We start from the raw sequence: 72,089 nt of genomic DNA, 5'->3' as shown, positions 1-72,089 counted from the left end.
AACCCACTAGGGAAAAGAGGGGTGAGCAGAGGAGCCCTTTGCAAGTTAGTTAGTTGTTGAACTGCCTGAAGAAATCTCTTAGTGTCTGTCACATTGAGTGTCGCCAGTGGTCCACCCTTGCCACAGATCGTGCCGTCACACCATCAGTCAAGCTGTCTCCTCCTTCGTAGAATCCCGCATCGGCACTCTCAAGGAAAAAATGTTCAGGAGAGTAACAAACAAGAGCCTGCATCAACAAACCCAGACCAGACTTTTAACTTCAGCCACTGCAATTTGTCCCGAATTGGCCTTATCAGCCACGAGCGACCCTGCTACTGACGTGGACCATCTCCTTCATAATCTTCGTTCATGAAGCCAAGCCAAAAAAGTGTTTTTCACCTGTAAACTCTTAAAGGAGACATTTTAAACCCTATTTCTACAAGTTAACCTAGTTCCCTGGTCTCTTAAAGAACTGACTGATGAAAAAGTTGATTTTGCATAATAAGCATAATATTTTGCATAAGTTGCTGCGACTTCTGACAACTTGCTTCACCAGTTAGGTGTCACGAGGGGCCAGATCTGTTAGTGTTTTTGCTTTGTTTGTCCAAGAATGGGAAGCCGTAAACTCTATCCCGCCTCCACGACCCAGAGCCTATGGCCATGGCTCCAGCACCTACCCTACCACCTGACCGTGTGGTAGGAGGTGTGTCCTGACCTATAGAGCAATTGGTCAAGCACAAAAGTGGTGAGTGCCCTGTGCCTAGCGGTTGTCCGCCAAGATGGCTCTTTGTCCCAGAGACTTTGCGGTCTCGGGCCATTGATTGGGCACACACCTCGCCCGTAACAACTTGTCCACGAGACCCCAGCAGGGACTCCTTCAACCCCGTCCAGATTTTGGTGGACTGGGAGGGGTACGGCCCAGAGGAACAATCATAAGTCCCAGCCAGCTTCATCCTGGACAAAGACTTGTTAAACAATTTGATGAAAATTGAAAAACGGCGACTACAAACCTAACTGCAGCGATTATAAACCTAGCTTAAGTTATACTCACACCTGCCCTTGATTTCTTCTTCCCTAGTGTTCCCAGTCCCTCTGTCATGTGCCAGTGCGTCGTTTATGCTATCTGAAGAAAACATTGTGTCCAAGTCTGTCTCGCTCACTTGGTTCTTATTAGCTCAGTGCTAAGTTTTGTTTTATTTTTCTACTTTGAAGACAAATATTAAAAACTCTTGAATCAGTTGTCTTGCGTCCTGTCTCATGCATTTGGATCCAAGCAGTGGATCTGACTCATTGGACTAGTTCTAGGTCTTTAAAACTGCAGTGTCAAGTCTCTACACATCTGTGCAGAAAACAACAGCGGTGAAAGTGAACGGAAGCTGAGCAACAGCAAAGTAACATTTCATAGCAGACAGTATCTTTGCAACAAACCCCACTAGGCATTTGTCTCACATTTTGTCCATGTCCATGTCTTTTTTGTACTTAAAAAAACTGCAATACCTGTGAAGAACTCAGAGGGGTTTAAAGGATAGTCAGCTTCCCACAGTTGTTGTTTGAAAGAAAAATACATCCTCACATCCAAGCTATACCAGGATCACCAACATATTCTTCCTTGGGTCCTTTCCTACAAAACAGTGACTTAAAGTGATAGTTCGGAATTTTGGACATAAGACCTATTTTCCAACTCAGCCGGTGTGATGGAGACGTCTGGAGACGTTTTCAAGAAATTTCATTCAGTTCACCGAGGCAAATCGATTGTAACGGCAGACTATCGATGTACATATCTGTGTTGATAGAATAATATTTGAAACAAAACTAACGTCGAATTTTTGAGGGACTACTTTCTCAGCACTATACTTCCGGCAGCGGAATCAGTCCGCTGCTGCCGGAAGTATGACGCGCTGCTGCTGCTGCTGAAACATAAATCCTTCAAATTGCAAGGTTGGTTTTATTTCAAACATTTCAAACGTTACAATCGATTTGCCTCGGGTGCACTGTGGAGTCGGTATGAGTGTTTTTAATGCCATGCTAACGTGTATCATTGACTTGCGCTAGCCATAGCATCAGCGAACTCGGCAACTAGAAGAACTGAATGAAATTTCTTGAAAACGTCTCCATCACACCGGCTGAGTTGGAAAATAGGTCTTATGTCCAAAATTCCGAACTATCCCTTTAATGGAGGTAATAACAAACTGAGGGTACATTCATTGTATCAGCTGCGGCTAATTTCTGTGATGGCAGAGCTATAACCTTGCTGATGTCAGTTTGACCTGCACACTGCTGTCAGTACAGGTCACAAATAGCTCCTCAGAGAAGATGAACTGTGCTGTAACACTGACGTGCAACCATGAATGAACTCACTCTCTTCACATTTGAGCTGAAAACATTTCCACACACCAGAGAATATTTGGTTTCACAAACAGATTATGAATTGACCTTTTCACCTTGAGTCTGTCAGCAGCTAAAACAAGGTCTTCTTTGATCTGGATTGTTGTGGTCACAGGGAAAGAAAGGTTCAGAGGGGTTACAGTGAGAAAATTAAATGGTCCAACCTGTGAAATACATGATATATCCACTCTGTAGCTGAAAGTGTATTTCTTATTTTCTATTTCTCTGACACACCTTAGATACTTTATTGATGTACGTCCATGTTCATTGTCCATGTAAATTATTTAATGCCTTAATCAAATCATTTATCCAATTAATTTGGGAGAAAAAAAACATGTGAATAATTCTTGTGTTTGAAAAGAAGGGCCAATTTTAAAGGATAAATGCATAGAGCAAGCTTTAATAAGCCCCTTTGAGCTATTATGAGCAGTCCGTGTAATAAAAGTCTATATTATTGACGACTGGCACAGCATGAATTATCAAAGACCATACTTCAGTGGTCCCATTTTACTCCTAACTGCAATCAGTGCAGCAGCTGCTGTGTATTTATAATTAATAATAAAAAATGGAATTAATACCCATAAACTATCAACAAGTTTTCAGTGTTTGACAGGATAATCAACTACTCCATCGCTACACACACTTTAATGAATATCCCTGTGTATAATTTATAAATCTTTCCCTGCAATTTGATGGTGTAATCAAGCATTTGACGGCTTAGAAACTGTTTGTCAAGACATAAATTACCTGAGCACTGGTGTGTTGGATCAATGGGCACTATAGAGTTATTTATTTGACTGGGCTGCACATATTGATGTTGTAATGCTCCCTCCCAGCCAGTGTGTCAATATGGTCCCCATCAGTGTTGGGGGTAACGAGTTACAAAGTAACGGATTACAGTGACAAAATTACTTTTTTGGGTAATGAAGTAAGGCATTACACTAAAAATATTGGTAACTACACTACTTTACTTGACTATAGTAACGCGCTTTTCTGCGTTACCGATGCCGTGTTTGCCTGTGTGTAAAGTTCTGATCCGTTTAAGTGATGTGTGTGCACACGTGTTGCTTGTGTGTGTGTGTTTGCCTGGGCACTGTTGTCATGGAGATCGATTTAAGTGATGTAGCTGCTTGTAGCGAAGGAGGGAAATTGAGATGGATATGGAGACGCCAGGGAACAGGCTTTTAGCCAGCAGGGCATCCGAGCAAAAATAATAATAAATAATCTCTTTGCGCAAATGCGGAGATTATGAACTCCCCGCGACAGAACTCTCTTCTCTCTCTCTTTGAGCAGTTAACTAAAGAGAACAGCTCATCTGATGCATCTGTTATTCCCCTAATTACAGCGCTTAAGCATCTTTTACACAAAGATTGAGTCCATGGAGTGAAAACAATGAAAAGTGCGCTCTATTTCATCACAACTGTACTCGATCCTCGTCATAAAGATCCTTATGTATGTGTCATATATGGATGTGTGGATAAAACTGCGCAGAAATGATCCAGTCTGCGTTGGATCATATGGTTTTACATGCCATTTTGTATACATTATACAATAAACACTATGTGGGCATGCTAAGTGATGTTTGTCCATATATCTACACGGTAAATTAAGAAACAGGAAAGTAAAGTAATAAGTAGTGAAGTTACTTTTTAAATCCAGTAACTAGTAAAGTAATCTCATTACAATTTACATAAGCAACTAGTAACTAATTATTTTTTTGGAGTAACTACCCCAACAGTGGTGCCCATAAGAGTTATACTCGGGCTGACAATATGGCCCCCAAGTGGGTTTGTCCAAAGTTTCCACCCATGTTTTCTCACTTTAAGATCATGCCCACTTCGTACCCTTTCCAGGCTACTTGGGGCACAAATAGGTACTAAGTGGGCAAGAGTTTGAAGTGGGCAAATTACTGAAACCATATGACACCTGCATATCCCATATGGTTTCAGTAACATGGGCCCCAGATGGGAAGCCCCTCCTGCAAACACGGGAGGGGCCACCATGAAAACCATAGACTATAACCCACATTGACATGCTGGCTGCGATGTAATCTTAAATTCAATCGTAATCTAGTCTGTGTCGATCCACGCTTAACTGGTATAATTGTCATTGTCGCTCCATACGCCTCCTGTCACCTGCCTCATGACATCTGTCTGTTTGTTGTGTCTCCATCTTGCCATCACTAATCAAACACTGGTCATAGCTCACACAGTAGATGCTGCCAGTAATGAGGCTTTTATATAAAGACACATGCTGGAGGAAGAAGACAGCTGGGAATGTTAAATGGAAAAGTTGAGCGGAGGGGGAAAAAAAAGCACCAAATCCTTAATTGCACAAGATGAGAAAATGACTTGACACAATCTATTGTCTGTCCTCCCTCCTCGCTGCACGGCTGTACCTGCTGAACTCAAGCACCCCATCAGTCACCATTGATTTAAATAGGCTTGATCAGTCAAAGTCATGCTTCAAGCTTGTGGTGGCTGATGAGGGACAGAAACACCGCTGTGCTAACTATCATTCGCAGAAATCATTTACCAACCTCAGTTCTTAAAGAAGAAAAATCACCAGTCACAAATTGACTGACTTGACTTTTCACAAAGACAAGTGCACAGCTGGACTGAGGGCAGAGAACAGAACAGCCTTCAAATGTAGCCTTGTGTCACATTTTTTGCACAAGTGCACTTAGCATTACCATAGTTAACGGAAACATTCCGATGGTGTCCGAAAGCTGAAAGTTGCACGTCAAGGCCAACACGTGGTTATTACGGTAATGTCACTCGCGCTGTTTTTTAGGAAGCCGGAGAATCAGAGTCTTTTTGTCGCCAGAGAGAAGAGAGTGGGAAGAACACCTATACATACAGTTTCCATTTTTTGGCCTGTTTTTACACATTGAGAGACAACTCCAGCGTGTCATCTTGATTGCGTTGATGTCATGTAATGTGGCTGATGAGATTTTTGGATTAACAGTCAGGTGGACATAATATGTAAAATGGCAGGTGAGTGCTAAACGTAACATAATTACGTAGCCTACAGAGGATTAAATAAAAGAGGTTTACCACCCTTCCCTTAGCACTTAAGATTCTCCACTTAAGGTTCAACACCCAGGACTCACAAAAGAGCCATAACAGTAAAACCATAGCACATGATAAGATTTTGCACTTGTCGGTTGTGGGTAGTGTTGCCGCTCAGGCCTGCGTTTACCCATTTACCATGCATGTCACATCTCTCATGCTCTCTTCTCCTGACACACACACACACACATCTACACTCACATGTTTTCCCATGAAGGCTGGGGCATACAGTATTAATGTCATTCTCATTTCTTATGAGGACTTAGTGTATCACACGCCTCATTCATTTTAAATCACGAATGCTCCTATGGGATTGTCTGTTAAAGGTCATCACCAATGCACAAACTCACATGAGACACTTCACACAATGTCAGCATATTAAAATTCCCTACACGACATATTTTGATTATTCTTCTAGCCTGTGTATGGGTGTGTGTGTGTGACTGATTGTGTGTGTGTGTGTGTGTGTGTGTGTGTGCGCCTTTGGCTAAATGTTAAAATCCTACCTATCAATTGTATCATGGAGAGAGCAAATGAAGTTTTAGAAAAACAATGAAGAAATCCTCCTCACAGAGGCCACCTCCGGGCAAATTGAGGCCAGACGTGCAATATGTCTCCCCCTTAAACCAATTCTGAGGAAAGAACAAGGGATTTCCACTTGACTGGAGAAGCTGTCGTCCACTGTCGCTATTGTAACATGAAGGTTGGGATTGCTATTCCCAAACCCGATAGTTACAATAAATAAATCAGTATACTGCCTATAGTCCCTTGTGTCAACTTTACACACGGATGTTCAATGAGTGGCTTTTACTTACATACATTTCATTGCCAGTCAGGGTCTGGACAGAGACTGAGCTATCTATCTTGTGAGTAACAGCTAAGATGCATATGTCATCATTTCAAGTTTTATTGTAAATCTTCCCACATATAAGCCATTTCCAACTGATTTCCATGTGTAAAAAAATGTTATACGTGATGTTTTCATACACATAAGCTTCTTTGTTTTGTTTCTCACTTCTTTTTTCTGTCTTGCTCGCTCGTGACGTCTTGAGGTCAGCGTCTCCAAGCTCGAGCCGCTTGTGCTGAAGTGACCAGTAATTGATTGGATGCTAATCCACACTCATTGCAGTGATGCATGCGGCATCAGGTGACAGGGTTTCTTTTATTGAACGGACTTGGTGACATTCACGTGAACATGAAGCGTCGATGCTGTGAAGAGGTCGAAACTAAACTCTCTCAGTGTTGTGTCCTTTTCCTTTCTTTCTACTTTGATATCAACATTGAGTTGCAGTATTATCTTTTTCAGTGCTTTTCAGTGCTTGTACCCTGATAGGGTACAACTTGAGCGACAAAGCATTTGTACTTTTTAGGTACAGTGTCGTACTTTGATTTCTTAGTGTGTACATATATTTCCTTAATTTCTCTCAATCTTTGAACTCACAGATACAATATTTTAATGGGACAGTTTCTTGATGACAACTCTCTATATAAACCAAAAGAAGTAGTTGCAGTTCAATGATCTGAAAGACACTGAAAATACTTCACTTAAAACCCTATTAGTTCCTTCATTTGGACACACTGAAAGAAGATATTCATTCAAATGTACACCTTCTGCAATCATACACATCTAGTGTATGAGTGAAATAAACTGAAGCTTCCCCGCACTTGAATCTTCATTTGTACGCTGCTCGTGTTTCTTTGCTCGTCACCACTACTGCAACTATCTGCAAAGAGTCAGACACGTATTCTACTTTTCTTCTGCACAGCTTATCTTCTCATTTGTCCTCCTCTGCTTGGTCTCCCTTCGCCTCCTCTCCGCCTCATCTCTCGTATTGTTTTTTTCATTCGATTCCGTCTTCCCCACCGCCTTTGTTTACTCGTTCTCTTTCCAATTGTTACTCGCTACTGTGTATTGATGGATCCTAAAGTTCAAGTATGCGGTTCTCAGAATGCCAAATAGTGTCTAAGGTGCTGTGTGCCACCACAGAACTCAGAGCCACTGGGGAAAAAAAAACACATATCAATAGGTTCAGTCCGAGTTTGACTTTTACTGACCATAAATGTCAGGAGTTTAAATCCCTGCTGAAGCAGTGCTGCTCATTTTAGCCGGCATGGCTGATACTGGCTTTTTGAGACAGATTTTGGAATCAAAATAAATCTGATAGTAGTGACAGATTGAAAGGGACATTTTATTGTTTATTGTTTAGATATATATATATAAAAAAACTTCTTCTGAAGTCATCCTCTCTGTTTTTACAATTGATGTAATGGTGACATTCACTAATATCTAATATTTTATCTAAACCATGCTGTATATCAAAAATACAGGCAAACCAAATACATTTTCAGCATTCAGTAATTAAACATGGCAGTGTGATACAGCCAAATACACCTGCCTCCAAATATCCAAGGTTATTTTAAAGTACATTCTATGAGTGCAGCTCTTTTCCCAGTTCACTGTGGACATTTAAAAGAGGCTATAATGCCTGGATTGCCTTATATGAATAATATAATAAATGAATAATATGCCAGTGATTGGATCTTTGGAGAGATAAAGATGGCCATCCAAGCCCGGCATACAAAAGGCAGTGATGAATAAGGACTTTGAGATTTGTTGTAAACCTCAATGCTCCATCATAGACTGTGTCCAGTATATGTAAACACTGAGTGGACATTTGGTCGTAACAGGTTTTTGTTTTCAAAAGAACTGCTGAATATGAGGTGAAAGAGAGAGACTTATCAAGAACATAGACAGCATATGTATTAATGAAATACAATTCAATCACCAGGGAATTTAATTCTGAATCTTCTTGGGCTTTTCATTTAATGTAAAATGCATTTTCAATAGCTATTTTTCATTTTGGTTTGTGATAGAATTCAAACAAATATCACACAGAGACTTTGTTTTATACCATGAGAAGTTGACTTTAAACAATAATCCATGCATACATGGACATAATGTCTGTTCATGAGGACAAAGCAATGCTTTCAGTGACATAAAACATCCAGAGAGTGCAGTTTCCCACCATGTCAATACACTCCTCTAACTCAAAAGGCTAACAAACATTCTTTTAAAAATATCCTGAATCTGGACCAGAGTCTGGATCACCACCAACATCGACATTATTTATTTCATGGGCCATAAACTACTTCCAAAGAAAAGTTCATCTGAATCCATCCTTCACTTTGTGAGTTTTTACTGTTCACTGACAAAGAGGCAGACGCAGTTAAAACACAAACTCCTTGGCAGAAGTAACAAGTCTGTCTGTGCAGAAGTGAGAGAGAGAGAGAGCATGTGGGGAGGAGTGCAATGAATCAAAGCTCTACTCATGCTACAGAAGCACAAAATGGACCATAACAACAAAAAAAAAAACATGTTAAACACAGGTGGCTAAAAATAAATTAACATGAGCCATGAGCCCTGATTATTATGAAGATACTAGTGCCGATAAAAATATTTAATCGTGATTAATCGCATTAATGTCATAGTTAACTCAATTGCAATTAATCACACATTTTTATCTATAATAAATGTCCCTTAATTTCTTTTTGTATCATTATTTTTTTTTATCTTATCAACATAGAAAAGTGGACTGGCTTGCTTTGTGTAAATGTTATTTGCATATTTTGGCATATACTGTAGTGTAGGGCTGCACAATTAATCAAAATGTATCTAAATTGCAATACAACTTACTGAAATTTCAAGACACAATATTTATAATATAATATTTGTTCAAGCCAAAATCTAATTTTAGATGAATTATTATTACACATCTTATTGTACAGACTGAACCACCCTGGCAGACAAATCTCACATTCTAAACCTGGTGTGTGTAACTTGTGTGTGTGTGTGTGTGTGAGGAGCTGTGTATATGTGTGTGTGAGGAGCTGTGTATATGTGTGTGTGCTGTAGGAGGACAGGAAGTTCGCGTACTGTGACTTCAGAGAGGCACGTAGGTGAAGCAGGAAGTAATGTGTTTCGTGTGTTTACATTAGCGAGCCGCAGGTGAATATCTCTGTCACTCTGCATATTTTGAGTTATTCTCTTATTGTGAGAGCCGCACAATAATAAGAGAGACTGTGTATCACCCGCAATTCTGTGAATAAAGAGCCGTTTTTCAATGCAGACGAAGTCCCATGGTTTAATGTGTTGTTGCCGTAACGAGCTAATCCGAGCCGAAGGAGCTAGCAGAGAAGCGCACAGCGCTCGCCATCCACTCAAAACGGAACGTTTACTCTTACTTGCGCGAGGCGACTATTCTTTGACCGCCTCAAGCAGCATGTCTGTTGTTTTCGGTCTATCTAGATCCGGTGTGGTGTTGTAGTTGTTCTAAAGTTACTAGTTGAGGCAACAGCATGTGGAAAAAAACGACAAAGTTTGCTCGCCAAAAAAAGCGTTAATCGCGCAATAAAAACATTGATGCCGTTAAAATGGGTTCACGTTAACGCGTTTAACTGACAGCACTAGAAAATACTTTAAGTTCTCTGTGGAACTGCAGCAGGTCAGTGGACGTCAGCTGAGGAGGTGGTCTCTAATCTGTCCTTCAGACAGATTGCACGTGTGCACGCTCAGAAATGTGGACACGTTCTGCAAATACGGCTTTGGCGATCAAATCTTAAGGTGCATTAAGGACAAATCGAGTATGTTCAGATCCGTCCTCAAAATGCTGTCCACTTTTCATTAAATCACAGAAGGATGGACAGGAACAAGGTCAGCGTGTCGTGAAATGCATTTGCGTGGCGAAGCAGTGAATTTAACAATCCAGCTAAAGATGAAATGCAGCAAACTGTTTTTCCCATCTGTCTACAAGTGCACGTTATTGCACTTGTGTTTTTTGTGTTGAACACGACACAAAAAAAGCCACTTGTTGGACAAGAGACTCTTTACTTTACCCATGATTGTGTGGTCTCATTTTCCTAACAATGGATAATTGCACACTTAAACCCAGTTGTCTATCCCAATGAAAACTGGTTGCATGAATCACGCTCTTCAAACAGAGTGACGGATTACAAAAAATGTAAAAATAATAATGCTTAATACTGATATAACAAACTTTATACTAAACTTTGTTGTTGAATAACAGCTGTGGTTTGTGTCATAAGTTGGCGTTGTGGTCAGCCTGTGCTTCAGTTTCGTTAGCTTCTGACCGGATCAATGGTGTGTGTGTGTTTGTGTGTGTTTGTGTGAGTTAACTTATTCAGGAAAATGTATTTCCTTGTCTGCGGTGCAGAATGCAGAATGCTGCTTCTTTGTTTCCTCCCTCTTCAGAGTGAAAACCATTGATTCCCACGAGGAGACAGTGGCAGGAATCTTTGCTTTTGCAACAAAATGAGCGAGCGCTCACATTTTCTATTAAACACTCGTATTCCTCGGGAAACTGGGTGAACTTGGCAGAGGTTTGCACTCCCTGCTTTGGTTAAAACATTAATGATAGCATATGCATATGCTTATGATATTTTGTTGATAACGTTTTTTTTTGCTGATACTTTTCTTTTTCTTAAGCGCTTAAAGGGACACTGTGTAGTATTTATGGGTTTATATAACCCAAAATCCACTTTTTTATACATATGTGCTCCTGCATTGTCTAGTCGCTGTGTAATAGTTTTTGTTTCATTTTCGTAGTGTTTCAAAAAGTCATGTAAAATAACATGGTCACGGGCCGCTGTTGCATAGCCACTGTTAGCAGCGAGACGCCATGTTTCTACTGGAGCCTGTATAGACAAAGCTCGCCCTCTCCCTCGCCGGCTTCTGTCAGCTCTACCGCGGTCACGAAGAGCTGTCCCTCGTCCTCGCCCTCTCCCCCTCCCTCCCGTTGTCTGAATAAATCTCATCTGCTGACAGACGACGAGGACGACATTTGACCGGCTGAGGATACCGTAGCCCTTCAGGGAAGGGAGGGGGTGAGCAGAGGAGCAGTTTGTTGTTGTAAATTTCAGCCTCTCCTCTAGATGTCACTATAAACTACTTTATAGTGTAGTAGTAGTATAGGGTCCAGGTGCTTCCAGAGGGAGACTTCGGAATGATAATTTAAGGAGAAATAAACAACAAATAAGGGCTACACAATTTATGCCTTGCAGCATAAATTGCCCGTAGGTGTGAAAGTGAGAGTGACTGACCACCTGTTCAGGGTGTAATCGCTCTGTGTCAGCTGGGATGGCTCCAGCGACCTTTGACCCTAATGTGGAGGATAAAGTGGTAGAAAATGAATAAATGATAAACAACAAAAAACAAACCTCACTTAGGCCTGGATCACACTGGATGCGTGGCGTGTGTGAGTTCACACCAGCTGTGTATCTGCTGCATCTCACTCGAGCGTCTCCCCACACCACCAATATGTTTTTTTTCCTGATTGATCTCTGACAATGTCGGACTGTGAGATGTGTCAGCTGTATGTCGTCATCCTGGTAGACTGTCAATATCATGATCAACAGATCTGTTCTCCCTCTACTTTTGCAGGGAACTGCGCGCATTGTGCGTGAATAACACAGAAGAAACGCCAAATCTGTTAACATGGGTGCCAACATTAAAAACAGATGGAACGCAGCAGTGACGCACATGCCCACACGTCCGTGATGTTGTACATTTCTCAACTTGTTTGAACGTCAGAGTTAACCTGACAACGCTATATTCTGTTGACACGCTCTTTGTATATTACTGCAGTGGTTTCTTTATTTGAATTTCTTGTGGAAGAGAATGAGAAGAGAGAAGAAAAAAAAAGAGAGAAAGAGGAGAGAGGGTCTTAGACAAATAGTTACAAAGGCACGCTTCAAACAAGATGGATAGAGGGCTAATGTTGCTAGGAGACCCTGATATTAGCTATGTATCCCAGAATCATACAGAGCCTACGTGCACTCAGTCATATTGTACGTGTGTGTGTGCGCGTGTGTGTGTGTCTGCCTCTTCCCACTACGTCTTTGTCCTTGCTCATGCTCGTGCTATAAAGCCGCCAGCATCTCCTTTGCTCTTCTGCTCTCTTATCTGGTTGAGTCAAGGCTGATCCTGCTGAAATCACAGCCTCCTCTGTGCCTGGAGAAGAACAATGGATAACATTTGTTTGTTTGTTTTTTTAAATACAAAGCAATTTGGTGGGTGGCATATTATGACAAGGCTATAGGACAATAACAACTCCTACACAAGCCTGTGTCTTCTTTGACCAATTCTCCTTGAATTGGAGATTAAGAAAAGAGAAAGAAAAAGACTTCAATCTCATTGGATGGAGGAACAAAGAGAGGTAACAAACAAACTCAAGGAAAGGAGGTTTCAAGTGCAACGGATTGTTTACTTCTGAGGATGTGATGACCGAGCCTACGTCTGCCTGCCTCCCAGCACACTACACCTCATGAACAAACCCCCTCAGCTGCCTGGAGGAGCAGAAACACAGCGTGCTTCAAAGTGCTGAGGGTGATGTGGTGGCAGCAAAAGGGGGGGGGGGGGGCAGTTTTCATCTAGCCTGAAGACAAGATGCATTTTCTCCTCTGTTCCTCTCTGTCCTCTTCACACTGGCACATCTGAACGGTCTCTCTTTATTTTCCTGGTTTCAGCCGGAGTGAGATGAGGATGGAATGAACATCTCTCTACAACTTCAGAGATCATTTCAGAGATTTTCTCTCACTCACCATCTCTGCTCATTCATTCTCAGTCTCCTCAGCCACAGACATGCCCCCTCACCGCTGCACTTCTTCACCCGCCGTTTTCCATATTATCCCTTTCCAATTCAGAAATATCTTCCATTCTTTACTAAGCCTAAGGGCACACAGAACTCAGCGCACACATAGCGCGCACTCTCTCTCCTAATTGCCATCCCTATCTCGCAGCCCTCTCCTCTGAGCACTCTCACCATCCTCACTCGTATATCCCTCCCAATCCTGTCAGCATGCACGCTTCTGAAGAGCTGTGGAACTCCACTGAACGACTCTGGATCAACGGCTCTCGGGTGAACGTATCTCTGGAAAGACATAGGGACAGTGATGAGGAGGATGAAGGGGATCAGCACCCCTTCCTCACTGATGCCTGGCTGGTCCCCCTTTTCTTCTCACTCATCATGCTGGTGGGACTTGTCGGCAACTCTCTGGTTATTTATGTCATTTCCAAACACAGGCAGATGAGGACAGCAACTAATTTCTACATAGGTAAGTTATAAAAGAAAAGTGCAAGTTTGTGTATCTGACTTTTTGTTGCTTAAAGGGGCGTTCACTTTTAATGACACACTCGAAAATAGGGGTGCAAGACAAAAACCTGTAGGATCACAATTGGAAAATGTTCCTGCAAAGTGAAGTAAATCAAAAGAAGGAACAAATTGAATGCATTTTCACCCCATGTATATACCGCTGCACATTTTATGTGTATGTTTGCAATTCTACCATGCAAATTAGCTTATTATTTATACAAATAAATGATCAGAAATGTAATTATTGTATAGAAATTGTTCATCTTTGTATCTTGTACCATTTCACTGGATACCTCTCTGTACCACAGTATTGTATAGGTACATATATATATTTTACGGTACTGAAATGTACTTGAAATGGTATAAAAATATGCTTTCACTTGTGGGTTCCAAAATTGTCTTTAACTAAGGGACACCACCAGTGACAAGCATTTACACCCTTTTAGGTACACATCAGTGCTACTGGACATCCCGGGGTTCAGTGGGCGAGGATGCACAGCGTATTAACTCCCAGCATATCAACTTCAAATGCATTTCTTATGCATCTCATCTTTTTGATGTGGATCTCTTTCATCTATTCTGTAACTCTGCATCGCATGCCAATAGTGGGTTCAAAAGACTGGACTGAGTGAAGTTCACAGGGATACAATTTGTTCAGTCTAATCAGTGTATACGAATATTCATGCTAAATACAGGATGGTACTTTAACTTACAGAGGAAGTGACAGATGTTAGATGTTTCCTCAAGGAGGGAAACGATCTGATTGAGCAGGTGTAATCATTATTTGCTGCATGTAGTGCAATATTGAATAGGTAGTTTGCGCAAGGAAGCGTTTTTCATAATTCAAGTGTTTGGGGTTTGAATTAGGTTTAATTTTCAAAGGTTTGCCTCTGCTGCATTTACTGCTGAAGGCATTCAAGATATTAAAGCCACCAAGAGAAACGTTTAAGAAAGGACATTGTCACAACTGTTTCTTACTATTATCTTTTCCCTCATCTATTCTGAATGTATACTTTTAAGACGAAAAGTTAGTAAAATTGCCAACAGCAAAGCAACATTCAGACACAAATTAGCATTTGCATGCATTTGCTGCTATGCAAATTATTCAGGCTGGAATCTGTGTCGCTAATTGGATTTTGTAAAACCTTGCAGAAGAAGAGGATGATAAAAATGAAAGTGCTCCAGTCACAAAGGCAGAATACCAATGTTGAAAACCACGATGGAAACATCATAATGTGTGTCATCGGTCCACACGTGTCCTTTTATTTGCTGCCACTTTTCACCTCTTGAAGAGTGGAAGCAAACATTTTCATGAGTCATCTGTGTCATGAATAATCTGCCGAGTTGTTCTTTTTCACATGTCCTTTTTTTTTTTATTTCCACCACAGCATGACATAAAAACTGCACATAACTAGAGAAAGACAGCACAGACCTCCACCAAGTCAGCTCGGTTTCTCTCACAGTTACGAAGAGTTTGGATTTTTATTACTCTAAAACTGCATCTGTGTCTGGATCACCACGGAAGTCTAATAATTTCCTTTTCAGACATTACCTAAATCCAAATCCATCCTTTATTTTATTAGTTATGCTGCTCATAGTCAGACACATGCTGCCAAAACCATAGCCTCCTTGGTGGGGGTGATAACAGCTGGATGGAAACACTCACAAATGCCATCAGATTCTTTCTCCAATTCAACAAGAGAAATCAAAGGATGCTCTCCTTTGATTGAATTTGATGAAGCATGCCCCTCTCTCACATCTACTCGAGCATTCCACGTACACACATTTGTTGATCAAGTTAATTTCAGCACATCTGATGTGCGCTTTGATGCCACCTGTCACCTGAGGAGGATAACAAATGGCCCTGGTTAACAGTGGTCAAGCTGACAGAAAATGAGATGGCACACGTCAAACTGAGCATGTATGTAAATGACACCGGCAGAATGGCTTTTGCGAGTCTCTGTTTGCACAGTGCGCCGTGGATGTGACTGGAATTTCATCTTTGATAATGTCAAGGCCACAGAACCGAAACGGTTTAATATTCGGCAACATTGGATTAGCATCGGCACCATCTGCCCGTCCTTTCAATGTAAATGTCCTGCGACTGTAATGTGATTGGATCAGCAGGTAAGACAAACAGGATGTCGTGTGCATCATAATGACAGATTGGATGGAGAAAAGTGGAAGCCATATCTGAATGCCATTTAGGCTGCTTTTTCTCCGTTACTATGTTTTAACATACAATATATGCAGAGGCTATAAGAATGTGTAATACAGTGTCTTACATCCTTTTTTTCAGCACAACCTAGACAGTCTGATGAAAACCAACTATATAAACACACTTGAGCAAAATGTACTAAAAAAAAAAATTAAAATCTGATTGAATTTGTGAAATTTGGAAATACATCACAGTTCAAAGTTCACTTGGCTCATTTTAATGAACAAAAATGAAAGAAAAAACAGTCTATTTTGTGACTTCTCACTGCTAAAGATTTGATATAAAATGAATCATTACTTTGACTCAACAACACGTAAGAACACACAAAAAAACACATTTTGTTAAGCCTGAATAATCTATAAAACCGGGATGTCCATATAAAGAGTTGTGTATTCCCACAGCAATTTTCCAAGGGTGCAGGTGTTGCACTAAGGGTTATATTAAGCAATATTTATGCATTTATATGACAGGCAGTGGCGGCTCCTGAAATTTTTTTTTTTGATAATGATTAAGGTGACCCATTCAATAGGTGCATAAAGCAAGACAGTATCAATTTGTTGTTAGATAATTATATACTATAAAATATATTTATAATATATATAATATATACCTATATATACAGTTGGGTCCATAAATATTTGGACATCGACACAGTTCTCTTTATTCTGTTTAGCTATTTTACATCATACGACATTAGATTCATGTAAATATATATTTACATGAATCTAAACCAGAAGGACTCTTATTATTATTATGTATATACAGTTAGGTCCATATATATTTGGACATCGACACAGTTCTCTTTTTTTGAGGTTTTTTTGGCTCTATGCACCACTACAATGGATTTGAAATGAAACAAACAAGATGTGCTTTAACTGCACACTTTCAGCTTTAATTTGAGGGGATTTACATCCAAATCAAGTGAATGGTGTAGAAATTACAACACTTTCTATATGTGCCTCCCACTTTTTAGGGGACCAAAAGTAATTGGACAAACTAAACAATCATAAATCATTTTCATTGTTTAATACTTGGTTACAAATCCTTTGCAGTCAATTCCAGCCTGAAGTCTGGAAGGCATAGACATCACCAGACACTGGGTTTCATCCCTGATGATGCTCTGTGAGGCCTCTACTGACACGCTCTTCAGTTCCTGCTTGTTCTTGGGGCATTTTCCCTTCAGTTTGGTCTCCAGCAAGTGAAATGCATGCTCAATCAGATTCAGGTCAGGTGATTGACTGATAACATTCCATATTTGCCTTAAAAAGCTCTTTGGTTGCTTTTGCAGTTTGCTTTGGGTCATTGTCCATCTGTACTGTGAAGCGCCGTCCAATGAGTGCTGAAGCATTTGGCTGAATATGAGCAGATAATATTGCTCGAAACACTTCAGAATTCATCCTGTTGCTTTTGTCAGCAGTTACATCATCAATAAACACAAGGGAATCAGTTCCATTGGCAGCCATACATGCCCACATCATGACACACCACCATGCTTCACTGATGAGGTGGTATGTTGTGAATCATGAGCAGTTATTTTCCTTCTCCACACTCTTCTCTTCCCATCACTGTGGTACAAGTTGATCTTGGTCTCATCTGTCCAGAGGATGTTCTTCCAGAATTATAACAGCTTTTTTAGGTGTTGTTTGGCAAATTCTAATCTTGTCTTCCTGTTTTTGAGGCTCACCAATGGTTTCCATCTTGTGATGAACCCTCTGTATTCACTCTGGTGAAGTCTTCTTTTGATTGTTGACTTTGAAACACAAACACCGACCTCCGGGAGAGTGTTTTTGATCTGACCAACTGTTGTGAAGGGCTTTTTCTTCACCAGGGAAAGAATTCTTCTGTCGTCCACCACAGTAGTTTTCTGTGGTCTTCCAGGTCCTTTGGTGTTGCTGAGCTCACCGGTGCATTCTTTCTTTTTAGGAATGTTCCAAACAGTTGATTTGGACACACCTAATGTTTTTGCTATTTCTCTGATGGGTTTGTTTTGATTTTTCAGCCTAATGATGGCTTCTTCACTGACAGTGACAGCTCCTTGTATCTCATATAGAAAGTTAACAGCAACAGATTCCAAATGCAAATGTCACTCCTGGATTCAACTCCAGAACTTACCTGTGTCATTGAAGATGAAATAATGAGGGAATAGCCCACAATTGCCCATGAAATAGCTTTTCAGTCAATTGTCCAATTACTTTTGGTCCCCTAAAAAGTGGGAGGCACATATAGAAAGTATTGTAATTCCTACACCGTTCACTTGATTTGGATGTAAATGCCCTCAAATTAAAGCTGAAAGTGTGCAGTTAAAGCACATCTTGTTCGTTTCATTTCAAATCCATTGTAGTGGTGTATAGAGCCAAAATAAAGAGAACTGTGTCGATGTCCAAATATATATGGACCTAACTGTATATACATAATAATAATAAGAGTCCTTCTGGTTTAGATTCATGTAAATATATATTTACATGAATCTAATGTCGTATGATGTAAAATAGCTAAACAGGACACAAGATGTGTCCAGCAACCACATAAAGACAGGGGCAGCATATTTATCAAGTAATTATTAACTGACCAAGGATCAAGAGCTTTCACAATCTTTACCAGATACATACAACAAACATATGACAAGATAGTGCAGTCAAATTATTCATTAAGCGCAAAGGGAAATGCAGAATAATGCATCTTAGAACAATACTTTCTTACACAATACAGTTTATCTTGTCTGATTTGCGTGAAGTTTAACCTGCAGTTAAACTAAACCTTGAGCGATACAAACGTCAACAATGTTAGCAAACAAGCTAACGAACGTCGCCTCAAATGACTGCTGTCCGCTGCTACGAGCCATAAACAGTTAACACGTATGAAATAGTGAACTCCGGGGCACTGGTAAAACTACATGTACTTATCAGTTAGTGCTGTGACCGATTAAATCCTCCATGTATTTTTAGAACAGTGAGCTTTTAGGACCTTACCCTCGATTAGGGCGCCGCGTACAGAAAGGACTCGAAAGTGAACGCGAGACGTGACTTGATCAGACATCTCCCCTCCTCTCTTTGCTCAGTTTACGTATGACGCAAGTGCATTTGTGCGAGCCCCAAAATCCTCATTGAAAATGCATTGAGGAGTATTTTTCCGAAAACAAAATGACATTAACATGAGAGTCAATGGGAGAATGCTTGGGCGTTTTACAACATCAATGAAATCGCCCAGAGAGACGGGACCATTTAAAACATGACTTGAATCTGATGATTCTGACTGGAAAATGACAGATAATGTCTTGAACATTGATAATAAATAATTTTGCTGGCAGACAGTCGCCCGAATTGCCCCAATACACCATCCGCCCATGATGACAGCATGTGTGCATGCATGGCTCAACCTGTTGTCAGTCACTCAACTGTTGTTTCATTTGCATTTGATGCTGCAGAGATTAACAGCAGATTCACCTCACACCACAGATGGATTAAATCTTACAGGAATCACAGATGCATTTATTTGATCAACATGTTTGCGCCGTAAATGTATTGATTAGACTGACAAGATCAGGGATGTGATATTCTAAACAATGGAGAGAACAGCGTTGAGTCAGATACCCAACAGGGTTTGTGTTTATTATTACACAGCAGAAGACTGTTTTTGAGAAAGGGTTCCCTTTTCTCAACTTGCTACTGCTGTATCTTTAAGACAGTGATCAAATAATAATACACCGGGAACTGGAGCTATTGCTGTGCATGGGCGTCTACATTCAGACACATATTGCACTCAATTATTTAACTTTTGAATGTGGTGCAAGGTCTATAATTTATAGCCACTAATTAATAATGTTAATACTGTTCTTGATGAATTACTTAGTACATAAAAAGTAAAATAAAATTCCCTATCACAGTTTCCTGAAACCTGATTGGGCATATGGGACAATGCTAATTTTGTGTCAGGCAAAAATATACGGATAAATGAAAGGAGGCGAAGAAAACTGAAACAATTGAAATTGAAACATAACTGTAAGACAAATACTGTGATGTCAAAATAGTACTTTCATCATGAGGCTGGTTATCACATCAGCAAATGGAGGAATAATGGTTTGATGTTTACTTTAAAAACACTTTTTTTGTAGACTGGGCTCAAGAATTATTGTGCTGTTGTTGTTTTCTGCATATACAGCAAATCTGGCGGCCACTGACATCATCTTCTTGGTGTGCTGCGTCCCCTTCACTGCCACCCTCTATCCACTGCCAGGATGGATCTTCGGGAACTTCATGTGCAAATTTGTCGCCTTTCTACAGCAGGTAAAACCATGACTTGTGTTGTCACTAGGCCTGTCGAGATATTCAATAAATCAATTAATCGCACGATAATTAAAATGAGCTCGATAATTTTTCTGGCCGCGATAAATGCCATTTGCATGCTTTTTTGTTTTCCCCGTCTCTCTCTCTCTCCCTCTCTCTCTCGGGTCCTAAAATGTGTGAAATTTGATGTAGTATGCATGCCAGGTGGCTAGGTGGCGCTGTGAAAGCACTGCCAAACAACAACACCAGGAGCGCGCGCATGCGCTGAAATTTCCTTCTACTTCTTTCTAGTAGCGCTGAGTCGCCCACAGTCGAAAACCAAAACAGTGACTCGGCGTAATTGCTGAAATGACTCCTGGATCGGTATCACCCACCCTCCAGAGTGGAAATCTTAAAAACGCCCCGCTGTCAACCCTTTAGACGGGAACGCGACAGCGCTGCTCACGCTGACACGACGCTGAAGTTGGCGCCACATTCGACCGGGGGCGACCCTTTAGACGGAAACGCGACAGCGTCTAAAGGGTTGACAGCGGAGCGTTTTTAAGATTTCCACTCTGGAGGGTGGGTTCATTTTTTTGCGTTATTAAGCCCCAAAAACGCCGTCGCTGTCTAAACGAAAGGCACATCTGATAAAATATTTTGTCGATTTCACCCGGGAGCGTTGCCGTGTAAAGCCAGAGTAACGATGAGTGAACCCTCATGTCAGTCACTTGTAAGTCGCATGGTGTGTGGGCAAGCGGGACTCCTGGTGTAGCCTACCACAGCAGAGTGCAGCTAACCCATTTTATTTATTGCTTTTGCTTGTTTGTTAATTTAATGTGTTCTAGTGTTAAATATTCCTTAAAAATAAAAGTTTATTTCTCTTTGAAAAGGTGTACCTGCATTATTATAGCATTATCATTGTATTAGATGAAAATGATCTCAGAACAACAATATTATCGATTATCGCAATCATTTCTGAGACAATTTATCGTCCAGCAAAATTTGTTATCGTGAAAGGCCTAGTTGTCACAAAAGAGTTGAATTACAAATTTGAAACATGATTTTATACAAAACAAATTCACAGTCATTAAGGGTTCTCATTATTTTATGAGCAGGTACACACAGTACTTAAGAAAAGCTGGAAGGAGCATATATCACTTGTGGATTCACAACATAAGAACATCAAAAATGTACAAAAATATATACTGACACACAATACCACTTTTTTGTGTCCCATACCGATATCACAAACTCAAGTATCTGTCAATATTGACATCAGTCTGATTATTTTAGTTATTTTAGACCTATTAAACTAAGAAGCTGCTAACAACACATTTATTCCAGCCTTTTCAAAGACATAACTCTCCAACTGTGTAACAAATATTCTTCTCCCATAAAGAAATAAATAGCCCACACCATGACTCAGCTAAAATGCTGTTGCTGATTTTTATTTACACTTTTACCGTCAGTGCATAGTGACGCATGCAATATAGAGTGTATGATATTTGGATTGTATCAGTTTTTGTCATTCCGATATCTGATCCAGGGATTTTGATTTGAGGTTTCAAAGGAGTAATGGCTAATTATGAAGAAATGGATATTATTATTATATATTATTACACAAAGAATACAGACAGGGAACTAAAAGTAGGGATGCACCGATCCACTTTTTTTCACTTCCAATCCAATCCGATACCTGAATGTGAGCGCAGAGCAGCGCACACACAGTGACAGACACGCACATACGGAGTCAGGGACGAGCTGTGGATGCTCAATCACAACACAATGCGAGGCTAGCGTTTTGAGAATTTCCCATTCTAGGAGGCGTTTTTAAAAAAAAATACAATTTCAGGTCCTAAAACACTGTCTCCATGTGGACAGCCCCTTAAAGCTATACTTACCTTTCTTGCATGTCTCACAGCACTTTGTAAAAAATGTAACATGAACACTCCATATGAGAGGCCGTTCGAGAAATAATTCAGTCTTGCGCTCACGTTACATCATAGTCTCTCACAAACACTAGTATAGTCGTGAACACTTACTATTATACTCTCTCACAAACAGTACTATAGTCACGTACATTTACTATCATACTCTCTTACAAACACTCCTATAGTCATGTACATTTACTATCATACTCTCTCACAAACACTAGTATAGTCATGTACATTTACTATCATACTCTGTCACAAACAGTACTATAGTCACGTATATTAACTATCATACTCTCTCACAAACACTACTATAGTCATGTACATTTACTATCATACTCTCTCACAAACAGTACTATAGTCAAGTATATTTACTATCATACTCTCTCACAAACAGTACTATAGTCACGTACATTTACTATCATACTCTCTCACAAACACTACTATAGTCATGTACAAAACCTGCGACATAAACGGTCAACAGGAAACTGGTTCAATACTCACTTTCTTATAGAGAGATACAGCGCCACCTACGGAGGCAGAGTCAAAGACGTAAAGGGCCAATAAATTGATTTTCTTCTCTGACTCAGATTCTGCAAGTTGTCCTAGTTGGACTATTAAACTGTGCACAATGTACTAAGTCACATTTTTCATTTTATTCAGTACACTAATACACATTGTCATGTTGACAGGTATTGCTGTTATTTTTCCCCGCTTATCATTACAGTCCATTTATCCTTTCCTAGCTCAAACGTTTGTACACATTTTAAAAAACATCTTACATCTCGTGGGCCATTTGCAGAAACTGAAACTGATTCAACGGCCCAGTACATTTCTTGCTGTCAGAACACACTGGTGATGTAAATTTAAACTCGACATTCTGCCCCTGGCAGCGCTGGCAGCACTGTCGCTGGAGGTCAAAAATTAAGAGACAAGTCATCACAGCTATTGTTCAGTTAATAAGAAACCTGTCAAGGGAATCGTAAAATCGGGACCAACTTTTCATTTGAAAACTGACTAAAATGTGCAGCAACTTTAATTAACATTCAAGTGTCCTCGTTTCACAAGGAACCTGAAAGGAAGGAGGAGGAAACTGACAGGCTGAATATAGAAGATGAATGCAGAATGACTAAGCTAATTTGAGCATAAAAGATGAACATGTCAGTCTGTGAGGCAGGCAGGCAGGAACATGAGCTGGCTAAAAACATTTTTAAAATGACATCATGAAGCTTTGATTTAGTATATTCATCATAACATAAAAACCAGTGGCTTTAATGGAATTATAATTCTTGAGTCTGTAACTTGTCTACCTTCTGTCTGTCTGTGTGTGAGTGTGTGAGTTGCATTGTTTTTTCAAATGAAAATAAATCACCAACTGTTTATTAGTGCACGTACTTGCGAGAACAATGATTAGAGTTTTGATGACTGGAATGAGACACTGCTCCTTTCACCTCTGTCTCACTCATCTTTCCACGATATGGTAACTGGAGGTTTTGCTCCTAATGTCTGCACTGTAGTAAACACAACCAGGGGGAAATAGCCGATGTGGTGAATTGAGGTTTGATAGGGTTGTTTATCACTACTAACGGAGTGACAACTACTTGCAAAACTGCTGGGAAATGATTCCCTATTTCTAATACTTGTGTAGCTGAGCAATGGAGATAGTGGTACATTTATGTGATACTATTTGTTCTTCTGTTTATCAGAGGTCCTTTGACACTTAAGCCTTCCAACACATCACTGCAGACAACAGATAATGTGGTTGGTTGGATAAATGGAATGGTAGGTGCTTTGGTGCGATGGTAGCCGAGTTGTAGAGTCGTCTTTCAACTCGAAGATTGTAGGTTTGATGCTGTCTGCTCGCCTACATGCTGATGTGTCCTTGGGCAAGACACTTAACCCCACCTTGTTTCTGACAGCTGTGCCGGCAGCGTGTGAATGAGCATTAAAAGATGAGTGATAGAAAATGTGCTGCACATAGTAGCTGCGCTTTGTGTGATGGGTGTGAAACTGTAGGGTAAAAGCAGCTTTGAGTGTTCATCTAGAAAAGTGCGATATAAATACAAACCAATTATCATTCTCCAAGTGCTGAAATTCTCTGAATTTCAAAGATGCTCCACCAAACGACCATTCCAATGTGTTCATTTAAATTCTAAAAATGAACACAGAACTTGTGTTATGTCTCATTTGTACAGTGGAACTACAATCCTTTGAGTGTGCATGTTTTGCCCTGCATTGACAACAAAGTGAACAGCACATTCAAATATAAAGTATTTTTCAGTGATTGCTTAGTTTCCTCCTATATTTGATCACGTTTCTAGACCAGCTGGTCAGAAGGGTGTGGGGAATCAAACCTCTGACGGGCAGATGGAGGAAATGAGGGCAGAAAGGCTCTGAGTTTACCCTACCAATTTGGGCAGATGTGTTTCCTCTTTAAAAAGGACCATAGTTTAAAGTTTAAGCTGCACTAATCACTGTTTTTATGACTAATGGAAACACGATAGCCATTTTAAGCATCTTTCAGCTCCTTCTTGTCTGAAAGACTTTCTGTATTATTCTGTCTTAGTGCTTAATTATTTTTGAAGCAGAAGCTTTCAGCACTGATGAGACCTGCAAACATTAGTACAATCTCAAGGTTTCAGTAAAGTATCTTTGTGTCATTCATTTGATTCATTCTGACAGAGTCCCTGCACATTTACTTCATGTTGCACTTCGTTAATCTTTATTTGAAACAAATTGTCTGATCATAATATCACGTCATTCCAGAATACAAAACAAATCATAAAATTTCCCTGTAAAATTAAACATTTGCAGTTTGTTCAAATCAAACACAACACAGCATCTGACGCCAGATCTGCCAACAGCAGTGTGTACGTGAGGGATGTCCAAGTAGTTCTTGACTCTAGCAATGTCCAATCCATCAGGCAACAATGATAAGTGGGGTATTTGTTCAGGCATAAAACTCTATGGTGAAGTCAGATACTGTTCTAAAGGCAGTACAGAAACACCAGTAAATGAGGAAAAAATCATGTTCCTTCTTTTCCGTATGACTGACGAATGGTAGTCAAGACTCATCAAAGGCAGATTGAGAATTTGCAAAGAAAATGGACATAAAATTATTACCAAAAAAAGGGTTGTATTTTTTTATGTAAACAGCAACAGACCAAACGTAAATTGATGGTGGCAACCATGTTGAATTTTGAACTGTATTTTACACTATAATGCACAGGCACTGCGATGCGGATTGTCTCTCAAGACTTAAGGCCACATCATACTTCTACAGAGACCCCTTGAGCCTTCATAGTTCTCCATCGTGGTTCCAGATACGCACTGCAATTTCCCGCCCTATCAGTAGGGGTCGCTACGCAAGGTTATTGTGCTTCTGGCTACAGTGAGCAATGGAGTCCGAGAGAGAAAGACTGTTGTTGTTGCAGCTGAATAACATTGAAACAGTGGCCGTTTCTCACCTGAAATAAATAATTTTCTGTGTCCCGGAACACATTTTTAAGATCATTTGAGGCGAGAAATTAGCCATTTAGAGTCAAAACATGTGGTTTGTGTAGTTTGCCAGCGACATTTCAAATTATTTCAAATCAACTTTATCAAATGTATATAGCACCTTTCATACATGTCATACATACAAAAGAAAAGAAAATGAAACAAACCCCTTAAACATCCCAACTCCCCGCACCATCATGTAACACACACACACACGCTACACCAACACATACCCCTCATAATAAAATGGAGTATGGCTGAGCACTGATAGACCAAGTGGTGAAAACACCGACCTATGGGAGCCATCCCCACCGAGAATCGTCCAAGGCCACAACATTGTCAGCTCCGCCTCTGTGGACGCTCAGTGCCCAGAGTGGCCAGCACAGAGCAGCTTTATCTCAGCCTGTCCTGAGGACCAATCGCAGGCCTTGCCGTCTCCGTTGTCCTTTGACAGAGTGAAGGACACTTAAAAAACATTTCTTGCAGCCGGAGACGACGGAGAGGCAGTTTACGCAGGAGTATAAATTGGGCTTTAGGCAATAAGTGAAATATTGCGTTAATCAAATAAATTTACTCCTTAATGTGACGTATACATTTAAGCAAGGGCTGACGGTGTATAGGGGCGATTTGGGTGACACCCTACCAACTAGGAGGACAAAGGAATTTTTTTTCCTAAGCAATTCCAAATATAGCTTGCTTGCTAACATTGTTGATGTTTGTATCGCTCAGGGTTTAACTGCAGGTTAAAATTCACGCAAATCAGACAATCAGACTGTTTTGTGTAAGAGAGTATTGTAAGATGCGTTCAGCAACACATCTTAATAATGATTTTGACTGATAATTTGACTGCACTATCTTGTATGTGTCTGGTAAAGGTTGTGAAAGCTCTTGATCCTTGGTCAGTTAATAAATACTTGACTTAATATGCTGCCCCTGTCTTTATGTGGTTGCTGGACACATCTTGTGTCCTGTTTAGCTATTTTACATCACACATTAGATTCATGTAAATAATATTTGTTTTTCAAGTTGCCATCTAGTGGACACAAAAAGGACTGTTAATCATCTAACAACAATTTGATACTGTATTTCTTTATGCACCTTTTTTAATGGGTCACCTTAATCATTATCAGGAAAAAAATGCCCCCCCCCCTGAAATTTTCTCAAGGAGCCGCCACTGCATTTAAGACGATACCAATTTTGCTTAGCACACCAATATGTGGCATAAAATATTTACAACATTTAAGGAGAATCGACACCTTTTCAGCTCAGTTTCAAGTTCAGTGCTAAACTTATGATCTAACTTGATTTCCTGTCCAATGTGCAATATCTAATCCTTTGAATGGACCATATATTACACTGTATCAAGGTAGCAGGTGTCTTAAAACCTGAGGGATTGCAGCAGCCACTTTTCCAATGACCCCATCACTGAACTCATTTTGACTCCTTTCTGTTCCTCTTTTGAAACCCTGATGTGGAGCTCCACGCCTCTGTAAGGTAATGGTCGCTGGCTTTTCAGTGGCAGATAAAAGGAGAGAGTAAGAGACAGCCATAATAATAGGGGAGGGACAAAAATAGATCCTATAAGTAAAAGTATACAGAGTATACATTATACCTTCATTCCCTCCTCCATGTATTCAGTCAGGAACACTCATCATGATTCAACCTTTTATTAAAACAAATGGAAATGCATTCAGACTTGCCATTGATGACTTTGCTCTTTAGATGGTCCCTGGACTGCCAAGCAGCATGCTGAGCCAAACAGGCAGCACAAATCCCCAAACAAGACACTGAATAAAATTTAAACTTCTGAGCCCAGAGTCGGCGTCAGAACCCTTCTAGCATTAGGGTAACCTCGGTGAAATATCAATATATGATGTAAATGCTTCAATAATGAATTTTCCACCACCCCAACACAATTCTAATACATGCCACAAAGTTTTTCACACTTCACAAAATGCCTCGTCTCTCTCTCTCTCCCTTTCTCTCACACACACCGCATGGCACGTTATGAGCACACTTGAAACAGATTCTCCACACCGAGTAAACGAAGAACAGAGCCAAAAAATATTTCAGCGCTGCATAAAATAATAATCTTGAGAGACAAGGCAGGCATCATAACATTAAAACAGCTACCATTAAAAAAACAGCTTACCATTACAAGGGCAGCGGGCTTGTATGTTACAGTTTTTCTCAGACGCTTTGGTGCTTTTCTCACATCACTATTAACATTTGCACAGCAGTTAGTGCATTTCTCAAAACAATTAGTGCAAACTGCAAAACCAAGTATTCATGTCAACTGCAAGTGTCATCAAAATGAAAAGTCTCGACACCATCGTTTATGAACAAGTTAGTCAAATGGCTTTGGCTTTGTCATGTTTTCATTATGACAGTTTATTCTCTCAGTGTTTTCCAATGCAAAAAAAAAGGTCAGAACTCAGTGACACTACCTGAAAATGCTCAAGACAGCAACTATACACTACTTCACAGTGGTTCTTCCAACATTTGGTTGCACCCTCTGACCAGCCTCAGCCATTGTGATGCAGTGATTGACAACATGGTCCACACTGTAGCTCTAATTTCATTAGGAATCTACCTATGTATTTGGTATCTTCTCCCTCTTCCCCTGTTTTGTCCCCTTCCTCCCCACATCCTCACCCCTCTTCCACGATGCTGACCTTCCATGTGTCACAGAATTGTAGCAATGGTACTCACTTTGTCCTGCTGTTCATATGCTTGCCAAGCAAGGGTTCATGGGAATTGTTGAGGAATTGTTCAAGGTAGGAAGTTCAAGGTTCCTGGACATTTCCAGGAAAAAGTATAAAGAAAGGTATACATTTTTCTTAACAAAATTTGATAACTAGTTCAACAGTTTTGTATGTAATGACCCAAGCAATGAAATGAAAACTATTAGTTTTATTGGGAACAACTATTCAGCAAGTATAGTTCATTTTGACTGACATGACAGGAGCAAATGATAATGTTATAAAACAGCAGAGAATTGTATGAAAGCAACTGATACATGTCCAAAAGCATTTGTAATTTATTCAGAGGAAGGAGAAATTGGTACTATGATGTGCACATATGACTAAATGTTGTGGAGGTTGAACTAATAGTTAAGAGAATTTTCATTCTGATCTGAGAAAAGCACCAAAGCGACCGGGAAAAACTGTAATTTCTTGCATGTCTTGCTGTCAGTTGCTTGATCACTGACACATCAGTGCCTGGCACCGTTTGTTTACCATGAGTTTTTATTTTGGGGGCAGCAGCAGCAGTGTGAGGCAGCAAAAGTGTGACAGGAAATGAGTGAACGAAAAGTGTTATTTGAATGGACCCCAGGCCTTGGTGAGAGAGTGGCTGTAATTGGAGTGTGACTACAGTTTCAGTCAGCTGGCTGTCAACTGATTACAGCTGAGGCACATAATGACAGAGTCTTGCTTAACAGAATGCATGGCTTAATTTAGTTAAGCCACATATATAGTCCACACATTTTCAAAGGTTTAAAAAAAAAAAAAAATGAATGAGTCTTGCTTTTTCTGTTTCATCCTATATAGAAAAGATAAACATTAATATTCATGTTCCCAGGAGCCTTTTTTCTATGACATGATTTCTGCCTTGCATTAATTAACATTTTGCCGATGTGCTAGCGTTTAATTGAATCAGGCATTATTGAACCATTAAATATAATTGAATGATTTGTTCACATGCTAATCAGAAATACTTACAGTATCATAAATGCAGCTTTTATTCTTCTCCTATAGAGCTTTCCCTTCATCACATTCTTCATGTTAATAGCATGAGAACTCATTAGCGGAAGCCTCAAAGAGTCTGAAATGAAACTGGTTTCTTACATTTGTTGGGGACAAACACAGACCATCTTAGAAACAAGTATTTATTTAAATATACAATACCGTTCAAACGTTTGGGGTCACTTAGAAATGTCCTTTTTTTTTAAAGGAAAAGCACTTTTTTTTCAATAAATATGACTAAGGTGCATTATGTAATAAATCTAAAGCAACTGGCAATACAATCCTGTCACAGAGACTCAGAAATAATATTCATATAACATACTGAACTCAACAACAACAGTACAGCCAAAATATTCGCATTAAAAAAAACATTTTGCAGACTGCAAATCATGCTTTTTTAAAAAAATCATGTTTTGGCATGTGGCGCCACCTACCGCCGTCTACCAATCATTGCAGTCATTTAGATTCTCAGCTGCCATGGGTTGCCAGTTACATCTGAGCTACAATGGCGGAGAAAACGAAACGTAAAAGACCTTGGTATTTTGAATTTGAGCGTAGTAACCGTTTTTGGCCACATTCTTACATATGGCGCCTTTAAATGAATCAGAAATACACTCCATACATTGTTAATGTGGTAAATGAATATTCTAGCTGCAAACATCTGGTTTTTAATGGAACATGTACATAGATGTATAGAGACCCATTTCCAGCATCTCTCCAGTGTTCTAATGGTACATTGTGTTTGCTAATCTTGTTAGAAGTCTATTGGATGATTAGAAAACCCAGTTAGCACAGCTGAACAGTTTTGCTGGTTCTTTGACAAAAACAAAGTTTGAAGGGCCAAAAAGACTTTTCATGGAAAACACAAAAAAATTGTTTAAGTGACCCCCAACTTTTGAACGGTAGTGTAGTATATCCACTTTGTCTTCTGTGATAGTGTTCCATGCTTGATGTGCCTGCCATATGTGGTATACTTTTGTTATACAATGTAATGTCATAGTAAAACACTTTTTTTGGGAAAAAAAAGCCACTTGTTATCAAACAAACATTTTTTTTTTTTTTTTCGATTCCCTCATCTAGTGAGAAAACATCTAAGATGTATTATTAGATGTTGACTCATAGCTCAAAGATTTGGAAGAAAAAGCTATCAGTCCATCAAGTGTGGTGTTTACTGACTCTTGGCTGCCACCAAGATTAATGACTCATGTCCTGTGATTGTGACTAAAAGAAAAATCCTATAAATCCTTTGGCTCACAGAGAATGATGTGCATTGCCAGCTGTAAAAATAACTGTAGGTTGTTTGTATCAACAGAAAACTAAACCATACACGAGAAAACAATAAAAGTCATGTGCATTATGTTTTCATGGATGGCAAATGATGCCGTATCTATTGTTTATATGTTGATCATCGTTATCATTAGGTTGAGTGTTTTTAAATGAGCTTATATTTATTGGTGTGTTTTGGTTGCTATAATCTTGGTATTCATTTTTTGTATCTTGTATTCTTGTGTGTTGGTTGCCTTGAAAATGAGATGATTCCTCTCACGGGTCTTTCAAATACAATTTCTAATATAAAACAGTCCGATGGATCAATAAGAAAGAGACCATACTGAAACACATATTATTTCCCTGCAGTGTTTTTGATCCCTGTATGTAACACTCTTCAGTTCACCCTTATACATCAAATGGCGCTTTTGGCTACCAGTTAAAATGTGTCTTTTTTGGTGTCTCATGGCGCTTTTTCATTATAAGGTTCGAGCACCACTCGTCTCAACTCGGATTCGCATCAGGCACGTCGTGAGCACGGTCATCATAACACGGTCGTCACAACGCGGCTATACGAAACTGCTGCGGTGCCTATATGCAACACAAACACAACTAGTGACGGACAAAGCTGTGTACTGAATCATTAGAAACAGTTAAATAAAAGGATTAGTTCAGTACTTCCTGCATGGCCGGAGTGTAGAATCTGTCTGACACAGTCACTGAACTGAAATAGATCAGAATGCTGATCGCCGGCTTTCAGCAGTGCTGTTGCTAAATACACCAGACTCCTCAGTCAAATATTGAGACACTAGAAATGTTCTTGCTAAATGTTGGAGATTAACGCATGTTTTTTTAATTTTTAAGTCTTTTTAACTGATCTACAGTTTGGCATTGTACTCTTTGACCAATCAGTGGCCGACAGCCTGTCAACATCACATTTTAGTATTGGCTCCGCTCACTTGGAACCTCGCTAGAGCAGGTACTAAAAAAGCACTAATGTTCTGTCTTATATTCCCAAATGGAAAAGCAAAAAAAACTGAGTTGAGTCAAGCCGAGTCGTGCTATTACTGTGCCATAAAAGCCACATTACAAGTTCTGATGTCTCTGATACATTCAAAGCACATTGTCCATTATAATGTATATGTTTCTATGTCTTTCATAGGTGACTGTCCAAGCTACTTGCATAACTCTGACTGCTATGAGTGGAGACCGCTGTTATGTGACAGTGTATCCTCTGAAATCCCTCCGTCACCGCACACCAAGAGTAGCCATGATTGTCAGCCTCTGCATTTGGATTGGTTTGTCCCACTTGTTATATGATTTACTTCATCTTTTTATCAACATGTACACCTTTGTAACACAGTCCTTGTCCTGTCCAGGCTCCTTCATCCTGTCCACCCCGATTTTAATGTACCAGCGTATAGAGGACGGTTACTGGTATGGTCCGAGACAATACTGCATGGAGAGATTCCCCTCAAAAACTCATGAGCAGGCTTTCATCCTCTACCAGTTCATTGCTGCATACCTGCTGCCTGTCCTCACTATCTCCTTCTGCTACACCTTGATGGTCAAGAGAGTCGGTCAGCCCACTGTGGAACCTGTAGACAACAACTATCAGGTTTGACTTTGCACAGCAATGGGCCTTTTGCACAGCAGCTATTTTAACAGGTTACAGTCACAGGTGTCGATGATCAAATTATGAGGGCTGAGTTGCCTTCAGCTTCCTCAATTTTCTCGGTTTCTGTTTGTCGAGGATCTTACTTCATCAAACCCCATCAAAGGGCTGTTCCAACATGTAGGATCCTTCAAATTCTAAAAAAGTTTGAAATACAATACAAGCAACAATCATCCATATTGACCTCTCAATATGCATTTAGAGTTTGAGAAGAATTTGACATCATTGTAAAGGTATTAAAAAAGGAAAAGACATATAACACAATATCAGTAACGGTTGACATTGTTCCTCAGATAGAAAACAGTATTTTCTATATATCAGCTGATATGGCTAGTTAGCATCAACAACAGCTAAGGTGAGAAGTTACATGTACATAAACTGTTAGAATGATGTGTCAAGAGAAGCAGGGTCATCAAACCAACCAACTAGTGGTGTGGTTGTAAGGGTGTCAGGGGTTTTTCTAGGAAAATTTCACTATGGGGAGTACATGGCGAGGGAGCGGCGCGACCGAGTGGTGGCGGGTTGGTGTGGAGCGGAGCATTTGAAAATTTGAGGTGAAAATGGGGCATTCTGAGGCTTTTTGAAGGACCATTATGATGACTCATGAAGTAAGGGCAAGTAACTCAAAACGGGAAAGTTACCACAGATGCAGAACATTAAAGAACTCTGTATTGTTATGATTCCTGATAAAGAATTGACAGTTTGTTAATAGGACCCGAATGCAGACAGACAATGAGGGTAAAATGATCAGAATATATATTTATTGGCAGATATAGAATAATAATGCGATAGGCGAATGTGTCAGTGATGTTGCAGCTGAGCAGGTTGAGGTCAGTTGCAGCAGAGCGAGTGTCGTTGCCGTGTTCCGTCGCGGAACAGACTCACTCAGAGTTGGTATTTTGGAGAGAGTTGAAGATGACGCTGGAGATGGTTAGCGCCACTTGCCGAGTGGAGGATGAGAAGACGACAGCAGGGTCGAGCGGAGGAGTCCCAGGAGAAGAGGGAAGCCGCTGGTGACGAACCGTGTCCCTTGTGGAGCAGGAGAAAAAGAGACGATGGCAGAGCCGAGCGACGGAAGCCCAGGAGCAAAGAGGAAGTCGATGACGAGGGTCCGAGTCACTTGTGGAGCAGGAGGTGAGTAGACGACGGTGGAGGATCCGTGTCTCTTGGAAGGCAGAAGACGTGGTGACCTGAGTTCAGACTCGATGACAGGTTTGAGGAGTGACACGTTGAAAGTGGGATGGATGTTCAGAGACCTTGGCAGTTTTAGGCGGACAGAGGGGGAATTAATAATGCGGTCGACGGTAAAGGGGCCGATGAAGCGGGGAGCCAGCTTGCGTGACTCCACCTGGAGAGGGAGGTCCTTGGAGGACAACCAAGGACCTCCAAGGCGGTTGGCTTGCTTCTGGGAGGAGAGTGAGGCGTGCTGAAGGGAGGCTCGTACCTAGAGCCAGACCTCCTGACAGCGGCACAGGTTTGCCTGGATGAGACTGATGGGACTGCCACTTTCCTGGAAACTGAAAAGGGGAGGTTGATAGCCGAGTGAAGCCATGAATGGGGAAACTACGGTGGAAGCAGACGTTAGAGAATTGTGGGCGTATTCCACCCACGGGAGGAAGGAACTCCAGTCTGTGGGGTGACGGGCAGAGACACATCTCAGGGCACTCTCCAAACTTTGATTCACCCTCTCCGTCTGGCCGTTAATTTGTGGATGGTAACCCGAAGACAGGTTGGCGGAGGAGCCCGGCGCAGATGGAGCAGGCGAAGGTCGTGGTGTCTTGTGACATGGAGGGCCACCGAATTCGCTGTTTGAGGAATTGCAGTGTCCGGGCAGCTCCTGGATGACAAGTGAGCTTGGATGAATGTGCCCACTGCAAAACTTCAGACTAAACAGCGTCGGGGACAAACAGGCGATTGGGAGGACACCTCCGGGATCAGGTTCGGTCTCTTGAGCCCTCCGGACCCTCTCCTCCACTGGCCTAGAGGCTGCTCCGATGATGCAGGCTGGTTGGACGATGGGGCCAGGTTATTTACACAGTGAATCTGGGGAGAATTGACGAGAGAGAGTGTCGGGCTTCACGTTCCTGGAGCCGTGGCGGAAGGTGAGGGAAAAGTTGAATTGCCCCTAGGGAGAGAGCCCAACGAGCCTGTCTGAAATTGAGCCGCTTTGCATTTTGGAGGTAAGAGAGGTTCTTGTGGTCTGTCCATACAATAAACGGGTTGGAGAGCCAGAACAACTGCCAGCAGTTCTTGGTTCCCCAACCATTAATTCTTCTCGGCGGGGGAGAGGCGCCAAATGAAGAACGCACAGGGATGGAGTTTCTGGTCACTGGAGTTGCGCTGGGAGAGGACCACTCCCGCCCTGGTGTCTGAGGCATCTACCTCCACAATGAATTGTCGCTCCGGATCTGGATGAGAGAGGATTGGAGCGGATTTGGCCTCGCTGGACCACAGGAAAGCCTTGAGGGGTGAAATGAGTTTTGTCAGGGGTTCGGCCACCTTGCTGTAATCCCTGATGAAGCAACGGTAAAAGTTTGCAAAGCCCAAGAAGTGCTGGAGATGTTTTCGACTGGACGGTGTGGGCCAGTCTCTGACCGCGCTGATCTTGGCGGGGTCAGGGTAGAGCTTGCCTTGTTCCACAATAAATCCTAAAAAAGGAACAGATTGTGCATGGAAGGAACACTTCTCGCCTTTGACAAACAGTTTGTTCTCCAGTAGGCGTTGCAACACTAGGCGAACATGCTGGAAATGTTCCTCTTTCGTCTCAGAGAATATAAGGTTGTCGTCGAGGTAGAAAAAGAGGAACCTGTCCAGCATGTCGCTCAGGATGTCATTGACCAGGTGTTGAAAAATGGCGGGGGCGTTGGTTAGGCCAAATGGCATGACCAAGTACTCGAAATGTCCTATTGGAGTGTTGAAAGCCATTTTTCCACTCATCCCCCTCATGGATCCGGACAAGGTGGCAGGCGTTTCGGAGGTCGAGCTTGGAGAACATATTGGCCTTGCTGAGGGGTGTGAAAGCAGCGTCAAGCAGGGGTAAGGCGTAACAGTTTCTGACCGTGATCTCATTCAGTCCTCTGTCGGCCGGAGGGATCCATCCTTCTTTTGGACAAAAAAAAGCCAGCACCGACTGGAGAAGTGGAGGGACGAATGAGACCTGCAGCCAGGGATTGATTTAGGTAGTCTTCCATGCTCTGTCATTCTGTGAGGGAGAGGTTATACAGTAGAGTGTGTTATCCAGGCGGATAGTGAGGGTGAGGTCTATAAGTGATTCTAGAGAGAGAGATTCGTCACGAGTTGCTAGTTCGTCTTTAATTTCCTCATTTAAGTTACAGAAAAAGATAGCTCTTAGTGCAGGATCGTTCCAGCCGCTCTCGGTTGATACGAAACTCAATGGAGTAATGGAGAAAACCCTTCGTAAATCACTGGAGAAGGAGTTAAAAGTGACTGCAGACGAAACAATGGTTTGTGCTGTGAGAGTGGGATCGTGTCATGTATTACAGAAAATATGTACTTTGGGGAGCAGCTGGGGGAACACATGAACAAGAAATGTCTTTATTGGCAAGAGCAATATAACTAGGGATGCACCGTTAATCAGGAAACAGTTCGCCGAAACCGAAACCTCACTAAAGTCAAGGCATTGCAATGCATTATAGTATATTATATTATAGAGTGTGCCCCCTCATCTGGTGCAGACGGGCCTTTTTTTCTGCGCACCACACCTGCACTGTGGCTTCTCCCTCTCCTGCGTTGTGCGCCACTTCTGCGCTATGCGCTTCTCTATGTGCAGTTTTATCTTCACGTCCAATAAAAATGAAGTGCAGGGGATCGGAGTAGATCTTAGGCTAGCTTTACACGACGGCGATCTGAACACAAACCGCAAAAGTGGCGTTGCGTTTCGACTTTTTTATTACGCGTTTAGACCATCGTCTTTGGGTGGAAATCTGCACGCACACGGTGACGCAAAAATGTGTGAAATCTGATGTAGTATGCATGCCAGGTGGCTAGGTGGCACTGTGAAGCACTTCCTTCTACTCTCTAGTAGTAGCCCACAGTCAAAAACCAAAAAATGAATTTGGCTTAATTGCTAAAATGACTCGTGGATAGGTATCAGAGCAGCTAAGGCAACTTTAATGTCCGATTTATGGATATAATCCAACATGATTGTTGTTGTTTGGCTGTACTGCACATGGATCTGACGTCAATGTGTACAGGAGGATAGCCAGCGTGAGCAGCTCACAGCGCACTTTACGTTTTCAACCCTTCAGACGGGAGTGCGACAGTAGAGCGTTTTAAGATTTCCACTCTGTAATTCTTTGAATTTGAGAAGCACCAAGATCCACACCATCTGGACTTACATAGTTAACAGAGGCATCATTAGTGTGAACAACAGCTGTGCTTCTCCTGTCAGGATAGCTCCTGAGCAAATGGCCCATTGTAGCTGAATAACTTGATTGTAAAATCTGAGTGCAACTGAGCGCTGAATGCTACGAATTATTCGCTAATTTAAAGTTGACAGGACTATTTTTTCTTTTATTTGTGAAATGGTGCTAGCAGTGCAGAGCAGCTGTCACCTTTTGCTATCTTTATTGTTGGCTGTCTGAGAACGACACGAAGCACGTCTCTTTAAAGCAAATGTGAATGCGAGTGCTTTATTGAAGCAGTGGTTCAACTGGCGATATTTAATTAAAGGTATTAAGAGTGAACAAAGCCAAGGTAAATCACAGCCTGACTCATAATTGTACTGATAGCTCTGTACTTACAGTTCTTTGCTGAAGTTTTTCTTTTTAATCAAAAAGTGAAAGAATAAAAAGCAGACCAAAATTACATTGTGGCCTTATATTTCTTTGCAAGTTAATTAATAGCTTATGACAGTATTAAATAATAGTCAAAAGGTTTTTGCTGAACAAAATGGTCATGTTATTCTGTTGTATACAAAGGTTTCTCCCCTTTTATCTACCCACAGGTCAACCTTCTATCTGAGAGAACTATAAGTATCCGAAGCAAAGTCTCCAAGATGGTGGTTGTGATTGTCCTTCTCTTCACAATCTGCTGGGGACCCATCCAGATCTTCGTCCTCTTCCAGTCTTTCCATCCAAACTACCGGCCAAACTACGTTACGTATAAAATCAAGACATGGGCCAATTGCATGTCCTATGCCAACTCATCAGTCAATCCCATTGTTTATGGCTTCATGGGGGCCAGCTTTCAAAAGTCCTTCAGGAAAACCTTTCCCTTCCTGTTCAAACACAAAGTCAGAGACAGCAGCATGGCTTCAAGGACTGCCAACGCTGAGATTAAGTTTGTTGCGGCAGAGGAAGGCAACAATAATAACGGAGTGAATTGAAAATGACAATTCAAAAAAAGAGAGAGAGGAATTAAATAATTCCTTTTGTGCAGAGCAGTCACTGCTGGAAGACAATCGCAGAAATGATGAGTATCAGCCTTGGACTCATTCATCTTAATAAAGCAACCGGCTGATTTAAAATGGAATATCACCGAGATGTTTGGCAGACACATTTTATTTATTAATAAATACACCAATGTGAGGAAACACACAATCACAATATGGTTTGCTAAATGGTGTTACCTTTTCTCGTGTGAAGGACAGCTGGCGCTGGCACAATGTGTCGCCTACTGAGCTGCCAAGCATCTCTGCTAAATAACACAGTACAGTCGATTATGTCTGATGAGCACAATGCTGCCTAAAAGGTGGGAGGCCCAATCCCTTACAGCCAATGTTTGAAACAATACATCAACCACAAATGTACATTTTAAGTGATAATTAATATTCTAGATTAGACGCCTGTATGGAAATGTTTTGTAATGTGGTTGACATTTGTTCTTATCATTTACAAGAAATAGAATTGAAAAAGATAACTTAAGTATCTGTCACTCTGGGAAACAAATATCACTGTGTATTTTCTCTAAAGGAGCAGTTTCACATTTTGAATGTGTTCTGAAATGACTTGTGACTGATGAAAGCCAGCAGATAAGGGAAAGACTGACAAAAAATATGACTGAAATAATGAAGCCAAACAGAGGTTATCATTAAATAAATTAATAGAATAACAAAGCCAGAGAAAGAGAGCTGAGAGTGTGCAGAACCAATGTCAAGGCAGCTCCGTTTCCCACAGTGTCGTTGCACTCTATCGCACAAGGTTAAGAAATGTTTTGGGAGGGAAAAATCCTGAATTCATATCAGTAACTGGATCGCAAAAATCACCCAAATGTAATGTGACCACTTTTTAACCACTGCTTCAAACCAAATTTCCCCCTTGAGGGACAATGCATTTCTGAAGACAGGACACACAATATTGTAAACCTGGCAAAATTCAGCCACAAGAGTGAAAGTCCACAGAAATATCAGCAATAAATAAGTTAGAAAGCAAGTAAGCTTCTTTGGGCTATGACCTACGTCCCCAAACAATTTCATCCAAACTTCTTCTTGACTTTCGGAGCAAACAAACAGAACTAGAAACATAAACTTGGTGAAGGTAGTAAAAATAATATAATACAATAAAACATAACAGAAGTCGATGAGGGAACCTTTTTTTCTTGTTTTGTTAGCTTATTGGTAAGTAACATAATTTGTGTCAGGACTTTTAAGTGAAATCACCCATACCTGCAGGAACATGAACACACATCCACAGACATGCACATGACATAGCCGGGTGTTGTTTATTGGAATCTGTTGTCACATCTCCAACACCGTGCTGAGAAATAAAGCTGAACAATCTTGTCTGATGGACTCGAAGGCAACTGGCACATCCTGTACTCTTTTGAAAGAAGTCATTTTGAACCTGTACAGGTTTCTGATAATGGAAAACAGAGGCCTTGCCAGCTCTCTGCTCTCTAGATGCAACCCTTTTTTCTGTCCCTCCCACACATCAGCGTTCAAAATGAAAACTCCAATTACGACATAAAGAAAGACCGCTAATGCAATTCCTGTTTGAATTACAGACATCGCAGGATTGCACTCATCTGGGCTCCATTTGGATGACATCAAAGTGTCTTGAAAGAAACACCAGAGTGCACTTGGCCTCTTGCCATAATTATGTATGATGAGATAATAAAATGGCACAAAATGATTGTCATCAATTTACAAAATATTTGGGCTTATTTTGCAGAAAGACATGATTATTGATGTCCGTCTCTCTGCCTCACATACGAATAATGTAAGCCAACATGTCCAATAGGAAACGGAAAAAGAAAACACTAGAAAGTTTACTTTTACCAAGGAAATGCCACTAATTTACATACTGTGAACAAAATAAATCACAAAAGGTTTGCGGTGCATTGCACTATTTTAATTTGTATTGCTGTAAAACTTGCTTTTACGTGTTAAATTGAATGTAAACGACCACTAACTGTGTGTTTATTGTGCTGAATTTGCCATGAGGCCATTAGGAGTCATCAATATAATGTATGTTTCCTGCTTTATGTTATTATTATTATTATTATTATTATGTCGCTTGTGCAGACATTGTGACGCCGATTCAGCAGTGGTTATTTGTCGGTTTCTCAGGTTTGCCGAGCATCATGTCCTTTATTCTGTAACGGTGGTGGAAACATTTGAAACTGTAACTTAGTTTGATGATGCCAATCATGCCCAATACCCTGCAGAGATGTAACTATTGTAGAGCGCCTGCAGAATTTCACATTTGCTTAAGTACTGCTTGACATTTGCATTGGAAATATTCTCGTTTCTTTCTTTTTCTTGACCATTAAACAAAGAGAACAAGATCTGCTTGCCTTTTCTTTTTATCTTTTATCTAAATTCAGCTCAGCTGTCTGTTGTAGAAACGAGAGGCTCATACAGGAGAAATAAATGAAGAGGGCCCCTTTGGATGTACAGTAACTCTGGTTCTGATTATTAGGAAAGCTACAAACAACAACAACAACACAATCTGATGCATTTTGATAACATTTGCTTTCCTCAAAACAGAACCGTGCAGTTTAGCTTGCCACAATACAGTCTAGAATATAAATACCCTGATCTGGCCTGCGTTTCTATCATAGGATGTGTAGGCTGGCTGGTGATAGCTGCTTCAGCAACAAAACAAGAACGACATCACACCAGGGAGATACAGCGCAGCCTACCTTCAACAAAGAAGAAGATAAATGTTGCGGTATGGTAGAAGAAACAGCCTTGAATAGTGATATAATAATACACTGTATATATTTTTTTCACCCTCATTGTTGAAATAACAAATACACTTGATCCCTTGTGACCTCCCCTGGACCTCTTGGTCACACAAACCTGTCTATTTGAATGTTATTTCAATGGTTAATAATCAAGGTGATCAAATATGGGTATGTACAACACTTGTTACACACACAGACATGAGTGAAGTGAAACTGTTTCTTTTACACAGAAGCCTACTCTTGCTTATTACCTAACCCTTTCCCTCTAGGTACTGAAGTGAATGAATGATGGCAGCTTTTTACGTGAATCATAATTATTTTGAGGGACGTGTGTGCATTTCTCTCCCAAGTTTGCCCTCTCAGTGTGTCAGGCGTATAGGTGCACAACATGACTTTCTCCATTGTTGAATTTTTTGTTGTAAATGTGACTCACCATTCACCAACAGTATATCTGCCCACACTGTACCACTGAAGTTGGTAATATAACCTCAGTAACAATAAGTGTTACGCTCTACACTGTCCGTTTGGAACATTTTCAGCTGCAGCACTGACGCTTTTACATCATTTGATGCCATATTGAACTAAATTAAGGTGGCAGGAAAGGGCCCTCTGTCATACTGTGGAAGGCTTCATTCAGTAAAAAGCTTTATAGCTTGTGTGTTCACCACTATGACACATCTTTTGGTGAAAGCTATTATGCACTCACCTAAATTCTGTTTCAGAGATGCTCTCTTGAAAACACATCTTAAACAAAAGCAGGATATAGTAGGACATTTTCGTTTATTAGTGTCCATGTTTTGAGATAAAAATCCATGTGAGCTTGAGTCTTTTTGTTAACCTTGTAATTTTGAGTCATTTAATTTATATTATTAAAATTGATCGACAAAGGTATAACAAGTAAGTAAAGACGCAGTGTAGTAGGAGTCGGGGAAAAGGTTGGAATAGCTGATGCAACAATACATGCCACAGCTCTCCAAAGGTTTAAAAATCTGAAGAAAGTTTGTGCCACAGCTCCACATAACCATTTGAGACAAAAACAGGCACAGATTTCTGTTGTCCATTTTGTTTATTTTGTTATTCTTTACTATAGAATCTGATCACTTGCAATATATAGTTACAACAGTTGGTCATGAAGATCTGATTGTGATTGGATTTGCTTAAAAATCTGATTTGGGCTGCAGTCTAAATGAGACTGAGTTCAATATTTGCTGTAAGGATGAGAGATTTGCAAAGAAGACAGAACAATGAAAATTACAAGAATGAAACTGCAGCCTTTGCGAATTGCTTTGTTTCAAATTGCAATTTCAATTTAAAGGTGATAATTGCTCCAACCTAGAAAATTAATTATGTTGAAGCGCACAGGTAGGCAGGTTGTGAGTGAATGGTACGTCATGTATCATTGTATGTATGGTAAATGTTCTGTATTCACATGATGTTTTTCTAGTCTTGAAGAGCACTCAAAGTTGCTTTACACTAACTTTTTTTCACACTTTCATACAGCACATTTTTTCTATCACTCATTCACACGCTGCTGGCACAGACGTCAGGAGCAACGTAAGCGTCTTGCCCAAGGACACATCTGCATGTAGACTATTGGAGCCGGGAATCGAACTCACAACCTTCAAGTTGAAAGACGACCCCATCGCTCAGTACGTATAATTTTTATCCAAATAATTTAGAATGATTGGCTGTCAGTTAATATATTGAAATGGCTTCAGGCAGCACATTTCTCTCCAAATTTGTATTTACCAAATATGAGGACACGAAGAGGACTTCAGTACCAAATCGGATAAAAAAGAGTCTTCAGACCAGAGCTATACGTCCATGAAAAGATTGGACACAAAGGACTGATTGTGAACGGTGGTACAGCCAAACCGCTATGTTGCTAAGTGTTAAGTGTTCACTCATCATATTATTTCACATGATACAATGTATTCATTTACAGAGTGATTTCACTGAAATTATGATCATCAGTATATGCAAATAATGAGTGTATGGAAATGTGTCCTTTTTTCCTGGAGAGAGTTTATGTTATGTAATTATAATCAACTTGAGCACATGATTAGATGGGGATAACAATCTATCTACCTATCACTCATTGTTATTACATTACAATTGCAGATTATGTAAATGCACAGCACTTTTAACTTTTTTGAGTTCAGCTCCTATTCAATAGCCTAGACCAGCTGTCTACTGTGTTCACTAAAGCCTGTGTTACACTTCCGTGCTTCGCATTGTAGTCGCCGAGGATAGTCATCTGAGCATTCCGTGTGCGTCGCATTGCATTTCACAGACCCTGGTATACTCGTGGTATCCCACTTCATCATCGGGTGGTGGTACAAGTCTAGATGCAGGGAATAGGACACATTCTACATCTTTTGTTATCAAAATGTTTTTTTCTGCTTGGTGAGTGGGGCTTATACTCCTATACACCTACAGGTGGGTCGGAAGTTCAGTTCAAGCATGGCTGTGCTTGGAAGTATACCAGGACCTTAAGATCTTCAACCTCTCCCTGACACGAGCCATCATTACTTCCTGCCTCAAATCAGCCACCATAATCGCTCTCCCCAAAAGCGCCACCATTAGCGGCCTTAAAGTGATAGTTCAGAATTTTGGACATAAGACCTATTTTCCAACTCAGCCGGTGTGATGGAGACGTCTGGAGACGTTTTCAAGAAATTTTATTCAGTTCTTGTAGTTGCCGAGTTCGCTGATGCTATGGCTAGCGTAAGTCAATGATACAAGTTAGCATGGCATTAAAAACACTCATACCGACTCCACAGTGCACCCGAGGCAAATCGATTGTAACGGCAGACTATCGATGTACATATCTGTGTTGATAGAATAATATTTGAAACAAAACTAACGTCGCATCGCATGAATTTTTGAGGGACTACTTTCTCAGCACTATACTTCCGGCAGCGGAATCAGTCCGCCGCTGCCGAAAGTATGACGCGCTGCTGCTGAGCTAAGACATAAATCCTTCAAATTGCAAGGTTGGTTTTATTTCAAACATTCTATCAAGTTGTGTTGAGTGTTTTTAATGCCATGCTAACTTGTATCATTGACTTGGTGACGGATACGCACTGCAATTTCCCGCCCGATCAGTAGGGGTCGCTACGCAAGGTTGTTGTGCTTTTGGCTACAGTGAGCAAAGGCGTCTGAGAGAGAAAGACTGTTGTTGTTGTTGCAGCTGAATAACATTGAAACGGTGGCAGTTTCTCACTTTTCTGTGTCACGGAACGGACACACGGAACGTTTTAAGATAATTTGAGGCGAGAAATTAGCCATTCAGAATCTACACGTGCTGTGTGTATTATGATATGACATTATAGTTTGGCAGTGACGTTGTCGGCAGTGTTCAGCGCCGCTTCTGTGGACACTCGCTGCACACTGTGGCCGGCACTTCGCTCGGCCTGTCCTGAGGACCAATCACAGTCCTTGCCGTCTCCGTTGTCCCTTGACGGAGTGACGGACACTTAAAAAATATTTTTTAAGTGTCGCAGAGGCTCTCCGGCAGGCTCTCCATCCACGCAGAGGGCTCTGGAGTATAAATTGGGCTTTAGTGACTTCAGACCCATCACCCACACTGCTGTGGTCGTTAAATCCTTTGAGAGACTAAATATTGCCTCCCTCCAGCTTGGACCCCACCAGTTCGCCTACAAGGCAAACAGGTCCACTGAGGACGCTGTCGCAACTGTCCCCGTATCCTGGGACGTCAGTACAGATACTCTTTGTCAACTACAGCCAGGCTTTTAATACCATCATTCCGGACATCCTCACAGCCACACTGGTCATGGGTCACCCTGTACTTTCCTCCTGCCACCTGCGTATGGATTCAAAACCCTGATACCCATGCTCTGGCTCTCTACAAGCCCTCTTCTGTATGTCATATACACACACAACTGTAATCCCACCCATCCCTGTAATACCATAATACAATCTGCAGATGACACCACCTGATAACTGAAGATGATGACTCAGCCTACAGGAATGAGGTGTAGTGGCTGAAAGAGTGGTGTGACAGGAACAATCTGACTCTTAACACACAAAAACAAACAAACAAAGGAAGTGATCATGCACATCAGGAGGCACACAACTGACCCCTCCCCCCTTTGTATAAAAGGAGACTTTGTAGAGAGGGTGTCCAGCTTTAAATTTCTGGCGACTCACATCTCCAAGGATCTCTTGTGGTCAGCAAACACACATGGCCTCATTAATAAGACCCAATGCCTTCACTTTCTGATGGTCCTTAGGTGGTACCAACTGCAGTCTAACCTATGTGACCTTCTAACGTGCCGCACAGTGTGCTGGTGTATGCCATTTCTGTGTGGTACACAGGCTGCACAGTGGTCGGCAGGAACTGCAGAGGATGATAAGAAGTTCAGAAAAAGTGACTGGCTCTCCACTTCCCTTCTTGGATGCAATTGCAAGCTCCTGGTTTCTCTCTACCACTTTCATCCGAACACCACCTGTTCAGCATGCTGCCCTCTGCTAGGAGGTACAGGGTCAGAGCTTCTACAAAATGAGTATCCTAAAATAAAATATCTACTAAAACTCTACATTTTGGTGGAAAGATCAAAAAAGTAAATATTATAAATAAACTTCATATTCATGTTCATTAAGTTAAACTATGAACTGCAATGAGATAAACTATAGAACAAATTATATTTTTTACATAAACATAAGCACGTTAGTTGCTCTGCATTGGTAATTGCAGGTCTGAAATATTCATGTGTAGCCTATTACTATAGCCTTTTTTGTGCTTCTTATGGTTCCAATTAGTGGCAACTGGGGAAAATCTTAACATCACAGTAGTATTGTAATATTTGGTGAGGAAATGCATCATCCATACAGTGGCATCATCAGCTGTAGTAATGGAATATTTTCATAATAAGGCACATGGCAAAAAAAAATTAATTTCCTCCATACAGTAGCTGCTTTAACAGTGAGGACTCTTTTTTTGTTTCTTTCTTTTGCAGTTCTGTAGTCACAGAATAGCTTTCTAATTTCTCAGACAAACATAGACATCCAGACATCCATGCACTTTCCTGACAGGTGATCATTCCTCACATCTCTGCTGTCCCTCCTCAACCTGTTTCCACTTGTTATGTGAATGCAGGCCCTGACAGACAGACAGCACCTTTCCTTTATCTGTGGGCTTTACTTCAGCTGAGACATGTCAGCCATTGTCATAGCAGTGTCCTCAGTTAACCTGGATGTGGCTCCTTAGGCGAGTAAAGGAAAACATGTTGATCTGAAAAGGTATATCTGGTTTCAACTGAGGTTGACTTTTGTCTAACAGGCATTTAAGATCTCATAAACCTTTTCAGCTGCCCCTTAGCACAACACACAACATGTTCTAGATGATTAATAATTTCACCTGGCCGAATGCTCGGCCCCCACAGGAAATTAATCTTCAGATTACAAAATGTAACAACGGATGAAAAATAATTGTTTAGAAAAAGCCAGGAGAGTGGACTGCTGTTTACCCTCATGGGGAAAATATAGCAGCTATTATTTTTCTACCAGTGCAAGAATTTGTGTGTTTCAGCCTACATTAGTTTATGAAGTCAATCAGCAGAGGCAATAAATCAATCACCAAGTGAGACACAGGCTATCAACCAATAAAGGTTCAAACTCATCATGTCTGACTTTGTCTATCTTGACAGCCCATTGAAAGCCTCTAAATTAATGAAAAATCAAAAACTAATTTGTCAGTGAAGACGAAACCCCTTCAGGACGTAAGTGTTTTTCCACAGAGTAAAGTGCAAAGCACATTACTTTAAATGACTGCCAAAAGCAATTTGATCTGTTCGCTAGTCAATAATGTCTTTCCGCTCACAGCTTGTTTCTTCAAAGAGACTAAAATAATTCACAAAGTTAATGATAGAATTTGCATTGTGTTTGTTATGAAAAGGACACAAATTCATCTTATTTAATCTATGTTTTCACTTGTGTAAAAAGTGGATGTAGAATTGAGAGTTAGCCACCAGGGGGTGACTGTGCTGGTTGCAAAAAGAAGTCCTTTTGAATGGAAGTTTATAGGAAACTATATACTTCTCAATCAATTTATCAGTAAACATTTTCCTGAGGAGTTAATGGAAATAGATGATGAATTACGACACACGAGTGGACGAACACCATGTGATTGACACCCCCAAACGGTTACAAACGAAAACTTGGCCCACGACCTCACCGTTTTTCAAACACAGTGTGTAGCTGAGGGACAGCTGCCAGCGAGGTGATAGATTAGAATATATATGTGGAATATTTTGTGTGAGGAACCTATTGTAAGCCTTAAGATTATTATTATATTATGACCGGAAAGCCATGGATATAATAATCTTGGACAAGTTTGCTCATTTATATTATAAATGTTTTCTGCTTGGAGCACATAATATGACATTAGCCTATTAAACTCATTATATCTAAGACAAGCCAAATATTACTTTGTTTACTTTGTTGTGAACAAAGTAATATACTTTGTCTTCGTTGTGACTTCAGATGAAGCATCTGAAGTCACAAAATCAGACAAAGAGACACTTATCAGTTTTACAAATATGCAAAACTGTAAAACAAAAATGTGTCCATGCAAACTGAAGCAGAAAAGTGGCTTTGTGATGCAATACAATGGAAATGCAGGAAGCTGAATAGAAGTAATACCTTATGTTATTCGTTATGGAAAATGTTACAAAACAATAATCCACTAGAATCCCCTTCAAGCACATACCTTTGGATGAATTCCAGGGTGGTTGACGCCTCCTCTTGGTACACCAGATTGAACTCATAGTAGCACGTAAAAAACGCTGCCATTCCTGCGACAGTATTCTGGTGTGGACCCATGACCACTTTGCCCTCCATGCTCAGCATCCAATTTGTTAGAACATGATCTGAACATAAACAAACATACATAGAGGTGTGGATGAGAGACTGCTGGCAGAGCAGATTGAAATATGCCTGCAAGTTAGTGTTACTGTAACTGCATGGCTGTGTTTGGTCATAATGCATTCCCTCAGATGAGTATCTGACACACATGACGCTACTTTCAAATGAGACGATCAGTGAATGTCGCTTTTTTGCCAATTTCAAGCTGAAGCATGGTTAGGTCTGCAGTAAAAGTTACCTTGATGATCTAGCCCATAAAAGATGCACACATTGGTCACACAGAGACTGTACATTCATTGATAATATCATATAGTTATTAGGTATAGATTAAGGTCATAAATTCATCAGACTGTCGTAATATTATAATAATATAAGGCCCTCTGCTGTCACTCCACTCTCTAGCTTGCTGCTCTGGGGTGTGTTGAGCGCGCAGTGGGGCTCTCTCTCTCTTCATTCAGTCTAGGGCAGTGCTTCTCAATTATTTCTGTCATGCCCCCCTTAGAATGAAAACATTTCACTTCCCCCCACTCTCCCCCACGGCTATAAACAGTATAATTTGTCTATAAAATTGTACACTTACAAAAGTACACCTCTGCATAACATTGTATGCTTATTAACATTAAAGAACAAAATACATGCCACACGCTTGCTGCTGCACGTAACATTGGTGCATTCAAGGTGTTTTTCTAGCATAGGAATTTACATACACGCCGCGCCGGGCGGCGCATTAATCGTTTTTGTAATGGAGCCGAAATCGTGGTTAAAATTCCCTCCTGGCATCGCAACGCCCCACTATTTGAGAAGGACTGGTCTATGGGGTCTCTCCTCCCAACTATTTCACTGTGAAAGCGACGCCACCAAATCCATTGTTTTCTTTTCGTTCAGCGTGCCCTCCTCTGCGTGTCACATGTTTCTAATGTACGTAGCTAGCGTTAGCTTCACTTAATCAGATTTTTGCTAGCTAACATTTGCAAAAACGGTGCAGTCTGAGTCTCATACCCGTATATTCCACATACAACACGACTAAGATAAATAAAATAATGTGAATTACAGTCTCTCACACAAATAAAGAAACACTATTCTTACCAAATTGCTGGTTTTGCAGCTTTCTAATGGAGCTCACAACGTTTACATCGTCCCTGTAGGCAACACAGACATGTCTAAATTACACGCCAAGTTAAAATAGAGACATTTAGAACACAGTAGTCTAGGGATTACTTGTTTGAAAAATATTCTTGAATTAACTTTACTTTTAAACGTGCAAACCAGGCTGATACACGGTCAAATTACATTGCATGAGGTTACTACTTGAATCACATTTTAATTTTGTAGGCTAATAATGTCTTACTTACACTTTATTGAGTGGATGGATGTGGTTGCACTCCCCTGAGTCTGCCATCAAGTCCTCTGACAAGTCGAAATGCTCAAATATACATATATATATATATATACATATATATACAACAAAAACATTATCTTATTAACAGACTTCCCAAAAATCACAAATCTTGAGTTCAGACATGTGTGACATCACGATTGGTTGCCACTTGTTAAAAAAAATCCAACAGAATGTAATGGAAAGAGCAGATTAGTTAAGGCAAACATGATGCATTATCAGTCACTCCGCACCCTTGCAACCCATGCAACACTTTAACACCTGTTGGTGGGTGGGTTTGAGGCTTGGTGCTGAAGATAGTTATCAGAGGGGCTGATATCTATGTCGCTCTGATATCTTGAGCAGCTGATGGGTGGGCTGGGCTGATGATGTCATGGCTAACAACATAGCATGTCATGTCCATCATGAACACTCGAAACAGAACAGGATACAATTGAAAAAAAAAATATGAGAGAATATATTTCTTCAAATTCAATCAAAAATAACGTTCGTAAGTAAAAAAACATGCAACCATTTTGCTTATAAACCAGTCCTCTTTGCTTGCAACTTCTAAAGTTTTGATTGCGAAATCAATCAACTTGACGGGCGGGGCCTACGTTGGTGGATGGGAGAAGAGTTTCTATTGGTTGGTTTGACCTGGTTCCAGCACCATTCATGCCCATGAGACAGAAAGGCAGAGGAGGTCTGTGCCTTTGCTCTGGAATAGAACGCAATGGTGAATGGCTTGTGCAGCCGCTGCCTGACCAGAAAACAGCGCTGTTGAGTTGCTTTTATTAGACTATGAAAATCACTAAATGCGAACACTAACTGAAACATGAACTCAACCTCAAATGCGCCTTGACAGCCAACAGACTGCCTACCCTGACCTCACGTCACTGCTGCTACTCATTTTTTTTTGATTGCCACTTACTCTTTTTTGCTCTCAAATTTCTTTTTGCTTTCAAATCTATTCTGTTTGATTGAATAAAAAACTAACAATATTATCTCCATATACATGCATCTCTTTTACTATTGTAATCAATGGGAAAATAGCTTTTTGGCCCAGTACTTTGTGTTGCAGTATCACGGGTGGCCACTGGAAAAAAAAAAAAAAATAGCTGCAATCTAATAATCGACGATTCAATGACATTCAACTGGAAAAGCTCTAGCAGCTGTTTTACTCAAATAACCAACTCCCGTTTTCATATAATGGAAACAGGCATTCAAATGCAATTTGTTTGGCTGATTTTCAGGAAATTGGATTAAAATCTGAGCAACTTTTGTATGAAAACTGACGCTGGCTCCAGCTGGGGACAAACCACAGCGATAAACATTGTATGTCCACCTGCTGTGTTGGGACCAGATGTGAGACAGTCCACTGTTTGCATATTGTTATGGAGCAAAGTCAAAATCAATAGCAGTCAGTCACGTCCGTAAGCTGCATCGAGTTAAGTATCACATCAGCCGAAGCCTCACACTCACTGTGGGATTGTGCCTGAGTTAAATCTGTGTTTCAGGGCTCACTGATCTCACTTCTGCAACTGTGATGAGTGTGGCAGTGCAGTGTTGAGCTCTTTTAAAAACACAGGCTTAAATGGGATACTGGGGAGTTTCTCCACCGGTGAAGTGCTAACAGCTCTGCGGCACATGGTGGGAATGTGGCAGTGAATCAGAACAAAAAGGCCTTTTGATGAATGCTTGATATAAGACATCAGAGGAACCACTAAGGCAAGCAAAACAGTGATGTGCTCTCCTGAGAGCTGTGGCTCCTGAAGAGGGAGACAAAGAGCCAGAGTCACTTGTGAGGGATCACAGTGAGAAAAACTAGAAACAAAGGATGTCTGGCAGTGAGGTCTAATGATCTGTGGCTGCTTTTTCTTGGCAGTGGTGCATGGTCTGTGGAAGAAAACTGAATCAAGAAAAAGTCTCTCTACTCTCAAAGTACAAATGGAACACTATGATAACTGTTGACACCACAGATTCTGCTCTGGTCCCAAAAACCACTTCAGATGATCTGGGGCCCCCACACATGACCGAGCGAGTGACGTGTAATGGCGCAACTGGAGTCAGCTGAAAGATTTCTCGACTCTCGTTTATTATATTTACAACCAAAATGTTTGCCTTGTTGTGTGGAGTCGCGGTCATCGCCTTGATGGAATATAAAACAACAAAAATGTAAATTAAAGTTGTATAATTTATTTGACCAGAGCGGTCTGGCCTGGTGAAGCACAGCAAATAAAGCTGACGCCATTTTCAACCGACCGTATACTGCTTCACCAGACTCCATGAAAAATGAAAGGTGCAGCTGCTGAAAAGTCTTTCTTTCTTTCTGAAACACCAGGATGAAGAATGACGACACTAGCTTTGCACACCAGATCGTCAGCTGAGGTTTGGAGGGGGAAAATAATTGTCAGCGGTGGAAATAGGGGAAAGGCAGAGACAGTTAGACACAAAGAGGCCTTTCTATGAGCGAGCAGAACTGCCTCACGTCACAACATAAGCAGGAAACCACACCACCACCACCACCTTGCCCATGGGACTGAGTGTGAGACAGAGAGAGAGAGAGAGAGAGAGAGATAGGTGAATGGCTGGGGATGGAGGAAAAGAAAGAGGTCTGGGATTTTTAATGAAACCCAATATCCTGCCTCTGGTCTAAAAATAAATGGAGCAATGAGCACATAAACACAACGTAACGTGTGTGTGTGTGTGTGTGTGTGTGTGTGTGTGTGTGTGTGTGTGTGTGTGAGAGAGACATATAGACTCAATATTCCAGAGGAGAGGTGTGAAAGAGATGAATTCTTTTTTTCAGGTTTATTTGAGCTGAAAATTAATATTATATCCCTATGCTCTATCTGTCCCCCCCCCCCCCCCCCCCCCACACACACACACACACACAACTCAACAAGGTGAGGTAACAACAAGAGGTGCACATCAGTTTGATTACGGAAACTATACAGACCGCTGACTCTCTGCTGTATAGGAAATTAAACGGTGGAGTGCGTGCAAGTAATTAAATGGTGAACTGAAACTTTAGAGCTGTGCCCCCCCCCCCCCCCACTGTTATTCTAAGACAGTGTGCATGTGCGTGAAGTATGATAATTACTAATGACTCACGGAAAGTCAGTCCTAATAACATTTTATTTTTGTTGCTGGAGTTTTCAAGACAACGGTACTCGATTTAAAAATATATAGTAAATGAAATCTTAATAGTCGGGGTCTCAGACTCAAATGCCTGGGTGAGCATCGAGTCTGTAACATTTCACAGAATTATTTTTTCCTACAATTTAGAATGACACAATTGAAATGAAACAATTGCTCACATTATGAAATATATGAAATGTTATGTTAAATGTAATGCATTTAAAAGTGTATTGTTATTATATATATTACGCTTAGAACATGAAATTGCTACATATTATTATTATTATATATTTTTAGATGTTAGATAGTCATCATTTTTTGGACTGCACTTAAATATTTATATTATAATTCAGAGAGACTGCTGTCGACAGTTTTCGTGATTTTTGCCGTCCTTTGTCTCTGTAAACTTTTGGGTTCCAAAAGGGTCCTTTACAAGAGCTGAGGTTCTACCTAGAACCATTTGCTTCTGAAAAAAACCTTTCCCAGAGAAAAGGCTTTTCAAGGGTTCTTGGTAACACTAATGGTTCCTGTAAGAACCATTTGATCCAGAGAACCCTGAATAAAGGGTTTTGAAGGGGTTCTTGGGGGAACCCTCCAAAAGGGTTCCAGGTAGAACCTTTATATAAAGGTTCTACCTGGGGCCAAAAAGGGTTCTCCTGTGAGGACAAGCCGAAGAACCTTATATGGTTCTACTTAGTACTTTTATTTCTAAGAGTGTACTCAGGCCTCTGGTTGTAAAATATTGGATGTGTTCGCTTTCTACTTCTTTCCTATTTATTGCCTGTAACTGTAAACTTGTACCTTTACCATTGATTGGCCATTGTCAGATATTATAATTGCTGTTTGGCTGCCATTAAAAAAATGTTCCTGTACATGAGACAGCCACAGTTCATAACTCCCACTAATGTGGCAAATGTGTCAGTTACAACATATTTACGCTGTGATCACCCTCCAGAGATTCCAGCGGGCGCCCTGACTACAGCGAGAAAAACTCCAGTTCAGGTCTAGCTGCTATTAAATTGTCATGCAGCACTCATGTGTATTTTTATATACTGTAGATATGTAGTGTGTGTGTGCATGTGTGTGTGTGTGTGTGTGTGTGTGTGTGTTTAGGAGAGAACAGCAAGTCATCTGGAGGACAGGTATCATTAATGTTCGGTGCCAACAGATATTTAAAATGTAGCCACTCTGTCTGGTATAAACACGCCTGTCTGAGCACAGAACAGGTGTGTGCATGTGTATGTGTATATGTATATGTGTGTGTGTGTGTGTGTGTGTGTGTGTGTGTGTGTGTGTGTGTGTGTGTGTGTGTGTGTGTGTGTGTGTGTGTGTGTGTGTAAAGGCTCTTGGGTTCACATTGTACATTTCCTCTTTCATTCTCTGCATGCAGCACCGGCTACACACACCACTCACCGCTCCAGTAGCTTTTAGCAGTAACAGCAGCAAAGCCCTGGAAAAATAAAGATATGGACTTTTTTAAACAAAAAATGATATGCAGCCATAACTGGAGTTCACATTCTTCACAGGGACAGTGGGATTATTTTATCATTCATTTGAGGTTTAGGGTTTATTTGGCACTGCCATGTGTTTCCACCACAACACCACCCTGTCTCCACACCAACATAAGCGCAAAGTGTTAAAATGTGCACAGCTGATGAAACATGGGGTGATGACATGAAAAAAAAAAATGGCACACTTATTGGATCAGGTGTCATGACTTTCTGGAGTTACATTACTCAAACTTCCTGTCACTTTTACCCCAACAGTGTCTGCGTGTAATCACCAGTGTCACATTGTGTGTGTGTGTGTCTCTGTATTTGTTGACGTTTTTCCATCTGCTGTGTGATTCATCACGGTGGTCTCCATAATTGCCTTCACTTCTTCAGTTGCCATCAACTTGATACGTTGTTTTATGTTTCGTCACACAATGTCCTGTGTGTGTGTTGTGCTCTCACAGCAGGCAGAGGTGTCGAGTTCCGTGTAACACTGACAGAACTGAAGACTTTTGTAAGTGGAGAGGCTTCAGGGAGGGATGGCGGTGTGAATGAGTATCACGTAGCAGTAAAAGCCTTTATAGTGTGATTTGATCAGCAGCTGCGGGTTGTTACGTCATGTTGTGAATCTGAATTTCATGAAATACACATATATATATATATATATATATATGTGTATATATACAACACTTTAGATTAGGGAACACATATTCACCATTAACTAGGTGCTTACTAACATACTAGCCCTTTATTAGAAAATATTAAGCACATATTAACACCTTATGTAGGAAAAATCTTAATCCATGACGTAATAGAGGTAGAATGTGTGTGTATATATATATATGTATATACAGCACTGTGCAGAAATATATATATTATATATATATATATATATATATATATATATATATATATAATGGTGAACCCTACTCTAAAGTATTACCATATATATATATGTTGAAGCTGTTTTTTAAACTCTTAAGCTTTGGCTGAAACATTATTTTAACATTATTGTAAGAGAATAAATGAAAGTTATAATTCTGATATTAAAAAATTAATTAACAAATTAATAAACTACCAATAACTTAATACATTTTGTAACTTAATGTAATTGCAGGATGCATTTTATAAATACAGAACATAGTGTTTATAGTTTTTGTATTGTATTTCTATTTATTTTCAGTTTATCACTGATAAATGTTATTTCAACGCTTTATTCAGCACAAATTGTCTTGTTTTCAGGGTTTAGTTGTTGCATTCAACAGTCAATATTGCCATTTAATACAAAAAAGGAGAAAGAAGTGAGGTGATGCAAAAAATAAATCTTTATCTATTGCATTGTAAAAACAGGAAGAAACAAATCATACAAACAAAAAAGGGAGCTTTTGAATGTTTTGTCATCAATTATTCTGATAAGCGTCTTTTTCATGTTTAAATTGAATCAAAGATTGTTCCACTAATCGTTATTTCAATAATAGTACTCACTCACTATGACTGTTGTTCTTTTCTACAAAGAACAAGAGTTCTACATTTTTAATAATAATAATGGAATAACAATCAAAATCTGATTCAACATCTACAAAATGTACAGTAACTATGAGTAAAACATTGTTTTCAGTGTCATTTAGTGTCTGCGTTTCAAACCGTATTAAAAGCAACACCTGAGAGAATTCAACATAGAACTAATTTTCTCTTGATTCCTGCGCAGCGACCAAAGTTTCAACTCTGTAGGAAAAGTTTGGGTAAACAGCCGGCGCCTGTTCTAACATGAACCTGAAGAAAATAACAATCAGGCGGCAGACATGCTAAACACAAGCCACACATTTTTGTGAATGGAACAAGTCTGACTAACGTGTGTGTGTGTGTGTGTGTGTGTGTGTGTGTGTGCGTGCGTGCCTGTGTGTGTGTGTGTGCGTGCGTTCGTGTGTGTGTGTGTGTGGTTATATTATAACTACATTCTACAGAGCCAAAATAGCGCAATATTAACAAAAAACACACAAAATAACACACACACACACAGGTCACACAGGTGTCGTTCCACAGTGAGTGCCCTGAGATGACTTCTTCTATTTTGAGATTTTTTTCATGACCGTTTTCTTCAGCTTTACATATTTTAAATTAGGGTTCATTAGATCCTCAGTGACGCACAAGTGAAGTATACACAACAAACAAAACAAAAAAAATATCCACATTCAGCTGATTCCAATAGGTTGCTGTAATGTTCCGTATGTGAGAGAGCGTTAACAGCCAGTCAGCTTATTAACACTTTATCGTTCTGGAACACATAAACACGAGGCAGCGCGTTGACAGAACCTTGTCAGATGGAAAATGGAAGAAAAAATATGGGTGAAATTTATTGTGATAGAAGCGTGAAACCAGCTCAAGAGGAAGTTTGTTCGCGTTATGTACAGCATGTCCGTCCGCGAGCACATCAATCTACACACGACTAAAATGACCATGCCAGAGGCAGCGGTCAACTTCAGGTGTAAATGATGGTAAGGAGACACGATTTAGAGTTGGAATGGTGCCATCATATGCACTTCACTGAAAGCACATGTTCAGGCTGAGGAGAAAAAAAGCCAGACGCTTGTAAATAAAGTTCTAGTTTTACAACAAAATCTGAATCTCAGTGGCCAAGAGAAAAAAAGTAACAGCACAAGACTTTACTTAAAGCCAATTTCATTTGTGTTCAATTCTGATTTATTGTTATTCTAAAAGTATTGGAATTGGCAATTGCAATTTTCATTTCCTGGTTAAACCAAACTTTAATGATAGGCTGTATTTCTTGAGACAATAGTGGTATTTCCAAAATCATTAAACATCACATGAGACTCAGTCAGTCTGACTTTTATCTTAATTGAATGGGACATTGGTGAATAACATGCACAGAACGTTCTTTTTTGTGTCTACTGCCACATTTAGGTAATAATAAAATAAATACAATCAGGATAGGGAGGAAATGTTTTTTTTTAAGTGTTTAATATATTATAATTGCCTATTTGCTTTTGTATTATGCTAGTAATAAAATAACATAAAGAACCTCTCATAAAATGAACATGCTTCAAATTAAACTGAAAAACACTGATAAAGAAAATGTTTTGAGGTAAAAATGGCGTACATTTTACCGTTTCTATTAGTAGAAACGTTGTCATTCTGGCAGATACAATTATTTTTTTTAATAATGTTTATGACAATAAATCAGTCAAACCCCTGGTGCTGAATCAATTTTAACATCATTCACTTGTATCTAACCAATCAATGATTACTTGAGAGTTCCTAAACTGTTAATATACCACTTAGACCAGGAGTTGTGTTTATTTACAGCAAATAAACTTACATCAGTTTGCTGTTATTTTTTAATTTGACTACTCCTTTAAGGAAAGACCACATGTATCATTCACCTTTGACAAAGATGAAGAAATAAAAAAAACATTTAACAAAATGCTGCTCATTCGTTTGGTCAGTGTTTACATTATTACTTGTACCAAAGAGGCGGATGAAAAAGTGGGGAAAAAAACATATTAAAATGTTTTTAATCACGTAATTGTACCAGAAAAAGCTAACATTAGCCGTGTGAAACCCTAAGTGCAGCTAGAGGCCACATGCCGACCAAATTACACGAGTATTAGAAGAGATATTTTAATATATGCAGCGGCTGGAGGGCGTGCGGGCGGTGTGTTTCTTCTTGCCCTGTGCTGTTCCAATAATTGCCTCAATTTACTGTATCTTAATCGTTCACTTTACTTCTCATCTTTTACTGCATTCTTTTCGCATTGCCAACATTTACTGTCAGAATTATCTTATGTCCCGCCCTGTTCCTTTAAAGTTAAACTGAAATTTAAGTTGCAGGAGGCAGGATCACGAGGAAAAGTAGTTGAAATGTTGAATCTCATCAACAGGTCATCAAAAATACGACCGCTTCAGTTGCTCCGTATAAGCTACAGATGAGGTGAGGCAATCTCTGCTGTTTTTTAGCGTAGAAATCGAATTTTCCTTCGATGGTGAGCTTGTATGTTTAGGAACACTTTCACATCACCTTAATGCTCAGCGGTGGGTGGGCCAGACACTCGGTGCTGGATGAATCGAGAGCAGTGTCTGTCATGGCATACTATGCAACAAGAGGCGTGTTGCTAGAGTGATGTCTATTATTGTTGTGTGTATTTTGTTGAACAGAATAAATGCCTAAGAAAGTACTGAGCTCTCAAAGTAACACCCTTATCACCAACGTTAGAATACAGTAGTGTAAATAGGTCGAGCAAAGACGTAGATTAATTGCCAATAAAATAATCTACTCTCTCATCATCTTACTCTTCCTCACTGGTATAGTGAAATTGGATTAAGATGCAGCGAGCGATAAGGTGACTAATGCATATATGTATATATATATACACACACACGTTTTTTTTCGTTATTTGTTTAATTTTCAATGCATTCAAAATTCCTATTCCTAATTTGCCTGCAGCAGCTTTTATGTGAACATTTGGCTAAATGTACAAGTATAGATGATATATGTTTGTTGCATTGTACACTATCCAGGAGGACTGATGTACTATATAGCTTTAAATTGCCGATGAAACTCAGAGGGGATCAGGCTTTTGCCCCTAAAAATGTGTAATGGACAGTCATTACATATAATCTATTAATATAATGTATAATTGTCTCTATATAATGGATATTATATTATATTATATTATGTGGAGGATAAAGTGGTAGAAGATGGATGGATATTATACGATTACATTACATTAGCAAACTAACTTTAATGCAGTTTTTGAGTGGACATGCATTAGCCCACACTACAACATTGTTGTGTCCTCAATGTTAACTTGACAAAACTCAAGGAAACCACAGGAAACCTTAGGCAACTTATATCTAATGTCATGACTTGTCTGCTAGATGCAGCAATGACAGAAACACACCACAATCATTCTTCCAGTAAGACTGACACCTACAATGTCAGTCAGTTGGTGTCGTGGGAAACGCCCACCAGAAAATGACTTGCTTATCATAAATGTCCAAAAAGCACATGTGGCTGGGAAACAAAACCGTTCATACTCTGTTAAAATATTGTTTTCTTTCAATCTGTGTTCATTTGCTCCTTCTTCTGTCTCCTCTCTCCTGCGCGGTGCATCTCTTCCTCCCCTGTCTTGTCACCTTGCTCTTCCCTCAGCCCATTAGTGACGCCATCAGCCCATCGATCACACAAACCCCCTGTGTGACCTCTTGCCAAATGATTCCCCCCAGTCAGACCGGGTCTGCTCCACGCTGCTCTTTGTTTGCTCTCTTCCTGTGTTCTGCAGGGGCAGCATTGTGCTACACTCAACAAGTGGCTCATTTAACCGCTGCAGCAACAGCAGCTCTGTGTGTTGAAACATACATCCTGCTCTCAATGGACGGTTTAGTTGCAAGCAAATAATGGGGTTTTCTGTATTTCGGGTTTTGAGAATGTGATGGTAAAACAAAGATGTTATCTCTACAGGTGAGGTAATCATCACTGCCGATAACTACAGGTCTCGTCTGTCGTGTTAGAAAAACGCTTGAGCTGCGAATCCCTGTGAGCATAGAGGTGAGGTGTAGATTATTAATCAGGCCAGGAGAGAAAAAACAATATGAGTCAATGTTTTTTTTTTTGTTTTTTTGTTTTTTTAACTAAGCCAAGAAGTAAACGGTACATTTGTTAAATACAGCAAAAATAATATAAATGGATGTATACATTATGTTGAAATATACTTATTATTTTAAAGAAAAAACAAAGACAAATTGAAGTTATACCTTTGTATTTTTAAAAAAACAAACAAAGAAAAACAGAATCACAGAGCCATATATTTAATGTCTAAATTCATGTCAGACATTTATTGTGAACATTACGCAAACTGCCATAAAATCCCCCCCCCCCCCCCAAAAAAAAGAAAAAAAAAAGAGGAAGCGCTTGTACGTGTATTTTGTAAAGATGGCAGAGGTTCAGATTTTGGTCTGACATGGAGGCATACAACTCTCTGCAGAGGAGGCTGTGACTCATTCACCTTGAAAAAGAACATTGCTGATGGCTGAGTCACCAGGGTCACACCCCATACCCACACCTAGCAGCCACTTAACCAGTTCCTTGTGTGTGTGTGTGTGCGCGCGTGTGTGTATGTGTGCATGCATGCGTGTGTGTGTGTGTGGGAGAAAATACAGAAATAACTAAACTTTAAAAGGGAAAACTCAGGTTATGTGCTCATTTCCCTTAAATGTATAAATTATTCTACTTATTTTTTTATATAAGGGAAATGGAGTTAACTATTTTGCACAATAACGGTAAATAAAATTGTAATTAACCCTTAGAACACAGAGCATTGCAGCTGCTTTTTTCCATTACTATGTTAAAATATACAGAGGCTATAAGAATGTGCAATATTATATCCTTTTCTTCAGCATAGGCTAGACAATCTGATGAAAAATGTATTTAATTTTCACCAACTATATAAATACACCTGAGCAAAAAGTACTAAATATGTTTAAAATCTGATTGAATTTGTGAAATTTGGAAATGCGCCACAGTTCAAAGTTCACTTGGCTCATTTTTTATGAACAAAAATAAAATAAAAACGCTCTATTTTGTGACTTCTGCACAATTATTGCTACTTTATATCACTACTAAAAATGTAATATAAAATTAATCATGTGGTTGATTCAACAACACATAACGATGTCCATATAAAGATTTGCTTATTATTCCCGTTACAATTTACCATGGGTGCACCTGTGGCACAGATCTGTGCCACGTGAGCGCTCACAAGCTCATCTATGAGCAGCCCATTTTCTATCACTCATCTTTCATACCCATTCACACGCTGCCGGCACAGCCGTCAGGCGAGAGACAATTGATTGAACTCGAATGTTTGTAGACAGTTGCTAAATGTACAGTTTCTTTGGAAACCCTTCCTGTTAGCGGAAATCAACCTCACTGCAAACCAATAACAGCCTGGAAGCATATTGCTGCTGCACCTGTGTGGACCACTATGGTAATATGTCTCAAGGGTAAAACAATCAACCATTTATGACATTAAAATGTAAAATCATGTTTCTAAGATCATGTATACAGACGTATCTAAAATATACAGATAAATTGACAAATGCGTGCTCAAGGGTTGAGAAAGCTGGTCTTGAGCTTGGTGGATAAATGAAAGAAGAGCAAGTGTGATACTCTGGAGGCAGTGTTTCTCATCCTGCCCTAAGGGGCTTTTCTTCTCATGAATGAATCAATGCCACATTAAGATAACACTGATCTGCCCACCAAACCCAGGGTTTTGATGAGCTCAAGATTGGCTAAGTGGATGCACTCCTCTCAAACATACGCACAATGAGGTGTGGACTGAATTCATAAACGCTGTTTTGCCATGAAACAAAACACTGGATGCACCACGAATCGTCCAGACTCTTATACATAAACTGCTTTTTTCATTTATCACGGTCACATTTTTTGCTGCTTTGTATATTTTTCTGCAGCTTTTATCTCCATGCATTTGCATCTTAGTAACGCAGCGCTGTTAAATATGAATATTATGTCCCACGGGTCCACAGTTATTCTCTGCATGCGCTCCTGTCAGCGCTCCTTTGTAAACCCAGTGAGCCTTAAGAATAGGAGGCAAGACTTTCAGGTTTCAGCATGTTGTGAGTCGCACTGACCTTGAATGGTGTGCTGAATTTAACTGAATGTCAATGTTGCTATTACGAGCAACAAAGGGTTTTGAAGGGAATAACAAAAGATGCCATAAAGGAAAACCCAGCGCTGCATAACTTGAAGTAGGTTGAGTATAAATCATGTCTTGTTCAAAAGACAGCTCACTTGAGATCGACATCTGAAAGGTTTGATATAATCTCATCATATACTCTCTGCTTCTCAGCACCAATTAATGGAGAGTAGATATTATTACTAGAAGTACTTCATCAGCTAAAATAAATAAAAAATGATAATATTCCTGTGATTTCCTGTTAAAACTGCTGCCTGGGAATATGAATTGTTTTGTATAAAACCATGACAAATAGCAAAAGAATTGCAAATCTTTCTGGTATGCATTTTCAATTTACGTCACATTTCCCCAAAATATTGCAACAATTTATCTGCAAGCAAGATAATAATTAATGAGTTTCTCAAGGTTTGACACATTTACCAATTCATATTAACTCAGGCGTGTGAGCCAGGTTAAATAAATGAAGTCAGCATGTAAGCAAACTATTGTGTAGGAGTTTTATTATTTTGATCCCCTTAATACTTTTATATGTACATAAACAAAATCCTAATATTTACACTTGAAATATACTCCAACAAAAACAACAGCCTAATTTTCAGTGGATTATTACTGTTTTTTCGTTCATGTTATATTCATTAGCAGTAGCCTGGCAGCTTGACACATTCCCCACACAGCCGTGGTCTTTTAGCTTAAAGGTATTACATTTACAAGATTACAGTGACGATTCATACTGCACAGCTGAGCTCATATTTTACTTCCATACTTCCTCATATGATCCTGTCTTCAACCCTGTTCATGTTTTATGATTATTATTTTATTCTTATTAATTTTTTTAATCCATGTTGGCCTGATTCCTGACCATCTGTATTTGAGATGTGCTACAGGGCAGAGTTGAGCAGTGACTCAAGACAGAAAGGGTTTCCTTTGAAACATCGGCAGAAACACGCAGACACACTAATTCGCACACACATGCTAAAGAAAGAGTTACATGCCCAGATTTTGGAGAAAATACCTCTCTGATGCAGACTTTCCACGTTGCTGTCTGGCAATTCCAGTAAGCGGATGGTAAACTTCCCTTTTTCCACAGATGAAGAGAAATAAGAGGGTGTGGACAATTTAAAAAAGGCACTTTTAATGCCACGTTGGCAGTGAGAAACAGATACTTGTTCACTTTCATTCGGAGTCTTCGAGAACCAAATGAGTTTTTTAAATTGTGGGATTTGTTCAGTGAACAACATAAGGGCCTATTAAGGGCAAATAGGAGACAGTTTAAGGATACACATATGAACACTGTAAAAGTTACCAGTAGCAGGAGCAGTAAACTGCTTTTCAGAAATAAGGGAAACTATTGTCTGATCCAGGACTAATTCCACTGGATGTGTCAGTGGATGGGACAATTGTATGTTCCACACCTGAACACATACAGAACACACGATGGCTGAGGTTACAAAAGGTTTCGAGGAAGTTCTCTGCCATGATGATCGACTGAATGCCGCGCTTAAAAGACTTGAAAAAGCAGGCATTCACCCTGAATGTGGACAAATATAAACTCTCCAAGAAAGAGATCTGCCCTGACGTGAGAAAGATAAAGGCTGAAGATGAGGACGTCCCCACAGATGCCAGTGAACTGAGGTGTTTCCTCAGGGTGGTCAACCAGCAGTGCAAGTTCATGCCCCAATTAGCAGAAAAAGACCCACTCCTCCTCAAAGGATCTGAGATATGCACAGGCATTTAAAATGCTCAAGAAATCACTCTGTTTTCGCCTCCGGTGTTGGCCATGCATGACCCACACGGAATCCAAAGTGTTGCTAATGCATTGTTGAATGTTTTAGGTGTTGATTTCCTCCAGAGATGGGAGGAGGAATTGAACCCTGCGGCGTATGCATCAAGGTCACTTACTGCAAAAGAACACAAGTGAAAAGGAGGCCCTGGGACTCATGTGGGCCTGTAAACGGTTTCTGGAGTTCCTCATGGCAAAGCAAAGCAAAACATTTCTGCCTGGAGATTGACCATGAACCTCATGTCAGTTAACTAAGAGCACAAGCTCTTGATCTTCTGCCACTGAGAATTCAAAGCTTCATGATGAGACTGATACACTACACATACTCCATCACACACATGCTCACATGTGACACCACAAAGGTTCACAGAAGAAGAAAATCTAACATCTATGTTGCCTGTGTTGTGGAAAACTTTCCAGTCATTACCTTATTTATGGACACTGTACAAGAGCAGTTTAAAGTAGATAGCCTCTGCTCATGCATCATGAGACTCTGCAATGATGGAGGGCCAGCTCATGCAAGGCAAGAACCTGCAGCGAAAAGTTACCGGCCAGAGCAAGAAACTCACAGAAAAAGAGGGTTAATCAGTGAACAATACACAGCTGATTGGTGCTGCAGAACAATGTGCTGATTGAGTTTGAGTCTGGAAAGAGTGGAGTCCAAGAGTTGTGGCCAACAGATGTAGATCAAAATGCCTTTGTATGCACTGGATAAACCTAGAACCAATCAAACCAATGATCCAGATGACGAGTCAAGCGTGTTTTCTAGGAGCGATGGCTATGGTGAGCTACGGGAGAGCTCCATGGAGCAAGTCGCTTAAAATTGTCCAATCAAAAGGCAGCTGCTCTTTGTTGATGTTAACAAAAGCTGCTAGACTTCTCTGTTGTCATCGCGTTAGGCCCGCATCTGGCATGTCGGGAAAAAAACACTTGTGATTGGTTATCGTTTTTTAGGAGATTCTGGAGTCAGCCAAAACCATGTCCTTGTCAGACATGTCTGAAATCAATTGTGCTGGCAGACTCTGCAGGGTTCAACCAGGCTAGAATGACGACTCTAAACTGTAGGACATACCTCCTTCAGAAGCAGAAAAATCACAAAGAGCCTCTGATTTCATCTCCACACCCAGACAAACCAGGGCAAAGCTACAGATTGCACACTTGTCTCACACCAGGTCCCCAAACATTGTTTTCCATCTAAATCGATGCCTGCCATGCTATCACAGAGCTCCATGAAAAGCTGCCCAGCAATTTCCTCGACGACATGGCATGTAGAGTCAAAATAAAGTGTTGCTCCTCTTTCCTCATTGACATTTAAGATAACAACATAAACTCTCACCCAAAGCTGCCATCCAAAATAATAGGTTGATGGCAAATATATAAAAAAGTAAATCCCATGAATCATGAATTCACACCACAGAGAGCTTGAGCAGCATGAGGTTGAGAACTCTCACAGGTTGTATCCCGGATTTGATCATGAAAATGAGTGTTACCAGAAAATGATTGCTTCGCATACAAACATTTGCATTTGTATCAAACCAAGTTGTACACAGCACGGAGTTTGAGTATCGCAGGCAAATAGTCGTGTACAGGTTATAACTGGCCTCTTGCCTCAAAGCTATTTTTTTTTGTGTCTGATGGAAAACAAGACCAAAACAAAGGTAGCCTGTGCTGCATAGCAATTTTAGCAGTAACAATATACGTCCTTGTCAGTACTAATGTTCCCACATCCAGCAAATGTAGACAACAGAGCTGTAATCTGAGGCTCGGGTCTGCTGCATCTCGCCCCTGTTGCTTTATAATGAGGGCTGACTTGAGCAGAGATTAACTGCAATTTGGCATACGTTAACCTCCAGCAACTTCGTTTGCTTCGTATAGAGATTAAATGGTTTGACATGTGACTATATTGGGTGGTTACTTGATTTACCCAGGTTGTTGAGTCTGTTCAAGAAAAATACACCAATTAGGCAGAATTGAATATGAAAACTACACCCAATTACAGAAAAAAAATGGAAGGTCTCCGGGAGGGAAATCTTATTAGAGTAAAATAAGTTAGTCTGTCCAAGCTGAACAAGTCAGTGAGAGCTGCAGTTTTTCTGATGTCACCCCCAAGAAGTGTTAGAGATTACGCGGAGCGAAAACAAAGCTAAATATGACGCTGAAAACACTTATTGAGAAACATTTTGCCACTTGCGGTTTGTAAACTCAGCTTTAAAATTCAGCCTTTACTTTACAGCACAACAAGATGTGAGACACGAGGCCTGTAAATGTGGCTGCCAAGACGCCACAGTGCTCTGGCATCATGATCAGCAGACCTCCCAAACACTGTGCCTGATCCAGCACAAGAGACGTGGTGATGCAAACACCTCTATGGATGTTTGCTGTAGACACAGTATTTGTACAGTACCTTTTACCTTTAAAAGGTATATTGGCAAGCTGCCATTAAAAAATTTTTAAAAAATAAGGGCAGGTTGGAAAAGTGTGAATTTACCATTTTTAATGGGGACTTTTTATGGACATTTTTAAAAAATATATATTTTTTTATTATTTTAAAATTGAGGCTTGTTTCAATGTTGACATCCTCAGACTGTCTGTGTTCCTGCCTAATGACCTTAACGACAAACAATGCATAAGAAGACCCAGTTATAAATAAAATAAATAGCATAAAGCAGTAGTTCTCCAACTCATGCAGCACCTGCAAAAATACTGATCTCTCAAAGTATCGTCATTATCACCAACGTTAAAATACAATTGTGTAAATAGGTCGCGCAAAGTCAGCTAGAGACTTTTCACAGGACGCAAATTTATTCTCAATAAGATCATTTACTCTCTCATCTTCCTCAATTCACAAACATTAAGATGGAGCGAGAGATAAGGTGACTCTAACTATTAATACTTTTTTGTAATTTGTTTCATTTTCTACGCACTCCGGTCAGAATTCTCCCTCCAGTAGAACAGTATTTCGGATTTTTCAAGTACCACCAAGGGAAGCTCGTACCACAGTTTGAGAACCATGGACATAAAGATTAAAAAAAAACAAACACTGAATTCAAACTCTCGATACAGACATGGAACACAATGAAATGGGTAAAATAAGTTGTCATGTCAACCACAGGCCTTCACTCCGTGTATTTTCAGATTTTCCTGCATGGGTAAATCTGTACTTTTTGGTGCAGTGAATCATTAAATCAAATCATCCAACGATTCAGTCAACAAATCGCTCAGTGGTTGACCGTGACTGCGAATGCACAGCGTCACTGAAACACAGGCCAGCGATAATTCCAGCACACCTGATTGTGATTTTCACTGAGCTTAAAATTTAAATGGATAAAGATTCCATTTTGCAAAACGGAAAGGTTTCAGACAACTGAGAGTTCAGCGCACAAATCACTGCACGTGCTGTTCCCTCACACTGAAAGGATCTGAGACAGTCTCACACTCACTGTCTGTTTTCTTCATTTAAATGGTCAGTCTTGTTCTCTTCCTGCTTGACTTGTGATGTGTTTTGTTCTTGCTCTGACAAAGTGATACACTTTTTTTTTTTATCTCTTGTGCTTGGAACTCACATGCATTTCAGCTTTAAATTGAAATTAAAATATTCAGTGTGTGTCTTCAGTTCCCAGCCTCACATATTAACTTCTTCTTTAAGGGTGGATTCACATGGCTGATGGATTTAGCTCCAAATAGGCTGTTCAAAGATTATACATCCTGGTTTTTCACTTTCTCCTTCAGCTTCACCACCCCCCCCCCCCCCCCTCCCCAAAAAAAAGGCTGGACAGTAACTTTGGCACATGATCAAGTCGAGAAATTCTGTAGCGGTTTGCATCCAGACTTCCCTTAACCCTCGGGTTTAACTACACTTCTGTTTCGAGACATATTCATCCATTGGCACTCTCTTGATCCCCAGTCCAGACCACAACGATGACTCACGGGTAAATGAGCAGGGGCTGGGGCTGGGGAGGTGGGGGGGGGGGGCAGAGAGCGGACAGATTAAGTCGCTGGGAACAGTTTGTGGCGGCAAATCAGAGAGACATAGTTTGAAGCAGACTCGCTTGTGGGCGCTGGAAACCTATCAGGCAGTGCAGTTGCCTGGAATAACAAACAGAGACTGTCAGGATGATGAACACGGATGGTGGTCCCTACTGTGAAGCCTTTTATAGAAGATCCTCCTCCAGAGAGGAGGGAGACAAGATTAATTTAATTTTCATCCTGGAAAGGTTTTAGGACGCCTTCCAGGGTGTGTCCACAGAGGATAGTGAAATACTATTGGGACAGTCGTGAACAATGTGTCACACTATTTTTATTCAGATCAGAAAGTCGGTGGTATTTTTCCACGTCTTAAAAATATGTTTTAACACAAAAACAGTGTATCACACGTCTCTTGTTCAGTTCTTTAATTGGCTGAGATTGTGATATTATTTTTTGTGGTGTGGGAAAGAAATTCCTCAGTGCAGTATGAGCTTCTTTGTCCAAAGACACTTCATTAGCGTCAGTGTTTCACTGGGTAACATGTTTCTCCATTAGAATGAATATGGACAATGCAGTTCATCTGCATCAGTCACACACAGCATCCTGCTGCTTCACTATATGAACTCAATCTGTGTCAAGCCTGAACAATACATTGTTGGATTCAGTACTTTTAATAACTGACACAGTATTTACTGTGAGTCAATTCATATTACATGCTCTGTGTATTGATGTGCAAAGTCGTCCATAATGAATGCACTATTTATTTGAAATAAAATCTACGAGAGAAACTAGAGAAACAAAAACATTAATACAAGAAATTGGCTCTGGTCTTAATGTTTCAAACAAAGTCGTTCATTTGTGTTGGCGTTCAAAAAAATATCAAAGAAAATAGAGACAATAATTGCTGTCTAAATAGTATTACTTCCTCTAATGAAGTCGATCTACATATGACTGCTTCCATTATTCATATCCAAATTTTAAGTTTCTCTAAATTATATCAATATTTATGAAAAAAACAGAAAGGAAATCAAATCCTTATCATACAGGTGGCAGAAAACTAAAAGGCTGGGAAAGACGCTGGAACAAAACAACACAACCGAAGGGAGTAAGAAGCACATATTAGTTGAGATGTTTCTCTGACTATACCAGTGTTCAGGCTTCTCCAGCTGTCTGCCAGTCCTCTTCCACAGAGGCACTGCCATCCACAGCAGTAATACTCTCTGCAGTGACAAAGAATAAAAAAGAAATATGTGTTTCCAAGATAGAACTGAGATGAATGAACGGGGGTAAAACACAAGTCAATGCAAAATCTGCTCCTGTATTTGGTTGGAGTTCATTTTCTCTTCGATGTGAATCAGGATTATTCAGTAGACCTGCTGTAAAAGTGACAGCGATTTTCTTTGTTCAACCTGTAAAACAGGAATGAAAAAAAAAAACATCTGGTTCATCTCTGAAATAAGGACCATTGTTGCGGAACAAGTCATATATTTCAGCTGCTCAAACATCGCGCTGAAAAGGACCTGTCCTTGTATCATCGTGACTAATAGCTGTAAATGTGCGAGGATAATAGACGAAGGACATACACCACTCACAGCCCGTCTGGGTTTTTCAGATTTATTAATACTGCAGACGTGTTGAATCAAACATCTGTTTAAAAGCTCTAAATGTGTGTTTTCCATTTATGCGACAGATTTGTATTTATTTCTCTTCATCGGCAGAAGCGACGTATAAACTCAAATGTGCTGGTGAAGATATCCTATGATACTATGTATTATTTATTGATATCACTGCACTTTAATTAAACCATTTTGGAAACATTCATGTTCTATTAATGCAGTATAAATAATGTTTGGCTCATTACATCCTGCTCATGGTGTCTATATTATTTGGAATGTTCCTTTTGCACTGTTGCGCTTCTATTTTGTACATTTTTGTTGTTATTCTCCCTGTTTTTCCCTCATTCTTATTTTCTGGTAAGATCAAATGAATTGAATTGTATTAAATAAAATTCCCAAGACTGATGAAACTGCGTGAAATACAAAGAATGATTTTTTTACACTGAGGCAGAATGATGGAAGCTCCATGGTGCTGTTTCATGTTTTACGTCACTGGTTTACTTTCATTAGGGTAACAGCAGGTGTACAAAAAAAAACCAATTCAACTAATTCATTGTGTATGGCGTTATAAATAAAATGTACAACATCAAGTATCTCAGAGTAAGTCAAATCTTGACCAAAAAAAGAAAAAGCCTTTATGAGTTTAAATGTGGTTGACTCGTCTGTGTGTGAATAAGTTGAATGTGTTTGTCTGACGATACGTAATACAAACCACGAGTGACTCGTTCGTGATCCTATGGCCGTTGTTTTGGCTTTTCTTCTAAAATCTGGAACAGTGTTTCACTGATGTTACACATTACAGCCACTTCTGAGCCACAGTTCATGTTTCTCCCTCTGAGCTCTTCCTCATGATTCCGAAATAAAAGCAGCATGGAAGCGGGGTCGACTGAGGTAGCTACGGGTCTTTCATTCTCCTGTAGAGAATCTACTACTCACGCATGGCTGTGAGTGTGTGTGTGTGTGTGTGTGAGTCTCGCCATCTGGCCACCATCAGTCGCTCCACTCGAGGTCCTGCTGACAGTCAGGACCAGCTGGTTGACTGGACAACAGCACATTATGCAGACAGAGGCAGGTTACTGCTGCGTCTGACCCTCAGTGTGGGAAAGTACTGTGAGTGAATGACGTTAATTGTTTACAGTAGTCCCTGATTTGTCAGAATTCAACCACATTCCTGTCGTGTGAATAAAACTTACTCAGTATACCGTATTTGGGTTGTTGTTGTTTTTTCTTTCGGTGCAGCTTGTATTGGTCCCATTTCAGGAGGAGCAGGTTTGGCTTTAAATATACTGCACTATATACGGAATGTTTATGAATATTGATCTGGACTTAACTACATGAAAAGCACTATTAAGTTTCCTTCTTCTTCATTCATCAAAAATAATTCTCATTGATGCTTATTTGAAAGCCTGAGGGGGTTGTGTGTTATCTTAGCGAAAAACACCATTAATTATCTTTCACACTGGTAAAGATAATTCCTGACAATGGGTTTGTTCTGAGGCTCCTGTGTGTTTAATGACATAAATTCAACACATGACCCAGACCCACGACCAGTGGATTATGTCAAATCACCCCTGAATAGCCCTTATTTAGAAGAGCTTGTTATTTATTTATTTATTTAATTAATTAAATGTTTTATGTATTTTATGTTATTTTTATGAACTTAATAAACGTAGCCCCCAAACACACACACACACACATAGTAATCAAATTCTCTAGTGTTTTTTTTTTTTAATAAATAACTTGGTGTTTTTTTTTGAAAAACCCCCACAAAAAACAGTTAAAATAGTGTATAAAAACTTGAAAATAATAACAAAAAAAAAAGTGCTTTTTTGTAGCCTTAGAATAAGCTTTTTGCATTTTGAAGTAGAAGAAGAACGACAACATCCTTCCTGGTATGTGAAGGCCGCTGTATTTCCCTGAGAGAGCAGTGGAGCCCTAACAGTAACCCACACTGGGCTGTCATGTTTTTGTCAATTGTTTTGTCATGTTTTTGTCAATGATCCAGGCACAGAACACAGACTACTGAGGTCAGTCAAACTGATTTTAATTCACAAGCAGTCTGCGAGTGTTTCCTGAGGCTTTAGTCCAGACTGGAGTTGATGGCAGAGGCGCTCTAGAGTTCCCGGTGTGGATGCTGGCAGAGAAGCAAATCCCTGAAGACAAGAAGAAAGCATTGTCAGACGATATATAAAGCTAAATTGACTTGAAGACTGGCTGCACTGAGAGGGACTGACAAACTACAAAGTGCTGCATTTGTATGCAGCAGGGATTGATGGAGTTTAGTTTAGATCTCAGGTGTGCTGCCTGGCCAGCAGCAGGGAAAGTGTGTCAGCCACGCCTCCATGGTAGATCACACACATACACATCACAGGGGAGGGGGAAAAAACACAAGGAGCAGAGAGGGAGACACAGCCAAGATCCTGACACTGGATCTTCAAGCGTTATTTGTGTAACAAATTAGTTTATGCATGAATACAAAATATTCCAATTTAGATACAGCTGTACCAGCTATAATTATGTATTCAACACATTTTTGACTTACTTCTCATATACTGTACAACTATATAGTTTCAGTATAGATGACCTGGGGGCCAGTGGTCAGGAGGGGCCAGGTCAAGTGAAAAAAAGTCCAACAGTTCGGGAAACATTAACGGTTAAGTGACTAGAAATTAAAATTATAACTTGATAATCCATCATGATGTTGTAATTACAAATATTTAGGCTGACATCTCACACCATTTCAAAGTAAAAGTGTTTTGATCGATAGTTCAAGACACACAAAAAAAAAGATGCAAAATGAATCTGTAAATAACAAAATCAGACAGAAATAAAACATTAACTCAAAATATACATGTTGTAATTAATTCTAATTAAAACACTAGACAGGCGTATATATAAGTAAATGTGGAATTTTGTAATTTCAAAATAAGTGTAGAATGGCGGCCCGCATGTGGCCCATGGGCCGTGAGTTTGAGACCCCTGCTCTAAATACTTTGCTTTCTTGCCTTTTACTCTGTAGCACTCTTACCGATGACTAAGTTCAGTTCAACATGGTTGGCATTGGACTTATAATGGGCTTTGTCAATGAAAAAAATACAAAATCAGAATTGTAAATGAGTATATTTATTGAATATTGTAATATGTGCTTGTAAAAAGGCCATTGTAAAGGTCTGTCTGCTGTGGAAAACTTTCTTTGTCTCCTCATGGGTCATTTGCTCCGACTGCTGTTTGCACTATTTCTCTACTGCGTTCTGTTCTCTTCTGGGTGATGTTGTGGAAGAAGACACAGCAGGGTGATGTATCCTGAATGGCTGTGGGCTCCTGAGCCTTTGTAGCGTCTGTGCTATCTGCTGTGTTGCCTTCATTGTGCCTCAGTCTGCTCATAAACTCAGCGGTCACGTTTTGGAGCATCATGACGCAGGTCTGAATGCGTCGTGGAAATTGCCACGCCGCCTGTGCAGCACAATTGTTATGGTCACCTTCCTCAAAATGGTCCCTCCAGGCCAGTCTGAGCCAGAGCACAGCAGAGAGAGAGGCAGAGAACAAAGCATGGCCTTTGGCCCCGGCGTTGTTCCCACACTTCCACAACTAATCACAGAGTCAAAACACAGGACGAGAGAGGCTCTGATGTCTGTGCTGCTTGCGTCGCAACAATAATTAATACAAAAAGTGAGATTCGTTAACGTAAATTTAGAGTTTGAAATCCAAAATGTTGTGATGATCTATTTGTCGCCTCAAACATTAGAC

General features: G+C 40.2%; 1 protein-coding gene across 1 annotated transcript; it reads left to right on the top strand.

The window, feature by feature from the left end:
- Nucleotides 1–13,309: 13,309 nt before the first annotated feature.
- Nucleotides 13,310–37,549, top strand: kiss1ra (KISS1 receptor a; the record flags this gene model as incomplete). Its single annotated transcript, XM_083889608.1, has 5 exons — nt 13,310–13,565; nt 19,980–20,104; nt 31,690–31,825; nt 31,907–32,145; nt 37,169–37,549. 5 exons carry the CDS (start codon nt 13,310–13,312, stop codon nt 37,547–37,549), a joined length of 1,137 nt encoding a protein of 378 aa, XP_083745734.1.
- Between the last annotated feature and the right edge of the window lie 34,540 nt (nt 37,550–72,089).

Source organism: Microchirus variegatus, assembly GCF_963457635.1.
Source record: "Microchirus variegatus genome assembly, chromosome: 5".
In the NCBI taxonomy this organism is placed as follows: domain Eukaryota; kingdom Metazoa; phylum Chordata; class Actinopteri; order Pleuronectiformes; family Soleidae; genus Microchirus; species Microchirus variegatus.
This window is presented reverse-complemented; position numbering and strand designations above follow the sequence as displayed.